A 72,089-nucleotide genomic window follows, 5' to 3' on the forward strand; every position below is an offset into this window, starting at 1 on the left:
TCCCACAAGCTTGGGGGAGGCTCATCCAGCTACTGAATACTTTGTCTGATCACCCTCTTGAGAAGAACGAGATACTTGATATCTTCTATAATGGACTTGACGATGCTTCTAAAGACCACTTAGATAGTTGTGCCGTTAGTGTTTTTAGGCAACGAATTGTAGAACAAGCTGAGATTCTATTGAATAACATCTTGTGCAATGAGAATGCTTGGACTATTCCCGAACCACCAACTAAGACAACTCCGAAGAAAAGAGGTATTCTATTCCTCAGTCCTGAAGATATGCAAGAAGCCAAGAAATCTATGCGAGAGAAAGGCATTAAATCTGAAGATGTCAAAAATCTACCACCTATCGAAGAGATCCATGGTCTCGATAACCCGATACAGGTAGTAGAAGTAAATTCTCTGCGTAGGCTTGATGAGAGTGATATTCCTTTTGATAGACCTGCTAGCTTATGCATGGATGATTTGGATAACTTCGTTGCCAAACAACAGAGTTTCAATGATTATGTTAGCAGACAATTGGAAAAGAATGCTTGTATGCTTAGTCATTTAAGTGCTTGTGTGGACAGAAATCTCAATGATCTTAAGCTTCTAAGTAAGCATGCCTCTATGGTTACTACTCAGTTAGAATAAGTACTTGAAGCTCAGAATGACTTGCTCAATGAGTTGCATGACAATTCCGTCAGAGTCATCACTAGAGGCGGTAGAATGACCCAGGAACCTTTGTATCCCGAGGGTCATCCGAAGAGAGTTGAACAACATTCTCAAGGAGTTAGCACTGATGCACGTAGTCATCCTAGAAAGAAGAAGAAGAAAGATGATTGGAACCTGCACGCTAGCAACCCTGTTGCTGCTACCCCTGAGAGTCCAAACGATGCCTCTATCTCTGATGCTGAAACACAATCTGGTGATGAACATGAGCCTAATGATAATATCAATAGTGATGTTCATGATGATGCTCAACCTAGCAACGATAAGGATGTGGAGATTGAACATGTTGATCTTGATGACCCACAGCGTAAGAATAGAAGATACGATAAGAATGACTTCGCTCTAGGAAGCATGGTAAAGAAAGGGAACCATGGGTTCAGAAACCTATGCCCTTTCCTCCCAAACCATCCAAGAAAAAGGATGATGAAGATTTTGAGCGCTTCGTTGAAATGATCAGACCTGTCTTTCTACAAATGCGTTTGACAGATATATGCTCAAAATGTGTCCGTATGCTAAGTACATGAAAGATATTGTGACTAATAAGAGGAGGATACCTGCTCTTGAGATCTCCGCCATGCTTGCTAACTATACCTTCAAGGGTGGAACTCCGAAGAAACTAGGTGATCCCGGTGTGCCCACTATACCTTGCTCCATTAAAGGCAACTACGTTAGAACTGCGTTATGCGACCTTGGAGCCGGTGTTAGTGTTATGCCTCTCTCTCTTTATCGTAGACTTGAGCTGGATAAGTCGACACCCACTGAAATCTCTCTGCAAATGGCCGACAAATCAACTGCTTTCCCTATCGGCATTTGCGAGGATGTGCCTGTTGTGGTTGCTAACACCACTATCTTAACAGACTTTGTTTTCTTGGATATTCCCGCGAACGATGCCATGGCTGTCATCCTCAGAAGACCCTTTTTAAACACTGCAGGGGCTGTTATAGATTGCAACAAAGGCAATGTCACTTTCCATGTCAACAGTAATGAGCATACAGTGCACTTTCCGAAGAAACAATATCGAGTACATTGCATCAATGGTATCAAAAAGACTTCACCGATTCTTATTGAGAGCTTTGAATGCCCTATTCCTCGTGTCAAGATGAAGTATGATTTGCTTCTTGGGGAGATACACATCCCATTGAGGTGATCTAGTGACTGTTCGAAAATTCTCCGTCTTCTTTTGCGATTCGAGAACGTTTTGTCGACGGGATTTGATCAACCCCATTGACGGATTTCTTTTGATGACCATGAGATGGATGAATCAAGGAGTCACAAACCTCTGTTCCAAGCTTTCACTTTAGGTTGCTTAGAAGAAAAATGATAGGTTTAGTTTAGTTGTCCCTGTTTTCTGTCTTAGCGTCCGGTAGAAAAATACCCCGAAAATAAAAGTTCTCCGAACGCTGTGAAAATCTAGTATGATTTTTTATGGAATATTTGAAAAATACCGGGACAAAGAGTCTGTTTGGGAGCCACACCAGTGGGCCACAAGCCCTAGGAGCGCGGGCACCCCCTGGCCACGCCACCCAGGCTTGTGGGGCCCACAGGCACCCCCTCCACTCATTCTTGCTCCCATCCAGTTCTCCTACCTCCAGAAAAAATCGTTTCGCAGCTCAAACCCGTGTTCTTGCTCCTCTTGCTGGGATTTTTGATCTCTTTGCTCAAATCATCGTTCTCCAAACTGTTTTGAGGAAATTACTCCTTGGTAATTGACTCCTCCATTGGTCCAATTAGTTTTTGCTCTAGTGCCTTATACTCCGCATATTTTTGCTTCCTTGGTGACCATGTTCTTGAGCTTTGTATGCTGATTCTAGCTGGTCCCAAGTAGTTTTGATGCGTGATATGGTCTCTAGGAACTTGTGGGAGTAGTTGCTACAAGTTTAGTTGAACCTTGTTCACCTTTCCTTTGGGTCACTGAAAATTTCAGAAAAGGAAGATATTCAAGAGAAACTATCATGGTGGTTCCTCAAGCAAGAGAGGTCCCTGCCTTGCGATTCGGGAGCCTGATCCTTACCAACCTAGGGACGCGCAGGTATAACCATGTGAATGGCCTTCTGATGAATTTATGATTGTGGCAGGCTTCAAAAATGAGTTTGATGCATTTGTTCGCAACGTCGGACTCGAAGAATTCATCTCCGATAAATGTGAATAGTATGTTGCTCTCACTGCCTCTTTTGTTTGTAGATTCAAATTTTCAGCTGGCCGTGAGACATTGGTACTGTTTGATCTCTATGATAAATCGTATACCATGGACTTAGAGGATTTCAGTAGAATTTGCAAAATACCTATTTGGGGTAACCTCAATGATCCTCCTAAATCTTCGGTTAGAGATTTTTGCGCTGGTATTACGGTTGGAGAAACTAGAAACATTACGCAAGCTACCATGGGGAGTATTCATTTTCCTGCCTTGCATTACTTTGCCCTCTTCATAGGCAGATGCATTAATGGCAAGACTGAGCATTGTCACCTCTGCGCTCCCGACCTTAGTATCCTTGAGAGCGCAGTGACGGGTGACAAAAGCTTCAACATGGGAGCTATTATAGCAAGGAGGCTGAATAAGAATGCTAATGATGGGGATTTCTTTGGTGGGATTTATGCCAGCCGCATAGCAAATTTTCTTGGAGTACCCATCCGCGCAGGAGATCCTCCGCTCCATACAACTTTCCTTGACCGCGTCGCTATGACACGCTACCAGTTCCTTGAGAGGGATGAGGAATCCCTCCTATACCGATTGATATTTAACCGACAGCGTGTTTTCCATATTACCCTTCCTGCTCCTGCTTTCTTTGACTTTCAGGTAAAACAGAGATATTACATAACGAGAGGAGAGGCAAAGGAGTATGAGAGGGAGGCGACGGCTGCTCATCTCCATGAGGCAGCTATTCAGGCAGTGGCTGCAGCACTCCCATATAACCCCGATTATGATTTTGGGTTTTGCCAGGACCGTCCTCGGGAGTAGACCAAGTTAGCCCAAAAGCCTCAGCTTGGGGGAGTACGTGTTTCTCACCGACTTTACATTCTCGCTTATGCTTTCAGTTTGTTAGCCGGTGTTCACACTTTGCCATTGTATCATCCATGCTAGTTTATTTTCTTTTTCTCGTTTTCTTTTTGTGTGTCTATTTAGTTTGAGAAAAACCAAAAATATTTTATTTTTCTTCTTTTTCTTGTTGGGAGCTTTCCCATGTAGATAGTTTTCTTTATCTTTGGGTCAAGGTAGAAGATATTGGTTACAATGTTTAGTGGCTCTTGCATGCATACCTATTTAGCTTTCAAGGAGGCATATTACTTTGTCTTCTCCTTTGTGTTTGCCTACAAATTCCAGCGTAGTCCAATGCAGGAGCACGCTTATTATTGTTCACATCGTTCGGTCGTGCAAGTGAAAGGCAATAATGATGATATATGTTGAACTGACTGAGCCTGGAAAAGCTGGTATGAACTCGATCTATTTTTTTTGTAAATATGACTAGCTCATCATGCCCGATTCAGCTTTGTTGTGAGAGAAACATGTTTGCAATGACAACTTAGAGATCATAGTTGCTTATGCCATGCTTACTTAGCTAGGAGCTTATAATGGTCTGTCTTGGTTGCCCACATGAATGTTGAGATGACTATGATGTAGTGTGATAGGATGGTATCCTCCTTCGAATGTTTCAAGTGGCTTGACTTGGCACATGTTCACGCATGTAGTTGACAAAAAATCAACATAACCTCTATGATGTTCATGTTCATGGTGATTTATGTCCTACTCATGCTTGCACTCAATGTTAGTTACTGTCAATGCATTTTGATGACTGTTGTCGCTCTCTAGTTGGTCGCTTCCCAGTCTTTTGCTAGCCTTCACTTGTACTAAGCGAGAACACTCCTTGTGCATCCACTTCCATAAACCCAAAAGTTATTGTGCCATATGAGTCCACCATACCTACCTATGTGCGGTATCTTTCTGCCGTTCCATGTAAATTTGCATGTGCCACTCTGTAAATCTTCAAGAAATAATCTATTTTTGCATACCCGAACCGCTCATGTGGTGACACGGGGCTATTGGTATCTTCCATGCTAGGAGTGTTATCCTTGATATGTGTTTATTCACTATCATTCACGAGAAAGGGGCCGGTAATTGGAATTCCCAGTTCCATACTCAAATCGAAAAGATAATTGCAAACAAAACTCCCCCAGGATTGATGTTGGTTTGGACGGTACCCGAGGATTCGGCTAGCCCTGGAGTGTGATTGATTGGTGGTGGGGGAGTCAAAACTTTACTTTTCTGTTTGGGAACCGCCTATAGCATGTGTAGCATGGAAGATATTGAGAACTCTTGGTCATTGCGTTGACAATGAAAGCATGCCACCCAAAATTATTATCTCTGTTTTCAAAGCTTGAGCTCTGGCACCTCTGCAAATCACCGCTTCCCTCTGCGAAGGGCCTGTCTATTTATGTTCCTGCTGAGTCATCCTCCTCTTAGAAAAGCACCAATTAGGGAGCACCTCTGTCATTATTATGCTTTGCTTTTAACTGTGTTGAGTGTGACTATGACTGGATCTTGATTGCCTTGAATTACAATGTTTAGTCAGCCCTTGGTATTTTAAGGTGCACTGCATTTATGTTTTGCGGTCTAAGAAAGAGCTAGCGAGATACCATCCATGTTGTTTTGATTGAAGTGTTGACACTTGAGGCTTATTATTATTTGCTCGCTAGTTGATTATGCCAGTGATATGAGTTTACCGTGAGACCTAGATGTCATTTGCTATTGTGGTTTGCTTGTGATGTTTCTCAAATTCTGGTTGTGAGTTAGACATAGTTGCAACAACAAGATCAAACAGAGTTCGTCAAAGTTTTTCTTTTGTCTATCTCAGTTTGTCAACTGAGTTGCTTGAGGACAAGCAAGGCTTTCAACTTGGGGGAGTTGATACGTCTCCGTCGTATCTACTTTTTCGAACTCTTTTGCCCTTGTTTTGGACTCTAATTTGCATGATTTGAATGGAACTACCCTGGACTGACGCTGTTTTCAGCAGAATTGCCATGGTGTTGTTTTTGTGCAGAAATAAAAGTTCTCGAAACGTCCTGAAAATTTACGGAGATTTTTTATGGAATAAAAGAAAAATATGTGCGCAAAGATCCACATGAGGGGGCGTGCCAGTGGGCCACAAGCCCCTGGGCCGCGGCCACCCCCTATGGTCGCGCCATGAGGGCTTGTGGGGCCGACATGGCACCACCGCCCCCAATCTCAGTCCTATATCTTCTGTTTCGCCTCAAAAAAAATCGGAGAGAAGGTTGCATAGAGTTTTGTGATACGGAGGCGCTGCCACCTCCTCTTCTTCATCTAGAGGACAGATTTGGAGTCTGTTCCAGGCTCCTGAGAGGGGAAATCGTCGCCATCGTGATCATCAACCTTCCTCCATCGACAATTCCATGATGCTCTTCATAGTTCGTGAGTAATCTCATCGTAGGCTTGCTGGACGGTGATGAGTTGGATGAGATCTATCATGTAATCGAGTTAGTCTTTGACGAGGATTGATCCCTAGTATCCACTATGTTCTAGATTGATGTTGCTACTACTTGGCTATGCTTAATGCTTGTCACTAGAGCCCGAGTGCCATGATTTCAGATCTAAATCTATTATGTTGTCGCCAATATATGTGTGTTTTAGATCCTATCTTGCAAGTTGTAGTCACCTACTATGTGTTATGACCCGGCAACCCCGGAGTGATAATAGCCGGAACCACTCCCGGAGATGACCATAGTATGTGGAGTTCATGTATTCACCGCATGTTAATGCGTTGGCCCGGTTCTTTATTAAAAGGAGAACCTTAATATCCCGTAGTTTCCATTAGGACCCCACTGCCATGGGAGGGATGGACAATAGATGTCATGCAAGTTCTTTTCCCTAAGCACGTATGACTACATACGGAATACATGCCTACATTAGATTGATGAACGGGAGCTAGTCACATATCTCTCCGTGGTATAGCTGTTACATGATGAATCACATCCATCACCGATCCACTGCCTACGAGTCTTTTACTACTGGTCCTCGCTATGTTACTTTGCCTTTGCTTGTCCCTTGCTACAAGAGGGATTGGGCCACTTTGTTGCTGCTGTCACTACTGCTGTTACTTTGCTACTGCTGTTACTTGTTACTTTGCTGCTGCTGCTACTACTGTTCCTTGCTACTCTGCTATTACTTGTTGCAAGACTTCGTTGGCGCTAACATCCCGTCAACAAGGTTTTTTCTGGCGCTGTTGCCGGGGATTCCAAAGCTTTTTCTGGTGCCGTTGCTATCGTACTACCTTGCTATTGATACTTTGCTTGCAGACACTAATCTTTCAGGTGTGGTTGAATTGACAGCTCAGCTGCTAATACTTGAGAATATTCTTTAGCTTCCCCTTGTGAGCGAATCAATAAATTTGGGTTGAATACTCTACCCTCGAAAACTGCTGCGATCCCATACGCTTGTGGGATATCAGGGCCTCAGATCCCCGGCAAGCAGGATGTTACACCCCACTCGGCAACCTCCTCCCCGGCAAGATTCTTGCCGGTAGTCTTTGACCATCGCGTGGTAAAGGGGTTTGTTGGGGTGTAACAACCTTTTCTATTTTTGGCCAGGCTATGCTGGCGGAGCCCCCGAGCACATCTTTGGAGGCGACACGACACTTCCAGGGGAGAAAACATTTTCGTTGGAGTGCGTGCCAGGGCTACGAGACCTATTGGCGCATCCTCGACGGCTATGCATCACTCCGTAGAGGTGTGGCCTTCGGAGTATGCGCCGGAGGCCTCATCGAAGCCCTCAGGCACACCCTCGACAGCAACGCACTGTCCTGAAGCGGCACATCAGCCTAATGACGTAGAACTCAGGGTCTCCGCTTCCTTGGCCTGCGCTCGCGCAGCAGCACGCTCGCGCACACGTTAGGAGGCCATAGCAGTGTGGAGCGGCCACCGCTACGTCCCGCTTTGGGGAACCGCGGTGGTGCGCTCAACTTCCAAAGATCTGGTGCATAGCTTGCTCAGATTAGCGCACATGTTCTTAGCCCCATACGTGGAGCGCCAAAGATGTCGGGAAAAGATACCTATGGGAACATAGACGGATCCCTTGATCGTTCGGCGGGGAGTTGGGTGGCGCCAAGAGCAGAGCTAGCGATCAGCACCGGCAAGGTTTTTTTCCCACGTTCGGGCCGCTTAGCGCATAAAACCCTACTCCTATGTTGCTTGTTGTATTGGGTGCTTACTGTAGGATTACTTGCTATAGTGATTGCCTTTCGACTAGTGATCAAAGAGTCTACACCCCAAAAGATCCCATCTCAAGAAATGAGCTTTGGGACTCCTTTTACAGGCAAAAGGGGTCACCAACAGTGCTCTGTAGTGGGTTCACGAGTTGCATAGTGAACAGTCTTAACCGCTATCTATCTACCACAGTGCCAGGGGCAGTAAATGCCTTGTCAGGCCCGCTGGCCTGCATCAAGGTGGTATCGGCACGTATCCAGGTGTTTTGACACCTGGGCGTTGTGGTGGCGCATGAGGGATGCGCTGGAGCGATGGCAGTCGGCGGCACTGTGGCAGGAGGGACACCTGGCGGGCAAAGGGGGCTTGTCGGCCTGGTGTCCTTGACGGTGGCCTAATCTATCTTCCCGGCAAGGAGAGCTTGCAGGGGTCTTCGACGTCTTCTCGACAAGGAGGCCTTGCCGGGGCCTTGTTTATCTTCCCGGCAAGGAAGGCTTGTCAGGGCCCTACGTGTCTTCCCGGCAAGGAGGGCCTGCCGGGGCCTTGTAGCTTGCACTTGTTCTTCACACCCTTGGAGGGGTGTGGCCTTGGTGAGCTTGGGTTTATCTCCCCATCGGCCCTCTTCCTGCACTGCCGCCAAGGGCGTTGCCAGCGCCCATGCACAAGTTTGGGGCATGTGAGACCCTAGTCTTCAGTGCACCGACGCCATATGTCCTCGTGGGTTATACGGAAGAACACCTTTATGACCTGGGGTAAAAGCCAAACCAGATTCGCCCAATGCTCACACGGTAGGATGCGCCGATGCACAGCGACTCGTATCACATCAGTTAGTTGGATGTTTGCATCCACCATTTGTTTGAGGCGTTTTTGCATCATCTTCACATCCCCGGCAAACCCCAAGTCTATGCTTTTCTTGACCTAGGAGGTTAGCCTCTTTGAGGGGCCGTACTTGAAGTCGGCAGGCGCTGCCCAGTTCGCCTTCCGTGGTTCAGTGATATAGAACCACTCCTTCTGCCAGCCTTTGATAGTGTCTATCAAGGTGCCCTCTCGCCATACCACCTTGCAAAGCTTCCTTAACACCTCCCCACCGTAATCAGCGTGCTGGATGCTCACCAATTTTGGCTTGACGTTGAACATCTTGAGCCAGAGCCCGAAATGTGGATGAATCCGCAAGAATGCTTCACATACGATGATGAAGGAGGCAGTGTGCATAATGGAGTTGGGAGGGAGATCATGGAAATCCAACCTGTTGTAGAACATGAGGCCCCTGACTAAAGGGTGAAGGGGAAAGCCTAGGCCCAGAGGAAATGGGGAATGAACACTACCCGCTCACCCGGCCTTTGAGTCGGGAACACCTGGCCTGCCTCCGCCGTTCGGTGGGCAATGTCAGTGGAAAGGTATTCGGAGTGCCTCAGCTCCTGGATGTTAGCGTCGAAGATGGTCGACAAGGGACTATAATACCAAGGGTCCCTTTTACTACGTCGGTTGCTCCACCACCCTCCCCCGAAAAATTATCGAGCCGGTGTGCGTGTGGGTAAGCCTGTGCAGTTATTCGTATCCCAGTAAATGCAAAAGCACAATTTCCTCGAGAGGACATGCCCGTTGAAACATGGGCCCAAGCCGCGGTTTGAGGCAACCTTTTGTCAGGAAAGCATGCCAATTAAGAGATTATTCACACGTGGGCGTTTAAATGCCTTTGTTAAAAAAATACCAGTTTTAAAAGATATGCAGGTTACTGAAACGATCAAATTAGAGTCAGCCGAGCATGAGTGTAACTCACCTTGCAAGCCGATTATTGTCGATATGTGGGGCAGCCGAAGACTAAACACATCGGTGTTGAAGGCTAATTCGGGGGCTAGTGATGGAGTCTGTGATTCTGGGGTCCTCACGCGACCGGTTAGTCAATACTGGGTGGGCCCATTAGGCTGCGCTGAAGAAGAACGTGTCTGATGGCGACCCCTACTCTGGAAGGAATAATCCAAAGATTGGAGTGTACTTCAAGCTTAGAAAGAATAGGTCGTCTCATCTATTCCCGGTTATAGTCGGTAAAATGCTTGGTGTCTGTACAAACCAGGGACCCCTATCTGTGTGGGAGAGGTTGGATCATCTAGGGTTTAGCATATACAATCTCGAGGTAGATCAACTCTGTAATCATCTTCATCAATACAATCAAACATGACGTAGGGTATTACCTCCATAGGAGGGCCCGAACCTGGGTAAACCGTTGTCTCCCTCTTCTTCCTACAACCCATTGATCCAAGGTCCATGGTTCGGGACCCCCTACCCGAGATCTTCCGGTTTTGACAACGACAAGGTGGAAAAAGCTGATGATTTATGTGCTAGAGGACCAGCACAGGTCAACGCTGCATGAGAAGGCCATCGTCGAGCCCACAACCGCATGATGAAGACCGCTTTGTCAGGCAAAGACCATCTTTAGTCAGGATAGGACTAGAACCCTATCGCCCTTTGAATTGACGCATTGTGGCTTCCCTTCCTGCTCATGTTTTTGGGAAGAGGACCAAGGCACTACAAGAGGGGGCGGGCCACATCCATGTAAGGGGATCAACCCATTCTCTTTCTCAACACCCGTGTACAAGAGCCTCAAGATCCTCCCTTTCTTCCAAGAAACAAATCACAAGCAGGAGTAGGGTTTACGCTCCGGCAGCCTGTACCTGGCTAGCTCGTGTCTGTTGTTGCCTCTAGGGAGGGGGAGTGTGCTCACCGTCCATCTTGTTGTGTTTGTTGTTGTGTTGCAGGTCACAAGCCAAGTCCCCTAGTGTTCGAACCTCGTTCCTGGAGAAGGTCATGGACACAGATCCCAGACTCTCACATTTGGCGTGCAAGGTAGGGGGACTTTCTAGTCTCGCGCCCTTGACCTCGACACCAACGTCGACATGGACGAAGCTGCCGCCCGCCGGGAGTGTGCGATGCGCCGAGATGCCACCAAGACGCGTGTTGGGGATATACCCCACGAGTTGATCCACCCAGGGAATAACCCACATGGGCTATGAATATGGAAGGAAGTACCTCAGACGCAAAGGCCCAAGAGGCGGCTCACCAGGAGGCAGGATCATGGCCCAATGCCTGGTAGGTTGGCACGTGAGCGAAGACATGAGATTCTGCCTAGCCCAAGTCAGTAATAAGTGGAATAAGACACGAGTTCTAGTACGACCCAGATTCTATTGTAAACTAAGAGCCTCTGCCTGTATATATAAAGGGGAGCCTCTGAGGTATATAGGACAAGTTAGAAATCTTCGATATCTAGGTTAGTGATTCCGCACTCTTGTAACCGAGATCATCATCAATAAACACCAAAGCAGGTGATACTTGTGATCTGCATTGGGTTTTCCATGAAGAGGAACGGGTTATCGCAGCCCAATGTGGTTAAGTATTTCCCCTAGTTATGAAACCAAGGTTTAACGAACCAATAGGATTGTCAACCACAACCGTCTTCAGTGGATGCACACAAAATAACAAAAAACTTGCACCCAACGCGAGCAAGAGGGTTGTCAATCCCCTTGGTCTCGTTATTTGCAAGAGAGTGAGGTGTGTAGATAATTGTAAATTGCAAAATAAATAAAAAGCAAGTAAATGGCAGCAAGGTATTGAAGGTTTTGTAAATATATGGTGAACAGACACGGGAGCCATAGTTTTCCCTAGTGACATCTCTCATGAAAATATCATACGGTGGGTAAACAAATTATTGTTGGGAAATTGATAGAAGAGTAGATAGTTTTACCCTTATAGCAGCAACACAAAGATGCAACTTGTCCCCTTGTGTCACTTGGATATAGAAACTCGTCAGGTTGAACCTACTACAACGCAGCTCTCTTACCAAAGAAATATCAATCTAGTTGGCCAAACTATTTCAATAGACCGGACAGAATTACGAAGCTATCATAATCATGCACATAATAATCATATTATATTTTAGAGGAGACTCAAATATTTATCATGAATAATCAGAACATTAACCCACAGTTCACCATATCCCAACAAACGCATTGCACAAAAGTTTTACATCATATGGATCAAAGCAAATATGTGATGATCATTGTATTGAAGATCAAGAGAGAGAGAGCTTGCCACCTAAGTACTAGCCATGGACCCATAGGTCTGTGGTGAACTACTCACACATCATCATGAAGGCAGCAAGGTTGATGAAGAGGACCTTCGTGATTGATCCCCCTCCGGCAGGGTGCCGGAACGGATCTCTAGATGGCCTCCTATCAGAACAGAGACTTGTGGCAGCGTATAAAGGGTTTCGGGGCTGCTTCTAGGGCTTTTGGAATATATGATGATTTATAGGTGACAAAACGGAGTCTGGAGGGCCACGAGGGGGACACAAGCCATCAGGGTGCCCCAGGGCATGCCCTGTTGGCTTGTGGGGCCCTCATGTGGCCTCCAGACTTCTTCCGATACTCCTTGGTAATCTCCAAAAAGTTTCAGGTTAATTGGAATCTATTTGGTATTGAAAACCTGGAAAGTGAAAAACATGAGGAAAACAACAACTCGCATTGGGCAGTGTGTCAATAGGTTAGTGCTTGAAAATAATATAAATTGGCAAATCAGTACCCAAAAAGTATCCTAGAATGATAATATATCAGCATGGAACAATTAAAAATTATAGATATGTTGGAGACGTATCAGCAGGACGTAGGCTTTTACCTCCATTAGTGGGGCCAAACCTGGGTAAACTCGCGTCTCTCGTTCCCGATCAACCCAATTCAAGCTACCACCTAGTTGCGATGGCCTTGCACCTAAGTCCTTTCACGAGGACATCTGCCGCGACCAAACCGCGCCAGTTGGCGTCCATAGTGGGGCCAACGCACGTAGGTGTTGACTTCTTGGAGGGAGCTCTCCCAAGGTTCGAGGGATACATGGTCGGCCAAATGTCCAAGAGTTGACACGGCAAGCTCTACATCGACAACTCAGGCTGGGGCCCTGAGGCCGGCTGAACCCAGTACGGGTACCGGGTCTCCTTCGGCAAAATCCACGTGTTCATCGACAAGATCAGGGCGTTAGGTCCCGAGCCGGACAACTGCACCGACATTGTTGAGTCGGCTCGACGCAAGCAACCCGGCCATGTTCAAGTCAGTCGGAAGCACATCTTCATTTGTTTTACTCAAGGGGTTGAACTTGTAGATTACTCCATGACCAGCATGGATACACTTGTAAACTATGATGGCGAGTCATCGATCGGTCACATCGAGTCGATCTACCCAGTTTTCGATGGCACGCTTGGGGGCTGCATAGATGATTTGGAGTTTCATGACCCGCCACGTCAATCCACTGTCTATGTGGTAGGAACCAATGCGACGCATAATTCCATCGCCACCGAAGTAGCCAACGGCCCGGGCGGGTCATCGCCGGCTTCGGAACCATCGGGTCAAGCAAGGTGCCGGCTCAAGCCATGGCTGACCTAATGTTAGAAATGAGAAACCTTCTCGCATCATCGATCACTCCGAAAACCCGGGAGGAGCACAACACATATCTGACTAAGCTTCATGCAGAGATGACCAAGATCCATGGGAAATCGACGTTGAGAACGTCCGCATGGCAGAGTTACAAGCCAACATCTATGGTGAGACTGAGTGTTTGAAGGCGGAAGCGTGGCAGCCGGGACTCCGCCAAGACTCCTCGAAAGATGTTCACCAGAGGAGACATGAGAGTCGTCGGCCCCTTGATCTTGATCAGGCACGACTCTTCGATACTTTGCAACGCACGCTGGGACCAGGGAACCTCGGGTGGACCAACCTCACCAGCCCGCTCAGCAGCCTCAAACGGCTCAACCACCACTCGCTCAGGCATCACCGAGCCGTTTCCACACGCCGACGGGTCACTTCTCCAACCCGGTGGATAATATGATGGTTGCAACCCGAAATTTTGAAGCCCTTCCGATTACTGGAAATGCCCCAATTGAAGTGGAATCCAGGAACACCATCGAGATGTTGAAAACAACAGTCATCCAACAGTTGCAATATTCCTATAGTCGACACTGGGTTCATTCTACACCTTACGCAAGCCATGGTAAGGGTCGCCATGATTCACCAGAAGTGTCTAACAGTAGTCACATGCAACAACGTCGGAATTCTCCAACCTAGCATGTAGTTTTGTATGCCCACGCATATGTGGCTCGGGCTCTACGAGAAGCGGAGGCAGTAGCGGCGGCGGGTCAGGTACACACCTCCGCAACCCGGCTTGTATCCTCAATGGAGGGTCTAAATAGGAGGATAATAGGAGTTCCATGCCTGTCTCCAACTCTTCCTAGTGAGTGTATGCCCAAAGATTTTAAGGGTCCTCGCAAGGTTCCAAATTACATGGTTGATCTCAAGCCGGAGGCATGGGTTGAAAGTTATGAGCTGGCTATGGACATGCTGGCTGTTAGCGATGCTATGTGCACTAAGTATTTGACTATGATGTTGGCAGGACCGGCTCGTACGTGGTTGAAAAACCTACCCCCTAATTCCATAAATTCTTGGTTAGAGTTGATGGAGCGTTTCATCAAGAATTTCCAAGGAACTGCTGATACGTCCCAAATGTATCTATAATTTCTGTGTGTTCCATGATCTTTTGGGTGACATTGTTATATGTTTTGCTACACTTTTATAGCATTCTACACATATTTGGACTAACCTACTAACTCAGTGCACCTAGTGCCAGTTTCTGTCTGCTGATGTCTTTTTTGCAGGGGCTTTTACCTAATTTTCCGAAGCCCGGAAAATTCCAGAAAAAATATATAAAAATCAGCGAAACGGAAGCTTTCGGATCACCGAAGATGGGCCAGCGGGGGCCAGGGGCCTCCCAAGCAACCTACTGGCGCGACCAGGCCCTAGGCCGCGCTAGTAGGCCGAATGGGTCGGTCCCACCTCCTCTGGTGACCTCCTTCGGCCTATATTTAGAGTCCCGAAAGGAAACGCTTCAACAACTTCTGGAATCACGACTTTCTCCATCGTTCCACTGCCACAGCACTTCCGAGATCGGGAGCATTAGGAGACCTCTTCCCGGCACCCTTCCGGAGGGAGGATTGACCTCCGGGAGGTTCTCCACCTCCATGGATGCCTCCCGGACGTGCCGTGAGTAGTCCTCCTTGCACCATGAGTCCATGACCAGTAGCTATGTGATGTCTTCTCTCCAATCTTGTGCTTCAATGGTTAGTCCTTGTGAGCTGCCCTACACGATCAAGGCATCTATGTAATTCTCTTGCTATTGCTATGCTCGGTTTGTTGGGATCCGATGGATTATGAGATTATGTTCAGATTTTTATGAATTATATATTTGATTATCCTTTTATATTTTGTTCCTTAATGATTCATGCATGTTCTTCATTACTATTCATTGCTTTCGCCGAGTAGTAGATTGTAACTCCAAGAGGGAGCATTATGCATGATTGTGTATTCATGCCCCTCGATGTCTAGCTTGAGTGACAGAAACATGAGACTAGGGGAAGTGCTTGTTGCCACCAGGGAGAAAACAACGGTGCTTGTGACCACGGTTGCAATGATTGTTTACCTTACGCATAGTTCATTAATGCAGTTGTCCGTTGCTTTGAGTTTACACTTTGGGTGGGGCTCGCAACTTAATACCGGGGAGATGTTCTAGATAGATATCTCAAGGTGGATGATTAGTAAGTAGATGCTTATGAATAAACGGTCTACTTGTCTTGGCGTACTGCCCATTACTATTGAACCTCTAACTATCGAGTAGCGTAATTAGCATTACGGTGCGATCATAATTCTGTCAATTGCCCAACTATGATTTGTTTACCCAAGCATAGTTGTTTATCATCATTTCGGAGAGATACATCACTAGCGAACATCATGTGACTCTGGTCCAAATCACCCTCATTGTTTACACCTCCATCATTTACCACTTTCATTTACTTTTCCGTTGCAATCACTATTACTTCCCCACTTGTGTTTTGATCCTTTGCAAACTACAAGGCCGGAGAGATTGACAACCTCTCTATACTCGTTGGGAGCAAAGTTATTTGTTGTGTGTGCAGGTCCACGTCTTCTGCTAGCGCTAGGCTGGAAGACACCTACTTGTTGAGCCTAGGAGTCCTCCTGGTTCAATAAACCTTACAGACTCCGTGTAAGGGAAATCTGCTGCTGACTACATCTCCACCTTCCATTTGGGGTAACCAATGAGGGGCGAGAAGTATATCCATCAACTCGTCATTAAGAAATTTTTCGGTGCCATTGCCGGGGACTCGAGTCTTCAAGATAGGGGAGTTGTACGCTATCCTTTACCTTTGCTTTTCAGTTTTGTTAGTTTGCTTTCTATTTTTTGCTTTAGAGTCCTATAATAAAAAATACAAAAAAAATTAGTTACTTTGCTTTTAGTTGTCAAGCATCAAACCTTAACATGCTTGTCTTTCTTTTTAGTTTTATTTTTTGTTTTAGTTTTGTTAGTTTTGTTAGTTTGCTTGTTAGTTTTGTTAGTTACTTTGCTTTCCGTGAAGCAGACAAAATCTGTGCCCAGAAACTCAGAACTATGCGACGATTGATTTCTTCATCATGGAGCCCAAGAAAGGGAATATAGTGCTTGGAAGGGACTTCCTCCGAGCCATGACAGGCTTCATTGATATAGGTAAAGGACACATACGCTGACGTGGGAACGCGAAAGGTACGTACCTGTTCCCTAGGAAAAATAAGGATGAACTTGCTGAGGATCCGTTTGAAGGTTTTTGTAATTCCGATGACCTCGAAGAATCTTGATCCTCCTTGCATTATGCCTAGCTCAAAGGCATAAAAAAGCGCTTGTTGGGAGGCAACCCAATTTGTTTTTACTTTCTGTTTTAGTGGTCTTGATGCTTGTTACTACTGTAGCAACATCATTGTATCTTTATTTTTAAGCTTTGTGCCAAGTTATAGCCTCCGATTGCAAGAAAGATCAAAAATTGTGACATGCTGTCCAGAAACAGATTTTGTGTGCTTAACGGAACAATTCGCGAAAAATCACCAGATCATCTTTTTGATCTGAATTCTTTTGAAAGCATGCTCTATATAATTTCCTTTCTGGCATCTGTTCTGAGTTTTTTGATTTGAGTTGCAGAAGTGCCGCAAATAAATTATTTACTACCTACTGTTCTATTTTTCACAAATTCTGTCATGTTTTGCGTTTTCATTGTTTTGCAATTCCAAAGCTTACTTTTTATTTCCAAAAACCTTTTGGCATTCATAAGAAGAAGTAGCTTTTCATGAAAATCTTTATTTCCATCAGGTAATGAATTATTTTATTAAGGGTACTAACCACTCTAATCAGCTTATGATAAGTTTCGTATGAAGGGAGTTTTCAAGTATGAGATGGGAGATGATGAAAGAAGATACATGAGTGTCAAGCGTTCAAGCTAGGGGATGCCCCCATGCACCCCAAGAAATATTCAAAGGTGACTCGAGCGTCTAAGCTTGGGGATGCCCCCGTGCATCCCCTTCTCACTACAGGAATCAGCTTCTTTGCCGTCTGCCATCACAGACGGCAAAGACAATATCCCGGACGGCAAAGACTATATCACACACGACAAAGATTCTCACGGCCGGCAAAATTTCTGCGTCAGCCTATGACGGCATAGGACCTTCTTTGCCGTCGCCCCCCCAAAGCGGACGGCAAAGCTCTTTTCCGTCAGCTTTCCGTAGGAGCAGTCGGCAAAGTGCTCGAGACGGCAGTCGACAGGCGTTGCCTCCGTTAGGGGTTAACGGAGGCTTTGCCGTCTGCCTCCCCCCTCCATCTTTGCTGTCTGCCTCCCCGTCCATCTTTGCCGTCTGCCTTATCCTCCCTCCCCTCCCCCTCCATCTTTGTCGTCTGCCTTCTCCTCCCCTCCCCCCTCCATCTTTGCCGTCTGCCTCCCCGTCCAGCTTTGCCGTCTGCCTGCTCCTCCCCTCCCCCCTCTCTCCACTCTTTGTCGTCTGCCTCCGCCTCCCCCCTCCCCTGGTCCCTCTTCTTTGCTGTCTGCCCACTCTGGAGGCTTATGGCAAAGAGCCTATGTAGACACCCCAGGATGCACAGCTGGGTGCCATGTGGCACCTTTGCCATCTGCCAGCTGATGGCACAGGTCTTTGCCATCAGCTGGCAGACGGCAAAGAGCCCATATAGTTCCTGTTTTTTTTGTTTTATATTATTTCACAGCACACACACACACACACACATATATATATATATATATATATATATATATATATTTGATAGCACATTTATATAATTCACCACACATATATGATATATAGTTCACCACACATATACTTGCCAACACACATATATGATTCACCAATGTACATCCCCATATATCCGAAGAACCAACATACCAAGTATTGCACTGTTTATCCATATATACATATACATATAATTCGACATTGTTCATCAACTCAAATGAAAACTAGATGATACGCATATAAAGTTCATCCATCGACATTGTTCAACTCCATGAATGCCAGCTTCCATGCATGTAGTATATCCAATGTGCAAAAATGTGAATAAGAAAGTTAGAAGAAGAACAAAATATGATGTTTTTCAGCTAATTATGTCATTTTTAGCGGAAAAAGAGCTAAGTATATGTGTGGTGAACTATATATCATTTGTTGGAGCTAAATTACCTAATTATGTCTTTTTGAGCTAAATATTCCAATTATGTCATTTTAGAGGAAAACAAGCTAAGTATATAATATTCATGAGCTAACCAAGGTTCTTATGCCATTTTGAGGTTATTATGGCATTTTGGAGCTAACTGGGCTAATTATGTCATTGTTGGGTTAATTAAAGCAAGGATAATATGAAAGAGGAGAAGAAAGAGGAGGAGGAGGAGAAGAAGAAGAAATCAAGAAGAAGGAGGTGAAGGAGGAGAAGGAGGAGGAGCAGAAGGACTAGAAGGTCCTTGGCCTTCTCCTCCTCGTCCTCCTCGTCCTCCTCCTCCTTCTCCTTCTCTTCTTCTTCTTCTCTTCTTCTTCTTCTTCTTTCTTTTCATTTTGCCTATTTCTTCTCCTCTTCTGCTCTTGTTGGAGCTAAATTACCTAATTATGTCTTTTTTGAGCTAAATATTCCAATTATGTCATTTTAGAGGAAAACAAGCTAAGTATATAATATTAATGAGCTAACCAAGGTTCTTATGCCATTTTGAGCTTGTTATGGTGTTTTGGAGCTAAATGGGCTAATTATGTCATTGTTGGATTAATTAAAGCAAGGATAATATGAAAGAGGAGAAGAAAGAGGAGGAGGAGGAGGAGAATAAGAAGAAATCAAGAAGAAGGAGGAGAAGGAGGAGAAGGAGGAGGAGGAGAAGGACTAGAAGGTCCTTGGCCTTCTCCTCCTCGTCCTCCTCCTCCTTCTCCTTCTTCTCTTCTTCTTCTTCTCTTCTTCTTCTTCTTCTTCTTTCTTTTCATTTTGCCTATTTCTTCTCCTCTTCTCCTCTTGTTGGAGCTAAATTACCTAATTATGTCTTTTTTGAGCTAAATATTCCAATTATGTCATTTTAGAGGAAAACAAGCTAAGTATATAATATTCATGAGCTAACCAAGGTTCTTATGCCATTTTGAGCTTATTATGGCATTTTGGAGCTAAATGGGCTAATTATGTCATTGTTGGGTTAATTAAAGCAAGGATAATATGAAAGAGGAGAAGAAAGAGGAGGAGGAGGAGAAGAAGAAGAAATCAAGAAGAAGGAGGAGAAGGAGGAGAAGGAGGAGGAGGAGAAGGACTAGAAGGTCCTTGGCCTTCTCCTCCTCGTCCTCCTCCTTCTCCTTCTTCTCTTCTTCTTCTTCTCTTCTTCTTCTTCTTCTTTCTTTTCATTTTTCCTATTTCTTCTCCTCTTCTCCTCTTGTTGGAGCTAAATTACCTAATTATGTCTTTTTTGAGCTAAATGGGCTAATTATCCCATTCTAGAAGAAAACAAGCTAAGTATATAATATTAATGAGCTAACCAAGGTTCTTCTGCCATTTTGAGCTTATTATGGTATTTTGGAGCTAAATGGGCTAATTATGTCATTGTTGGGTTAATTACCCTGGTGCATGGACATGCACCTACCAAGCAAAGTTCGTAGGTCCAGAAGTTGCCCTTTTGGTCCAGAGGACTTTCCAGGTTACCAAACTACTTTTCAGGTTATATAAAACTTTTCGATATTTTCTACATTTGAGGATGGCAATATTATTTAAGTTGTCCTGTTTTGCTCCGGTACCAATAAATATAGACGATACATTATTTTTACAGACTTGATTTCAACAAAAGAACATGTGATCTTCTTTGAAGTAGTCTTGAACCTAAGCAATAATGATGGGCGAATAAACTAACAGAATCTACCACTAAGTATACTAATTAACTAAGAGAATCTACCACTAAAACTACTAATTAATTCCAAAAAACTAAATACCAAACATGTGATCTTCTCTTTGTCTTCTCCTCCTCCTATTCTTCTTCTTCTTCTTCTTCTCCTCCTCCTCCTCTTCTCCTCTTCTCCTCCTCCTCCTCTTCTTCTGCTTCCTAATCTTTCTAGTAAGCTAACTAACTAACTAACCTAACTAACCAAGCTAACTAAACCTAGATAGCACTAAACAGCATAAAAATAACAAAAACAGAATCTACCACTATAACAAAAACAGAATCTACCACTAAGTAACTAAAAAAGAATCTAGCTACCACTAAATACCAAACAATAAAAAATCAACTTCTTCTTCTTTTTTCTCTTCTTCTCCTTCTTATTTTTTTCTTATTCTCTTCTTCTCTTCTTCTTCTCTTCTTCTTTACTTCTTCTCCTTCTTATTTTTTCTTATCTTCTTCTTATTTTTCTTCTTCTTCTCCTTCTTATTTTTTCTTCTCCTCTTCTTCTTCTTCTTCTTCTTCTTCTTTTTCTTGTCCTCCTCCTCCTCCTCCTACTCCTCTTCTTCTTCTCCTCTTCTTGTCCTCCTCCTCCTCTCCTCCTCTTCTCCTCCTCCACCTAACTAACCAAGCTAACTAACTAACCTAACTAAAACTACTAACCTAACTAAATCTACCACTAAAACTACTAACAATAACAACTACTAAAACTACTAAAAAATAATAAAACTACTAAAAAATAATGCGGGTGGCGGGGTGGGGGTGGGGGTGTGGGGGCTCACCGAGAGGGGCGGCTGTGGAGGGGCCGGGGTGTTGGGGGTGGCAGGGCGGCACGAGGGGCGCCAGGGGCGGCGGCGCGACGGTGGTGGGGCAGCGGTAGCGGGGGCGAGGTGGGGAGAGAGAGAGGGGCGGCGGCGGGGGAGACAGTGGGGGCGACAGGGGCGGCGGCAGGGGCGATAGGGGCGGCGACACGACGGGGGCAGCGGCGCGACGGTGGTGGCGGCGGCCGTTACAGAGAGAGGGGCGCGCGGGGTGGGGAGAGAGAGAGGGGCGGGGTGGGGGGAAGGAGCCGTTAACGGTGTTAGAGGCATTGCCGTCTGCCGGCGGACGGCAAAGAGTCTAGACTCTTTGCCGTCTGCCTCCAGACTCTTTGCCGTCCGCTAGCAGACGCCAAAGGTCCGACTCCAGTTTGACCTAGCCACCCCGCGGTCAGGTGGGCCTATCTATATCTTTGTCGTCGGCCTCTTGGCTCTTTGTCGTCCGCTAGCAGACGGCAAAGATGTGACAGATGGCAAAAAGACTTTATGCCATCAGCCTGTGCTTTTCCATCTGTTTTGCTGAAGCTGACGGCAAAGACACTCTTTGCCATCAGCTAGCAGACGGCAAAGACTAGGCAGATGGCAAAAAATTGTTTTCCAGTAGTGTCTCTATGAAGAATCATCAGTTCGTCCATCTCCATGCTATATTTTTATCACTTCATATGATATGTGCTATGCTTGGAGCGTCTCGCTATTTACTTGTTAGTTTGTTTTAGTTTTGCTTGCTGTTCATAACAAGTTGGAACCTAGCCTACCTTGTTGGGTAGACATACACGCTCCATTCCACTCTAGAACACAACATAGGTTTTCATGCTTATCCCTTTTATGTGTTCTTCATCTTTTCGTAGCTACTGTCATGCTTAACTCTTAGTTGTCATGCTTATCTTTTTAAGAGATATTATTTAAGTTTCTTATGGAACTCTCTTGAGTTATCATGCTTATCTTGTTTTGAGTGTTGGCTCGTTGCACTGAGTTGTGTGTCTTGCATGAGTAGGTAACTGAGGTTGCTATTTAAGTATAGTAGTAACTTGCAATAGTTTTGAGGTATTGATTTGAGTAATGTTTGGACTATTGGTGCCAAGAGCTTGAGGCTATTAGTGATAGGTGTCGTATTTTGGGAAATCCGTGTGTTTTACAAAAACTAAAATTAGTTGAGAACTCTAGCTACTAAATTCATCGCTAACCTTTGGAGGGGTTGGAATACATAGAGTACCCTCACGTTACCATGAGTCGAGGATGCGCAAGGATAACCAAACCCCCAAACACTCCTCCTTGGGTACTTGTCTCTTTGTGAATATCCTAACTAGATAGAGAGTTACCGATAATAAGTGTATGAGTTCTTCGTATTAATGTGAGTATTCTATTGTTGGCACTTCCACCATCAATATTTTGCTAGCCTCTTCGGTACCGTGCATTGCCCTTTCCCACATTGAGAGTTGGTGCAAACTCCGCCGGTGCATCCAAACCCATGACATGATACGCTCTGTCGTACATAAGCCTCATTATATCTTTCGTCAAAACAGCCATCATACCTACCTATTAAGGCATTTCCATAGCCTTTTCGAGATACATTTCCATGCAACATTCACCATCTCATGACTTCATCTTCATGTCATACATGCTTTTGCTTGATCGTAGAGCTTCATGCTAGTGGGCCTTGCCCTTATTATTGCTACATGACGCGCTAGTATCATTGCATATCCTGCTACACTAGCAGAGGCATACATTTGCATACATCATGATAGTTTTCACTTGTCTTTATGTTGAGTACTTCTTATAAAGTGTGATGATTTTTCTTTATATTCATGTAAAACATAGAGTGTTGCCCTTAAATGAGGAAAAGATCCTAGATAGGACAAACAAAATATCCCATAGAGGACAACTGAGAGATAAAAAGAAAGAGCCAAAGAGACCACAAAAAGTAAAAAAAAAGAGAAAAAAAGAGAGAAGGAGGCAACACTACTATTCCTTTTGAAAGATCCACACTAGTACTCCATTGTTATATTTGTACAACATAGAGATTATCGTTCATGCATAACTATGTGGGGACTCTTACACTATAGAACTTGGTTTGCATATTCCTATAATGAGCCTCCTCAAATGAGCTCTAGGTCTTCATGAGCAAACGAGTTGGATGCACCCCCACTAGTTCTATTGGAGATCTTACCTTAGCTCATACGTGCATCTGTTACATGGCAATCCCTACTCCTCACAACATATCTATCATTTGGCTTTCTCTCGCCTATGGTTGTCCTCATTGATGTGATCCTTTCACACCTTTTTGTTTTCCTTCCCCATCATTATTATATTTTCCATCCTAAGTGCCAACATATCTTGCTTACGCTCATCCATTGCGTGAGTGCTCACAATCGAAAGGGAGAGGATCATTTTGACTTGTGCCTGACTAGTGGTCTCGGGATGGGTCAAAATAAGATTCTGAAGGAGACCAAGTGTGAAATTTTAGTAGATTGAGTTCTCAATTAAAAATATATTTTATGATCTCAACCCATCTCCCACTTCTTGCACGAAAACACCATTTGGAAACATTCGAGTCATGGACAACGAGAGCTCTTGCACCTTTATGTTCTTACTTTGCTAAGCTCAATACTAGATATAGACTCTTGCTTGTTATTGTCTTGACTTGAATTGCATATCTCACTTGCTTTACTTTGAAGTTCTTATATGTGTGTAGCATATCACCACAAAATTATTGTGTTATCATTTATCTACTCGAGGACGAGCAGAAATTAAGCTTGGGGATGTTGATACGTCCCAAACGTATCTATAATTTCTGATTGTTCCATGATCTTTTGGGTGACATAGTTATATGTTTTGCTACACAATTATATCATTTTACACATATTTGGACTAACCTACTAACTCAGTGCACCCAGCGCTAGTTTCTGTTTGCTGATGTCTAATTTGCAAGGGCTTTTACCCAATTTTCCGAAGCCCTAAAAATTCCAGAAAATATATATAAAAAATCAGCGAAGGAGAAGCTTCCGGATCAGGGGGCTCCCAGGCGACCTGCTGGCGCGGCCAGGCCCTAGGTCCCGCCAAGAGGCCACCTGGGTGGGTCCCAACCTCCTCCGGTGCCCTCCTTTGGCATATATTGAGAGTCCCGAGAGGAAACCCTTCAACAACTTCTGGAATCGCAAATTTCCCTATTGTTCCACCGCCGCAGCGCTTCCGAGATTGGGAGCGTGAGGAGACCTCTTCCCGCCACTGTGCCGGAGGGAGGGTTGACCTACGTGAGCTTCTCCACTGCCATGGACGCTTCCCGGACGTGCCGTGAGTAGTCCTCCTTGGACCATGAGTCCATGACCAGTAGCTATGTGATTTCTTCTCTCCAATCTTGTGCTTCAATGGTTAGTCCTTGTGAGATGCCCTACATGATCAAGGCATCTATGTAATTCTCTTGCTATTGCTATGCTCGGTTTGTTGGGATCCGATGGATTATGAGATTATGTTCAGATTGTTATGAGTTATATATTTGATTATCCTTTTATATTTTGTTCCTTAGTGATTCATGCATGTTCTTCGTTACTATTTATTGCTTTGGCCGAGTAGTGGATTGTAACTCCAAGAGGGAGCGTTATGCATGATTGTGGGTTCAAGCCCCTCGATGTCTAGCTTGAGTGACAGAAACATGTGACTAGGGGATGTGGTTGTTGCCACCAGGGAGAAAACAATGGTGCTTGTGACCACGTTGAAAGGATTGTTTACCTTGTGCATAGTTTGTTAATGCAGTTGTCCGTTGCTTTGAGTTTACACTTTGGGTGGGGCTCGCAACTTAATACCGGCGAGATGTTGTGGATAGATATCTCAAGGTGGATGATTAGTTAGTATATTCTTATGAACAAACGGTCTACTTGTCTTGGCATACTGCCCATTACTATTGAACCTCTAACTATCAAGTAGCATAATTAGCATTGCGGTGCGATCATATTTCTATCAATTGCCCAACTGTGATTTGTTTACCCAAGCATATTGTTTATTGTTTTTTGGGAGAGAGACATCACTAGTGAACATCATGTGACTCCGGTCCATATCACCATAATTGTTTACACCTCCATCATTTACCGCTTTCATTTACTTCTCTGTTGCAATCACTATTACTTTCCCACTTGTGTTTTGATCGTTTGCAAACTACAAGGCCGGAGAGATTGACAACCTCTTTGTACTCGTTGGGAGCAAATTTATTTGTTGTGTGTGCAGGTCCACGTCTTTTGCTAGTGCTAGGGTCGAAGACACCTACTTGTTGAGCCTAGGAGTCATCCTGGTTCGATAAACCCTACAGTCTCCGTGTAAAGGAAATCTGCTACTGACTACATCTCCACCTTCCACTTGGGGTAACCAACGAGGGGCGAGAAGTATATCCATCAACTCGTCATCAACCGCAAAAGACCAATGACGATTGTCCACCTACAACACTATGTCCAACATGCGGATGAGTCGGCTCATCACTGGACTCGCCGGGTCGCGAAGATCATCCATTAGCCTGATAGGATCATAGCCGCCAAAGCCGGCCTGGTCTTGGAGAAGAATTGTCCTTTCCATCCGCTTGTTCAGAAGCTAGGATGCCTCAAACGCAAGGTGCATGATATGGGAGACCTCTAGGATGTCCTTACTAGATATGTCGAGTCTGATAGCTTGAAGGATCATGGGTCTCACGAGGACAAGGTTGGCAAAGATAAGAAAAATGATGGTGGCACGGGTCATCAGCAAATCCCGGGTCATAACGGTAATCATGATAATGAGGGAAATAATTGTGGCAAGTGCAAGAAGTTCGAAGGCGGGTCAGATTTTGTCACCAACACCAATACCGGCTTCAAAAATCAGTGATGAAAGAACAACTCTGGCAGGACTTATAGTGGGAACAAGCTGCACCATTCTGAAGTAGCGCTGAAAGGCCCTTGTCTTAAGCACAATCTCCCCGATAGGCCATCCACTCATTCACGGGAGAATTACCACTTCATGTAGGAGTTCTCGAACCAAGATTTCTAGAATTTTCAAGGTGGCAACGGTGCCGGAAATCCAGGTTATCCCGGTAGGTCTCGTGCCGGCTCATTTGGGTGCTTCACGGGTCAAGGCTCTCATGGATCAGGTGGCTCAGGTGTAGGTTATTGACATCCTAGCAATAATAACCATGGGCAACAACGCTCGGGATAGGGAAATCAGCAGCACAATAATCAAGCCATTTTTGAAAGCAACCCTAAGCAGCGTAGCAGCGAACAGTATCACGTGTTCACCACTAGCACTTGTCGACGGGAGAGTAAGGTCAAAAAGAGGGCCATTAATATGGTCAAACCAGCGACCCCGAGATATTTGAATTGGTCTGAGTACCAAATCACGTGGAGCAAAGAGGATCATCCAGCTCGGGTTAATAATCCGGGTGGTCTCGAAGTGGTGGTGGCGCCTCAAGTGGGAGGTTATGGTCTCAACAAGGTTCTCTTGGATGGGGGAAGCAGCATCAATATCTTATAATATGACGCTTTCCATGCATGAACCTTTCTGAGGAAAAGTTGCACCCATCTTCTAGTGTTTTCCATGGAGTCGTCCCTAGAAAATCTGCACACCCAGTTGACCACATCAAACTTTATGTTGCGTTCGACTCGGAATTCAACTATAGATGTGAATCTCTGATGTTTGAGGTGGTCAAGATTAAGAGCCCATATCATGGTCTTTTTGTATGGTCAGATGATGATTAGTTCATGGCTCGACCTTGTTATATCTATCTCAAACTTAAAATGTCGGGGGAAAACAGTACCATCACGGTCGATGGGAGTCGGAAAACCGCTCACGAGTGCGAGGAAGGGGATGCATCTTATGCGGAATCAGCTTGTGCAACAGAAGAATTGAAGTACTACACAACCAATGTTGACCCGGCCAATATGACATCTCTTAAGAAGCCACCACAGAATCTGAACCCGCCCTAAAGTTCAAGCCAGGCGAGGATACTAAGCCGATTGATTTTACTCCTCATGATTCTCCGCAGCAGTTCGCTGTTAGAACATGCATGGATCCCAAATAGGAAAGCGTGCTTATCGACTTCATCCTTGAGAATCAAGACATCTTTGCATGGAAATTTTCTGACATGCCTGGTGGAATGAGAGAAATCATTGAGCACCACCTTAATGTTGATTCTAACATGAAACCTATTCGACAATTCCTCCATTGTTTTAACAAGGAAAGACGGAAATCTATTGGTGAAGAAGTAGCTCAACTCATAGTTGCCTGGTTCATCATTGTAGTATTTCACTGAGAGTGGCTGGCAAATCCGGTGCTTGTTTGGAAGAAGAATGACACTTGGCGCATGGGTTGTTTACACAGATCTCGACAAAGCTTTCCTCAAGGACCCATTTGCTCTTCCTCGCATTGACCACATCATTCACTCCACGGCTGGATGTGAATGCATGTGCTTCGTGGATGCTTACTCTGGTTATCATCAGATCAAGATGCTTGTTGAGCATCAAGAGAAGACGGCTTTTATCACCCCTTTCGACACTTTTTTTCTATGTCTCTATGCACTTTGGGATTAATAGCGCAGGAGCTACTTATCAGCGATGTGTCCAGAACTTATTACACAGCCAGACTGGGCACAACGTTCATGCTTATGTTGATGATATTGTGGTTAAATCCCAGAAGAAGGAAACTCTCCCTGATGACCTCAAGGAAACAATTGACAACCTTTGTATATATAGAATGAAGCTTAACCTGTCCAAGTGTTTCTTTGGAGTGCCTAAAGGCAAGTTGTTGGGTTTCTTTGTCTTGGAGCGTGGCATCAAGGCTAACCCAGAGAAAATCAAAGCGGTAACTTCTCTTTCTAAGCCAGCAAATATCAATGACGTCCAGTGGATGGCGGGTTGTATTGCAAGCTTGAGCCGATTTATAAGACGCCTTGGAGAGAAGGCGGTTCTTCTCTATCAGTTGCTAAAAACACTGATAATTTGTCTGGACTGATGCCGCCAATGACGTGTTTGAAGCACTGAAAAAATAGTTGGTTGAGCCGCCCGTTTTAGCCGCCCCTTTGAGAAAGAGCATATGCTCCTGCACATCACCACAAACAAAAAAATGGTGAGTGTTGCAGTTGTCATGGAGCGCAAGGAGGCAAGAAAAGAATATCAGGTGCAAAGGCATGTCTATTATGTCAACAAAGTTTTGACCTTATCAAAACAGCGGTATCCACATTGGTAGAAGTTGGTTTTTGGCGTCTTCATGTCTAGCATAAGCTCAAACACAATTTCGAGGAACATCCAATCATTGTGGTCAGTTCAGCTCCTTTGGGAGATATCATCCCAAACAGAGAGGTCACAAGCCGGATTGCTAAGTGGGCGAACGAGCTTGGACCACACCAAGTGAAGTATGTGCCTCGGACAACCATCAAATCTCAAGCTCTGGTGGGCTTTATTAATGATTGCACTGAATTACAAGTCCCCGAAGAAAAGCAAAATAACATGTACTGGACAATACACTTTGAAGGGTCAAGACAACTCGAACGCTTGGGGGCTGGAATTATTTTTATCTTCCCCTCGAGGTGAAATTTTTTGTTATGTATTACGGCTCATGTTTCCTTGCACTAAAAATGCAGCTGAGTATGAAGATCTCCTTCACGATCTCTGCATGGCCAAGGAGATGAACCTTAGACGGGTGAGATGTTTGGGCGACTCAGAATTAGTATTCCCCAAGTATCATGGACTTGGTATTCCAAGGACCTCTCATGGCGGCTTATAGACGAGCAGTCACCATTATCGTAGGTCACTTCCAGGGTTATCAAGTTGATTACATTGATCACCGGATCAATAAAGCTACAAACGCCTTGTCCAAACTTGGCACTCAGCGTAAGTCGGTGCCACCTAATGTTTTCCTTGTTGTTCTCCACAATCCTTCAGTTAAATTGCCATCATAGGAGGACATAGCTATCCAAGATCCTAAGGCACAATTTGTGGCGGCTCTTCATGAAATCCCTGATTGGACCATACCATATTTGGCATATTAAAGACGAGGCGAGATCCCTAATGAGGAAATCATTGCCCGTCAAATTGTCAGACGTTGCAAGTCCATGACTATAGTCAATGGAGAGTTACACCGTCAAAGCATCATTGGCGTTTTTCAATGTTGTGTTTCTCCTGTAGAATGCCAAGAAATCCTTAATGAAATCCACGTAGAAGATTATGGTCATCATATCGGCTCAAGGTCATTGGTTGCAAAAGCATATCGTGATGGTTTTTAATGGGTTACCTCTCATGCTGATGCAGAAAACGTTGTGCGATAGTGCGATGGTTGCCAAAAGTATGCAAGACAGGATCATGTACTGGCTCAGGAGTTACGAATGATTCCAATAACTTAGCCGTTTGCACTTGATAACCCACAAGTGTAGGGGACCGCGACAGTCTTCATGGGTAGTATTTCACCCTAATTTATTGATTGGACACAAGGTGGACAAATAATATTTATTCTCCTTGACACTTGAGTTTTCAATTCAACCGCACCTGGGATATCTCTCTGTAGCGAAGATTTAGTAGCACAACAAATGATAGTAGTAGTAGTAATAGTGATGGCAGCAATTTTGGTAACAATAGTAACAGTAGAAGGTGTGACAGTAGGAGCTATACTAGTAACTAAGAAAGATTAAGTATATGTAAAGCGTAGGCACGTGATTCAGTGTTGGATAATGATTTAGATGGCATTGATCATGTAAGAGTTACACACTAGGGCGACACAGAACTAGCTCCAATTCATCAATATAATGTAGGCATGTATTCCATATATAGTCATGCGTGCTTGCGATAAGAACTTGCATGGCATATTTTGTCCTAACCTTCCGTGGTAGGGGGTCCTATTGGAAACTTAGGGATATTAAGGTCTCCTTTTAGTAGAGAATTGGAACAAAGCATTAACACATAGTCAATACGTGAACTCCTCAAACTACGACAATCACCGGAAAGAATCCTAATTATTGTCACCTTGGGGTATGCGGATCAAGACACGTAATGGGTGCATACAATAAGTTTAGGTCTGAAATCATGTCACTCGAGCCCTAGTGACAAGCATTAAGCATAGCAAAGTCACAGCAATTAACATCAATCTCTGAACATAGTGGATATTAGGGATCAAGCCCTACCAAACTTAACTGGATTACATGATCAATCTCATCCAATACCACCACCGTCCAGCAAGCCTACAAAGGAATTACTCACTCCCGATGGTGAGCATCATGGCGGTGTTGATGGAGAAGGGTTGGTGATGACAACAACGATGAATCCCCCTCTCCGGAGCCCCAAACACACTCCAGATCAGCCCTCCGGAGGAAGAACATGAGGTGGCGGCTCCGTCTTTTAAAACGCGATGAAAACTTCTCTCTGATTTTCTCTCTCTCCAGATGTGATTTTATAGGACTAGAATTAGGGTCGGAGGAGCCACGTGGGCCCCACAATCCATTAGCACGCGACATGGGGGTTGTTGGCTTGTGCCTCCCTAGCACACCTCCTCCAACAAGTCTTCGGTCCATAATTCATTATAAATCCCAGCAATAATTCACAAAATGTTTTGTCCGATTCCGAGAACAACGTCGGTTCAGGTTAGTTTCATTCAAATCATGCAAATTAGAGGTCAAAACCAGAGCAAAAGTGTTTGGAAAAGTAGATGCGTTGGAAACTTAAAGTGATAAAGAAAACTTTTACAAACTCTTTTGTTCTTGTCCTTATACACATGCTTAGCTAGTGTTCAAGTTTTCAGCATAAACATGAGTAACCATATCCATGATAACAATTAAGCATCATATTCAATCATGGTGATACATAACCATGTGGCAAGCAATAATAATATATCACACATGCCAACAATTTGTCAAAACAATCACGATATAATATAGTGACATGGTATTTCGCTAGCCCTTTCTGAGACTGGAAAACATAAATGCAGAGCACCTCTGAGATTCAAGCAGTAACTAAACATTATAATTCAAGGCAGGAAAGATGCATTCAATCTCTCATTCAACATTAACTAGACTCAATGCATAATGATGACAATAGTGTTCTCGGTCTGGTGCTTTTGGTAAGAGGGTGATGACTCGGCATAAAAGTAAATAGATAGGCCATCCGCAGAGGGAAGCATTGATTTATAAAGGTGCCAGAGCTCAGTCTTTAAAACTGATTTGAAAATATGGTTTTAGGTGGCGTACTTTTACTGTCAATGTTATGACAAAGGTTTTCATTATCTTCCATGCTAAACTCATTATTGGCGGTTACCAAACATATTTGTAAAGTTTAGTCCTTTCCACCATCCATAGACAAACAATGGCTAGCCGGATTCACGGGTGTCCTCCAACATATAAGCTGTCCCGAGGAGTTTTGTTTAATTTTATTTGGACTTTGTAGGGTCGGGCATCCTTTTTACCACCCTCTCTCGTGCAATGACGGCGAATAAACGATGTCATGAGAATAACCCAATTATCATGGAAAATACCAACTGCCTCATTGCTACATGAGCGGTACGAGTGCACAAGATAGGTGTTTATTTGAATATTTAGAGGTGGCATGTGGAAATTTACTTGGAACGGTAGGGTAATACCGCATATAGGTAGGTATGGTGGACTCATGTGGAATAACTTGGTTTCAATATATTGGATGCACAAGCAGCATTCCCGCTGAGTACAGGTGAAGGCTAGAAATAGGTTGAGAAGTGACCAACTAGAGAGTAAAACGGTCATAAGCATGCATTGTGAATAATTAACATTGAACATTAGCATGAGTAGGAAATGAACACTCTGAATTTAAACATCATGAAGGCTGCACTGGCTTTGGATCAACTAGATGTTTGCACTAGGCCAAGTCAAACCACTTGACTTACTAAGAAGGGAATACCATACTACTATATGACATCATAACCATTTTAATGCATTGACGCACAAGATAAATCATTATCCACTCCTAGCTATTTAAGCATGGCATGAGAAACTGTAATCTCTAATTGTCATCATAAAAATGTTCGCTCATGATATACTGAATCAAGATCGCATTGGCTAAACATATTTACAAAAACAGAAAACGAGAAGAGTTCATACCGACTTCCTTTGCCACGATCCTTCTTTAAATATCGTCATTATTTCCTTTCATTTGCACGATCGAATGTTGTGATAATAATAGTGCAATAATACCGTGGACTAAGCTGAAATCTGCAGGGCAGATTCATGCTAAGGAGAAGACAAGGTAATATTGGCTCATTATTATATTCACAATCAAGCATAGAGGAGCCACTTAGCAATTTCATCGTGGTCTTATCATTTCAAAACTCAACAAAAAGGAAAAGATATTAAGAGAAACACAGTGAAATGTTTTTGGAGTATTTGTTTTTCTTAAGCAAAACAAACTAAGGGGAAAAAGAACGAGAAAAACTATTTACACGGGAAAGCCTCCAACATGCAAGAACAAAACTGTTTGGGTTTTATTTTAATGCTACAACTAGTTAAACATGAAAGGAAAACCGAAAAGAAGCAAGAACTGTTTTTGGAGTTTTCTAAAGTTTTTCAAACACATAAGAAGAATGCTGAAAAATAAAGCTAACATGGATTATACATTGAAAGAGGATGAACACCGACAATTTGTATGAAATGTGCGAACATGAATGAAATGTTGGTGGGAAATACGTACTCCCGCAAGCTTAGGCTTTTTCCTAGATTGGTAATCACCACTGGTAATAACCTTCAGGTCAAGTAAGATGTTTCCGTGGAGGCATTTGAGCATCCCAATCCTGGGCCTCGGCCTCCGCAGCAGCCAAGTCATTACAATATGCAGATATGTCTTCTCGCATGATGATGTACCCGTTCCTGGCATGAAATTTAAACAAAGAGCATGCATGCAACACAATAATATCACGAGTATTCTCGCTCTATACTAAGTTATAGTGTATGCCCTACGGTAAATCAGTTGCCTAAGTGAATTGGTGTTCTATCATAGATTGGTGGTCAAGACAAACCTGGGGCAACAAATAATCAGTAGGGCATACAACCACTTAAAAATGCTTTGCGAAGCGCTTGTCATAAATACCACCATGAATCTTTCCTTTGTTAAAGTTAAGATGCAAATGGCGCGTGACGATAGCTCCTAAGTTGTAGGTGTTATCACCGTAAAGTGCGCGGCGCAAAATAATAAGGGTGGGGGTAGAGTCACCATCACCCTGCTCCATAGCAGTTATGCATTTTCCAGTAAACAGATAAAAATAGTGCACAGAAGGAAAATGCAAGCTAGTGGCTCTAGCGTTTGATGCACCCATATTTGCCCCCACAGTTAAGGTGAGGAGGAAAGCATTGAATTCGTCACGCTTAGGATCACGCATTCCCTCATCAAGGGGAAGCAAGCATATTTCACAAAATCTATCTAGAGGCATTTCATAATTTGTTCCATATAAATCAAAACAAACGTGGGAGCATTAGGCGTGTATATGAAATAAAAATTTTGAATGAAGGAATTACTAAGAAGATAGTATTAGTCACAATCATCAGCGAGGAAGTTCATCAGCCCTGCATTTGCAACGAACTGAATGAATTCTTCATAAAAGCCATCTTCACTGATGAAAGGTGTATGTGGCCATTCAGAAAGGCCTAACCTCCGTATTGAGAAAAATATTTATGTCATGATCCTGATTTCCCCCAACAACTCCCTTGGGGCTCCGGCTAGAAGAAGCATTCCTTGAGGAGCTTCTCCTCAAGAAGTTCATTTTCCTACACACAAATTTCTGAATTTTTGGATCACAAAATTATGTCGGTAAAATTTTGCAAGAATGATATTGACTACACATATGGAGAGTTAGAGGTTATATCAAGCATTGATGCTACTTGGAACTTAAAGAATTTAACATGCAAGCTCATTTTCTATAGCACCAAGAGAACTAGTTTATGCAAAATATAAAACACTACAACAAAAAGTAATTCGAGTGATGGAGGAGTCACATACCAAGGAACAATTTCCTCAAAATAATTTTGGAAACGGAGTTCCGAGCAAAGAGATCGAAAATTTCAGTTTCTAAGGGAAGAATAGGGAGAGAGAGCTAGGATTTTTTTTCTCGAGGTAGGAGAAGGAGTGAGCTGAAAGGATAACGCAGGGGGTCCCGTGGGCCCCAAAAGTCATCAGGTCGTGGCCTAGGGGGGCTCCCTATTGGCTTGTGGCCCACAGGTGCACTTCCCTGCTGCAATTTTTACTTCAAAAATTCTGATATATGCCAGAAAAAAATTGTGTTTAAAATTTTGTGGTAATCTAAGACCTTTTAATTTTTGATCATTTTTCTATTACATGGAAAACTCAGAAACATGATAATCATGGCATTTTATTTTTCTTAGCTAAGGACAACATAGAATAAACTTGTGGTACACAGAGTTGTGAATACTCAATTCATCATTCACATATCTTTCAAAAATGATCCATGAATAAGGTTGATCAAGTCTTATTAACAATTGTTTCCGACAAACATGAAATCGAAGAATTTTTGTATATCACTAGGTTATTTTCCTTGGCAGTAGGTAGAAGGATTTGAAAATATCCAATGATGACCGTGGCACAAGGCTTAATGAAATTAATATTATTAACCAAAGTTTGCTTCTTCGGGAAATGCACGGTATGTTGCTTGCCATTGACACTAAAAGTGACACTTCTTTTATTGCAATCAATAACAGCCCCTGTAGTATTTAGAAAGGGTCTACCAAGGATGATCAACATATTGTCGTCCTCAGGCATATCAAGAATAACAAAGTCTGTTAAGATAGTAACATTTTTAACCATTATAGGAACGTCTTCGCAAATTCCAATAGATAAAGCAGTAGATTTATCAGCCATTTGCAAAGATATCTTAGGGGGTGTAACCTTATTCTGGTGAAGTCTTTTATAAAAGGACAAAGGCATAGCACTAACACCGGCTCCTAAATCACATAAAGCAGTTTTAACATAATTTCTTTTAATTGAGCAAGGTATTGTGGGTATACCCGTGTCTCCCAACTTATTAGGTACTCCACCATCAAAAGAATAATTAGCAAGCATGGTGGAAATTTTAGTTTTAGGTACCTTTCTTTTGTTGGTAATAATATACTTCATATACTTAGCATACGGAGGCATTTTCAATATATAGGTCAAGCGAGTGCGCAAAAAGACATGCCTAATCATCTCAGTAAATCGTTCAAAATCTTCATCGTCCCGACTTTTGGAAGACTTTTGAGGGAATGACATGGGTTTTTGAACCCATGGTTCTCTTTCCCCTCCATGTTTTCTAGCAACGAAGTATCTCTTATCCTAACATTTATTCTAAGGAGGTGGGTTATCAAGACCATCAGTAGGTTCTATCTCCACATCATTATCATGTTTTTTATTAGTATCATCTTAATTTTGATTATCACTAAGTGCATGTTCACTACCCGATCGTGTCTCATCATCAGAAATAGAAACATCATTGTTATCCTCTACATGTTTTTCTATATCAAGTTCACTAGGAGCATGCAAAGTCCTATCATAGTTCTTTTTTCCTTGTCTTCTTAGAAGGACTAGGCGTATCATCATTAATTCTCCGAGAATCCTGTTATGTTCTTTTAGGGTGAGCATTAGGATAAATAGGTTCTTGAGTCATTCTACCTCCTCTAGTCACTACTCTAACACCATGATCATTAATATTATTATTCATTCCAGTAAGAAAATCATTTTGTGACTTAACTACTTGATCTAGTTGGGTGTGAACCTTAGAGGCATGCCTACCTAGACCCTTCGCATCATTAGCAATTCTAAACATCAGGTCACTTAAGTAGTCTATCATCGTGGCATTATTTCTCAAGTGATACTTAACATAGCTATTGAAATGATGTTGCTTAAAACGTAATTATCAAATTCATCCATGCATTGATCAGGATTCTTAGCATAAGGTATTTTATTTTCTCTAAAGGAACAAAGAGAGTCTACCTCTACTACCTATGTTGGGGTATCAAGTCTATGCATTTCTTCAATCGGTGGTAATTTCTTGACATCCTCAATTTTAATACATTTCTCCTTCATAGACCTTTTTCCTTCTTGCACATCTTTCATGTTTAGGAATATAATACCTCTCTTATTTTGAATAGGTTCAGGCGGTGGTTCAGGGAGTGTCGAGTCATCAGCATTTTGAAATATATTATTTAATAACTTTTGAGCTTGTTCAACGGTTCTTTCCCTAAAATCACAACTAGCAAAACTATCTAGGAAATCCCTAGAAGCATCTCTTAGTCCATTATAGAAGAAATTAAGAATTTCATTCTTCTTAAGAAGACAATCAGGCAAAGCTCTAAGTAACTAAAAAGCCTCCCCAAGCTTGAGGGAGATTCTCTTCTTTAATTTGCAGAGTTAAATATTTCCTTTAAAGTAGCTAGTTTCATACGAGGAGGAAAATATTTTCCAGAAAAGTAATAGAGCATATCCTGTGGACTAGGCATACAACCAGGAGCGAGAGAAAGAAACCATTCCTCGGCATCGCCCTTCATCAAGACAGGAAAAAGCTTAAGGATATAATAGTAGCATATAATTTCATCATTGGTGAACAAAGCAGCAATATCATTCAGTTTCGTAAGGTGTTTGACCACAGTTTCATTTTCATAACCGTGGAAAGGATCAGACTCTACTATAGGAATCAGTTCAGGGTCTATAGCAAATTCATAGTCCTTATAAGTGACAAATATAGGAGAAGTGGAAAATTAAGGATCATGTCTCATTTTCTCCATCATAGATTTTTCTTTTAGTTTGCATAGTAATTTCTTTTAATCATATATATTTTCACAAGCAAGAAAATCTCTAGCTACCTCACCATCCATAACATAACCTTCAGGTACATAAGGCAATTCATATCTATTAGGAGGACGAGGAGAAGAAGGAGATTCAAAGTCTTCATGAGTTTCAACATTTTCAAGTTCGCTAGCTCTAGCAATATGAGCATCAACTAATTCACTCAGCGACAGAGTTTCAATTTCAACATGTGTAGCAATAGTATTATCATTAATATTACAAGTAGCATCATCAACTTCATGTGACATATGATACGTCTCCAACGTATCTATAATTTTTGATGGTTTCACGCTATTATCTTGTCAAACTTTGGATGTTTTGTATGCCTTTTATATCTTTTTTGAGACTAACCTATTAACTCAATGCCAACTGCCAGTTCCTGTTTTTTCCATGTTTTTGACCCTTCTCAGAGGAGGATTTTAAACGGAGTCCAAACGGAACGAAACTGCCAAAAAGATTTTTTCCGAAACGGAAAAAGATCGGGAAGCTTGAGAATTAGGGCAGGGGGCCAACAGGGAACCCACAAGCCCCCTAGCTGCGGCCAGGGGGGCGCACCTCCCAGGCTTGTGGGCTCCCTGGGCCTCCTGTGCCCTAGGTCTTTCGCGTATAAATTCCCTAAAATTCCAGAAAAAATCACGAGATCATCGAAAGTACTTTTCAGCCACCGCAAGCTTGTGTCTCCGCAAGATCCCATCTGGGGATGTTCTGGTGCCCTGTCGGAGGGGGGATTAGGATACGGAGGGCTTATTCATCAACACCATGACCTGTCCGATAATGTGTGAGTAGTTCACCATAGACCTACGGGTCCATAGCTAGTAGCTAGATGGCTTCTTCTCTCTCTTGGATCTTCAATACAAAGTTCTCCATGATCTTCATGGAGACCTATCCGATGTAATCTTGTTTTGCGGTGTGTTTGTCGAGATCCGATGAATTGTGGATTTACGATCAAATTATCTATGAATATTATTTGAGTTTCTTCTGATCTCTCTTATCATGATTTCATATCCTTTTAATTCTCTTCGAGTTGTGGGTTTTGTTTGAACAAGATCTATGATTCTTGCAATGGGAGAAGTGCTTGGTTTTGGGTTCATACTGTGCGGTGACCTCACCCAGTGACAGAAGGGGTAGCAAGGCACGCATCGTGTTGTTGCCATCAAGGGTAAAAAGATGGGGCTTTCATCATTGGTTTGAGTTTATCCCTCTACATCATGTCATCTTGCTTAAGGCGTTACTCTGTTTGTCATGGACTCAATACACTAGATGCATGCTGGATAGCGGTCGATGTGTGGAGTAATAGTAGTAGACGCAGAAAGTATCGGTCTACTTGTCTCGGACATGATGCCTATATGTATGATCATTGCCTTAGATATCGTCGTGACTTTGCGCGGTTCTATCAATTGCTCGACAGTAATTTGTTTACCCACCGTGATATTTGCTATTTTGAGAGAAGCCTCTAGTGAACACTATGGCCCCGGGTCTACTCCACACCATATTTTCAGCCTTACACTTTTTCTTCGTTTCACTTTCCGCCTTCAGATCTCACTTTGCAATCAATCTTGAAGGGACTGACGACCCCTTTATAGCGTTGGGTGCAAGCTCTTTCTGTTTGTGTAGGTACTGTGGACTCGACGAGATTCTCCTATTGGATTGATAGCTTGGTTCTCAAACTGAGGGAAATACTTACTGCTCCTGTGCTGCATCACCCTTTCCTCTTCAAGGGAAAAGCCAACGCAAGCAACTCTCCGTCAACGTGTCAAATTCTGGCGATGTTGTTTGAGAAGGAGCAACATATCAGAACGAGCAACAGGTGGTGGTGTAACAAGTTGATTCAAAACAGAAGGTGAATCAAAAACAGAGCTAGATGGGAGTCCCTTACCTACTCTCGCGCGAGAGGGGATGATCTTAGTTCGATTATCTTTCAGATACTTCATAGTAGCAATTGGATATCTAGTACGTCTCTGTCGTATGTGTAATTTTTTATTGTTCCATTCCAATATTATAGACCTTTCACATATTTTTGGCAACATTTTATATGATTTATTGGACTAACATATTGATCCAGTGCCAAGTGCCAATTCTTGTTTGTTGCATGCTTTTTGTTTCGTAGAATATCCATATCAAATGAAGTCCAAACGCGATAAAAATTTACGGTGAGTTATTTTGGAATATATGTGATTTTGGGAGGTGGGAACAACGCAAACCGAGGCCGACGACCTCCACTAGGTACTGATACATCCATTTTGCATCATGTTTTCATGTTGATATTTATCGCTCCTTTGGCTGTTATTTCACTTCACGGTACAATTCTTATGCCTTTTCTCTCTTATTTTGCAAGGTTTATATGAAGAGGGAGAATGTCGGCAACTGGAATTCTGGCCTGTAAGTGGAGCAAAGTTGAGATACCTATTCTGCGCAACTCCAAACGCTGTAATAATCAACGAGGATTTTTTTCCTGATTTATCAAAAATACTGGGCCGAAGAAGTGCTAGAGGGGCACCAGGGGGTGCCCACAAGCCTGCACGGCGCGGCCACCCGCCAGACCGTGCCATGAGGGCTTGTGGGCAGCCCACTAGCCCACTAGCCCCCTATTTTGCTATATGAAGGGTTCCGTCCAGGAAAAAAAAATCAAGGAGGAGCTTTTTCGTGGTTTCGCCGCCGCCACGATGCGGAACTTGAGCAGAACCAATCTAGAGCTCCGGCAGGACGATCTAGCCGGGGAAACTTCCCTCTCCGAGGGGGAAATCGTCGCCATCGTCATCACCAACACTCCTCTCATCGGAGGGGACTCATCACCATCAACATCTTCATTAGCACCATCTTATCTCCCAACCCTAGTTCATCACATGTAACCAATCTCCGTCTCGCGACTCCGATTGGTACTTGTAAGGTTGCTAGTAGTGTTGATTACTCTTTGTAGTTGATGCTAGTTGGATTACTTGGTGGAAGTGTTTATGTTGAGATCATTGATGCTACTCATTACCCCTCTAGTCATGAATATGAATATGCTTTGTGAGTAGTTACTTTTGTTCCTGAGGACATGGGATAAGTCATGCTAATAGTAGTCATGTGAATTTGGTATTCGTTCGGTATTTTGATGTGTTGTATGTTGTTTTTCCTCTAGTGGTGTTATGTGAACGTCGACTACATAACACTTCACCATTATTTGGGCCTAGAGGAAGGCATTGGGAAGTAGTAAGTAGATGATGGGTTGCTAGAGTGACATAAGCTTAAACCCTAGTTTATGCGTTGCTTCGTAAGGGGCTGATTTGGATCCATTAGTTTAATGCTATGGTTAGACTTTGTCTTAATTCTTCTTTCGTAGTTGCGGATGCTTGCGAGAGGGGCTAATCATAAGTGGGATGCGTGTCCAAGTAAGGGCAGTACACAAGCGCCGGTCTAGCCACATATCAAACTATCAAAGTAACGGACGCAAACCGTATGAACATGATGAAACTAGCATGACAGGAATTCCCGTGTGTCCTCGGGAGCGTTTTTACTCCTATAAGACTTTGTCTAGGCTTGTCCCTTGCTATAAAAGGGATTGGGCCACTTTGCTGCACCGTTGCTACTTTTTCTACTTGTTGCTTGCTACGAATCATCTAACCACACAATCACTTGTTACCGACAATTTCAGTGCCTCCAGATTTTAACTTACTGAAAACCACTTGTCAGATCCTTCTGCTTTTCGTTGGGTTCGACACTCTTACTTATCGAAAGAACTACGATTGATCCCCTATACTTGTGGGTCATCAAGACTCTTTTCTCGCACCGTTGCCAGGGAGTGAAGCGCCTTTGGTAAGGAAAAATTCATATAGTTTGCTGAAACTTATTGTCACTCGTCACTATGGATACTAATCCTTTGAGGGGCTTGTTCGTTGTATATTTACCTCGAACGGAAGCAAAAATAGTTGCTCCTCAACTTGCTGCACCTGCTGAAAATATTTTCTTTGAATTTCCTTCGGGTATGCTTGAGAAACTGGTGGCTAATTCTTTTACACGAGATGGAACATCACATCCAGACTTGCATCTAATCTATGTAGATGAAGTTTGTGGTTTATTTAAGCTTGCAGGTGTGCCCGAGGATGAGGTCAAGAAGAAGGTCTTTCCTTTATCTTTGAAGGATAAGGCGTTGACATGGTATAGGGTATGTGATGATACTGGATCATGGGACTATAATCGGTTCAAATTGGAATTACATCAAAAGTTTTATCCTATGCATTTAGTACATCGTGATCGGAATTATATTTATAACTTTTGGCCTCGTGACAGAGAAAGCATCGCTCAAGCTTGGGGGAGGCTTAAATTAATGCTATATTCATGCCCCAATCATGAGCTCTCGAGAGAAATTATCAATCAGAACTTCTATGCTTGGCTTTCTCATGATGATCGCACCATGCTTGACACTTCTTGTACCGGTTCTTTTATGAAGAGAGATATTGACTTCAAATGGAATTTATTGGAGAGAATTAAATGCAACTCTGAAGATTGGGAGCTTGAAGAAGGTAAGGAGTCAGGTATGAATTTCACGTTTGATTGCGTTAAATCCTTTGTTGACACAAATACCTTTAGTGATTTTAGCACTAAGTATGGACTTGACTCTGAGATAGTAGCTTCATTGTGTGAATCATTTGCTGCTCATATTGATCTCCCCAAAGGGAAGTGGTTTAAATATCATCCTCCTTTAGAAGTCAATGTAGTTAAACCCACTCCAGTTGAAGAGAAAGTCATTGCCTATAATGATCCTGTTGTTCCGAGTGCTTACATTGAGAAACCACCTTTCCCTTTAGGATAAAGGATCATTCTAAAGCTTCAACTGTGATACATAGAGGCTATATTAGAACAACTACACCCCCTGAGCAAATTAGAGTTGAACCTAGCATTGCTATTATCAAAGATCTTCTATCCGACGATGTTGACGGACATAATATTCACTTCTGTGAAGATGCTGCTTGAATTGCTAAACCTCACGCTAGAGACAAACATAGGCCTGTTGTTGGCATGTCTGTGGTTTCTATTAAGATAGGAGATCATTGTTATCATGGTTTATGTGACGTGGGTTCTAGTGTTAGTGCAATACCTCAATCCATATACGATGAAATCAAAGATGAGATTCCACCTGTTGAGATAGAGCCTATTGATGTCACTATTCAGCTTGCCAATAGAGATACTATCTTCCCTGTGGGAATTGTTAGGGATGTTGAAGTCTTGTGTTGTAAAACGAAGTATCCTGCTGATTTCCTCGTTCTTGCTACCGCACAAGATAGCTTTTGTCCCATCATATTTGGCAGACCTTTTCTCAATACTGTCAATGCTCATATTGATTGTGAGAAGCAAACTGTCACTGTTGGCTTTGAAGGTGTGTCACATGAGTTCAATTTCTCTAAGTTTGGTAGACAACCTCATGAAAAGGAGTTGCCTAGTAGGGATGAAACTATTTCCTTAGCTTCTATTGTCGTGCCTCCTACTGATGCCTTAGAGCAATACTTGCTTGAGCATGAAAATGATATGCATATGGATGAAAGTGATGAGATAGATAGAGTTGTCTTAGAACAATATCCTATCCTTAAGAATAACTTGCCTGTTGAACTGCTTGGGGATCCACCCCCACCAAAGGGTGATCCTGTGTTCGAGCTTAAAAAGTTGCCTAATACTCTTAATTATGCCTATCTTGATGAAAAAGAGATATATCCTGTTATAATTAGTGCTAGCCTCTCAGAGCATGAAGAAAAGAAGTTACTAAAAACTCCGAGGAAGCACCGTGCTACTATTGGATATACTCTCGATGATCTTAAGGGCATTAGTCCTACCCTATGCGAGCACGAGATTAAAACTGATCCTGATTTCAAACCAGTTGCTGATCATCAAAGTAGATTAAATCCTTAGATGAAAGAAGTAGTGAGAAAAGAAATACTAAAGCTCCTGGAAGCACGTATCATTTATCCTGTTGCTCAAAGCAATTGGGTGAGTCCGGTGCATTGTGTCCCTAAGAATGGAGGCATTACTGTTGTCCCTAATGATAAGGATGAAATGATCCCACAAAGGATTATTACTGGCTATAGGATGGTGATCGATTTTAGGAAACTGAATAAAGCCACTAGGAAAGATCATTACCCTTTGCCTTTTATTGACCAAATGCTAGAAAGGTTGTCCAAACACACACACTTTTGCTTTCTAGATGGCTATTCTGGTTTCTCCCAAATACCAGTTGCACAAACTGATCAGGAGAAGACCACTTTCACCTGCCCTTTCGGTACCTTTGCTTATAGACGTATGACTTTTGGCTTATGTAATGCACCTGCCACCTTTCAAAGATTTATGATGGCTATATTCTCTGACTTTTATGAAAAGATTGTCAAGGTTTTCATGGATGACTTTTCTGTTTACGGGTGTGACTTTGATGATTGCCTCAGCAACCTTGATCGAGTCTTGCAGAGATGTAAAGACACCAATCTTGTCTTGAATTGGGAGAAGTGCCACTTTATGGTTAATGCAGGCATCATCTTAGGACATAAAATTTCTGAAAGAGGTATTGAAGTCGATAAGGCTAAGGTTGATGCAATCGAGAAAAAGCCATACCACATACATATCAAATGTATAAGACGTTTCCTTGGTCATGCTGGTTTCTATAGAAGGTTCATCAAAGACTTCTCTAAGATTTCTAGGCCTCTTACCAATCTCTTACAAAAGGATATTCCTTTTGTTTTTGACGATGATTGTGAGGAAGCCTTCGAAATACTTAAGAGGGCTTTGATAACTGCACCTATTGTTCAACCACCTGATTGGAACTTACCTTTTGAGATCATGTGTGACGCTAGTGATTATGCTGTTGGTGTTGTCCTAGGGAAAAGAGTTCATAAGAAGTTGTATGTTATTCACTATGCTAGTAAAATCTAGACAGTGCCCAAAGAAACTATGCCACTACGGAGAAGGAATTTTTAGCAGTCGTGTTTGCATGTGAAAAGTTCAGGTCTTACATAGTTGATTCCAAAGTCACTATTCACACTGATCATGCTGCTATTAAGTACCTCATGGAGAAGAAGGACGCTAAACCTAGACTTATCAGATGGGTTCTCTTGCTACAAGAATTTGATTTGCACGTTGTCGACAGAAAGGGTGCTGATAACCCAGTAGCAGATAACTTTTCTAGGTTACAGGACGTTCTTGATGACCCACAACCTATTGATGATAGCTTTCCTGAACATTCTTGATGACCCACAACCTATTGATGATGGCTTTCTTGATGAGCAATTGAATGTCATCAATGCTTCACGTAGTGCACCGTGGTATGCTGATTATGCAAACTATATCCTTGCCAAATATATACCACCTAGTTTCACATACCAGCAAAAGAAGAAATTCTTCTTTGACTTGAGACATTACTTTTGGGATGATCCTCACCTTTATAATGAAGGAGTAGATGGTGTTATTAGACGTTGTGTGCCTGAACATGGACAGGGACAGATCCTACAGAAGTGTCACTCCGAGGCCTACGGAGGACACCATGCGGGAGATAGAACTGCACACAAGGTATTGCAATTAGGTTTCTATTGGCCCACTCTCTTCAAGGATGCCTGTAAGTTTGTCTTGTCTTGTGAGGAATGTCAATGAATAGGTAATATTAGCAAATGTCAGGAAATGCCTATGAACTATTTACTTGTCATCGAACCATTTGATGTCTGGGGCTTTGATTATATGGGACCTTTTCCAAAATCCAACGGGTATACTCATATCCTAGTTGTTGTTGATTACGTCACTAAGTGGGTAGAAGCTATCCCCACTAGTAGTGCTGATCACAACACCTCTATCAAGATGTTGAAAGAAGTTATCTTCCCTAGATTTGGAGTCCCTAGATATCTAATGACCGACGGTGGTTCACACTTCATTCATTGTGCTTCCGGAAAACGCTTGCTAAGTACGATGTCAACCATAGAATTGCGTCTCCCTATCACCCTTAGTCCAGCGATCAAGTAGAGCTAAGTAATAGAGATATTAAACTGATTCGGCAAAAGACTGTCAACAGGTCTAGATAGAATTGGTCTAAGAAGCTCGATGATGCACTGTGGGCTTATAGAACTGCCTATAAGAATCCCATGGGCATGTCTCCGAACAAAATGGTGTATGGGAAAGCATGTCACTTACCTCTTGAGCTAGAGCATAAAGCTTATTGGGCAATCAAAGAGCTCAACTTTGATTTCAAACTTGCCGGTGAGAAGAGGTTATTTTATATTAGCTCGCTTGATGAGTGGAGAACTCATGCATATGAGAATGCGAAGCTGTTCAAAGAGAAGGTTAAGAGGTGGCATGATAAGGGTATACAAAAGCATGAGTTCAGTGTAGGTGATTATGTCTTTCTATATAACTCTCGTTTAAGATTCTTTGCAGGCAAGCTTCTCTCTAAATGGGAAGGTCCCTATGTTGTTGAGGAAGTATATCGTCCCGGTGCTATCAAGATCAACAACACGGAAGGTAATTGTCCGAGAGTGCTAAATGGGAAGAGAATCAAGCTTTATATCTCACGTACTCCCATAAATGTTGAAAGCAATATCATCAATACCATAACTCCGGAGGAATACCTAAGGGATATTTATCAGCCTGTTTCAGACTTCGAAAATGAAGAGGTATGTGATTCGGTAAGAAAACAGAGTCCAAAACTTTTCGAGTAGGAAATTTTCTCTGTTTTGGAATATTTGAAAAAATACAAAAATTGGAAGTAGTCTGTAAAGTGCACGACGAGGTGACAAGCCTGCACGGCGCGGGCCCACCCCCTGGCCATGCCATGAGGGCTTGTGGTCACCTCGTGTGTCTCCCGGACTCCTTTTTCGTGTGGGGCACTCCTTCTGGTCTGAAAAAAATCATTATATATACTTCCATTTGGTCTGACCCCTGCATCACACAGATTTCCTCTGTTTTTCGTTTCGAGCCTGTTTTCTGCCGCAGATTTAGAGCAAGATGTCAGCCCAGGAATCTGTGGGGGAGAACAATCTCCGTCAAATCTATGGAGAAGCTCATGCTGATCTGAAAAGGATGGAGGTCATGGAGGCTAAGGAAAGGCTACCCAAAGAAACCTAGGGCAAAGCTAAGGAGAAGGATCAGGCATGGGATGAAGTGCAATCTGTTCTCAACAAGGAAGAAGTTGAAGAAGTGGATTTCCTCCAACCCTACCTCCACCTACTGTCTCCATCTTTGATTGAACACTTGAGGTTTTGTGAAACAACTCGTGCTCGCAATACTTGTCTCACTCGTGAAGTTGTTTTGCTGGAAAAATATATCATAGATCTCCAAGGTATAAATCAAAGATTAATGGCCCTCTTGGAGTCAAAGATTGCAACAACTCATCCACCATCACCATGAAAGGAAGACAACTGAGCATTGGTATGGGCAATCCCCTTGGCTTGTGCCAAGCTTGGGGGAGTTGCCCCGGTATCGTATCACCATCACATCTTTTGCCTTTACCTTTGTTCTAGTTTTCCTTTTCAGTTTTCTCTTTCTCTAGTAGTTTAAAAGTCTTAGTGTTTTAGTTTTGAGTTTTGCTTTGTGTCACCCCCAATGTATTCTTGCTCGTGAGCCTTATAATAAAGAGTATATTAGTTGAAGGGCTTTGCCTCTTGCCATGATCAAAAGAGTGAGAATAGAACAAAAGCATGAAAGATCATGTAATGATCTTATGGGAAGTGATGGCTTCACATATAAAAAGAATGAGGATTGAAACTTGTTGAGGGTAGGCAAACATAGACCTTGGACATTGGTGCAATTAATAGGAAGTGATAAAGAAGGAGAGGTTCACATATAAATATATCATCTCTGACACCATCTATGATTGTGAACACTCACTAAACTATTGCATGCCTAGAAGTAGATGTTGGACAAGGAAGACAACATAATGAATTGTGTTTGCTTGGCTCTAAACAATGTTATATGATTAGAGATCCCTTAGCATGTGACGATTTCTTCCACCTCATATTAGCCAAACCTCCCGCACTAAGTAGAGATACTACTTGTGCATCCATAAACCTTCAACCCAGTTTTTCCATGAGTCTCCACCATACCTACCTATGGATTGAATAAGATCCCTCAAGTAAGTTGTCATCGGTGCAAGCAATAAAAATTGCTCTCTAATATGTATGATCTATTAGTGTGTGGAAAATAAGCTTTCTACGAACCTGTGATGAGGAAGACATAAAAGCGACAGACTGCATAATAAAGTTCTTTATCACAGGAGGCAATATAAAGTGACGTTCCTCCCCACTAAGAGGACACGCATCCCAACCTCAAAAGCGAATGACAACCTTTGCTTCCCTCTGCGAAGGGCCTATCTTGTACCTTTACTTTTTGCCATTGAAAGAGTCATGGTGATCTTCACCAATTCCTTATTTCGCCTTTATCTTGGCTAACGTCATATGCTTGAGAAAGATCCATATTCATATGTCAACTTGGAGGTAGGCATTCATGAATTATTATTGTTGACATTACCCTTGAGGAAGCAGTTGGGAGGCAAAACTGCAAGCCCCTATCTTTCTCTATGTCGAGCTGAAACTTTGATCTCATGAGTACCACGTGAGTTGTAGCAATTGTAGAGAACGAAAGAATGATTGAGTATGTGGATTTGATTTACAAGCTCTTATTTGACTCTTTATGATGTTGTGATAAATTGCAATTGCTTCAATGACTAAAGGCTATCGGTTGTTACTTCTCGGTAAGGTTCTTGATCCATGCTTTACTTTGTGAAGGAATTTATCACTTTAGCATGAGAGATTATATGTTGGTATTGCTGTTCTGATCTTGATCATGATGCATGCATGTTCGTATCTTGTTTTGTCAACACCTCTCTCCCTAAACATGTGGACATATTTATTGAGCTAGGCTTTCGCTTGAGAACAAGTGAGGTCTAAGCATGGGGGATTTGATACGTCCATTCTGCATCATGTTTTCATGTTGATTTTTATCGCTTCTTTGGCTGTTATTTCACTTCACGGTACAATTCTTATGCCTTTTCTCTCTTATTTTGCAAGGTTTACATGAAGAGGGAGAATGCCGGCAACTGGAATTCTGGCCTGAAAGTGGAGCAAAGTTGAGATACCTATTCTGCGCAACTCCAAACGCCGTAAAAATCAACGTGGATTTTTTTCCTGATTTATCAAAAATACTAGACCGAAGAAGTGCCAGAGGGGCACCACGGGGTTCCCACAAGCCTGCACGGCGCGGCCACCCCCCAAGGCCGCGCCATGAGGGCTTGTGGGAAGCCCACTGTACCACTGGCCCCCCTCTTTTGCTATATGAAGGGTTTCGTCCAGGAAAAAAAATCAAGGAGGAGCTTTTTCGTGGTTTCGCCGCCGCCACGAGGCGGAACTTGAGCAGAACCAATCTAGAGCTGCGGCAGGATGATCCTGCCGGGGAAACTTCCCTCCCGGAGGGGAAAATCGTTGCCATCGTCATCACCAACACTCCTCTCATCGGAGGGGATTCATCACCATCAACATCTTCATCAGCACCATCTCATCTCCAAACCCTAGTTTATCACTTGTAACCAATCTGTGTCTCGGGACTCCGATTGGTACTTGTAAGGTTGCTAGTAGTGTTGATTACTCTTTGTAGTTGATGCTAGTTGGATTACTTGGTGGAAGAGTTTATGTTCAGATCCTTGATGCTACTCATTACCCCTCTAGTCATGAATATGATTATGCTTTGTGAGTAGTTACTTTTGTTCCCGAGGACATGGGATAAGTCATGCTAATAGTAGTCATGTGAATTTGGTATTCGTTCGGTATTTTGATGTGTTGTATGTTGTTTTTCCTCTAGTGGTGTTATGTGAACGTCAACTACATAACACTTCACCATTATTTGGGCCTAGAGGAAGGCATTGGGAAGTAGTAAGTAGATGATGGGTTGCTAGAGTGACAGAAGCTTAAACCCTAGTTTATGTGTTGCTTCGTAAGGGGCTGATTTGGATCCACTAGTTTAATGCTATGGTTAGACTTTGTCTTAATTCTTCTTTCATAGTTGCGGATGCTTGCGAGAGGGGTTAATCATAAGTGGGATGCTTGTCCAAGTAAGGGGCAGTACCCAAGCGCCGGTCCACCCACATATCAAACTATCAAAGTAACGAACTCGAATCATATGAACATGATGAAACTAGCATGACAGAAATTCCCGTGTGTCCTCGGGAGCGTTTTTCGTCCTATAAGACTTTGTCCAGGCTTGTCCCTTGTTACAAAAGGGATTGTGCCACTTTGATGCACCGTTGCTACTTTTGTTACTTGTTGCTTGCTACGAATCATCTCACCACACAATCACTTGTTACCGACAATTTTAGTGCTTGCAGATTTTACCTTGCTGAAAACCACTTGTCAGATCCTTCTACTCCTCGTTGGGTTCGACACTCTTACTTATCGAAAGGACTACGATTGATCCCCTATACTTGTGGGTCATCAGGTTCCAGGTTGCGGCCCATACCCCCTAAGATGTTTGAGTAGATTTCTTCTGTCCTAAGGGTTAATTGTGATATGATGTTATTGATATGAGTTGTGTGTTGATATGGTACCGTCCTAAGGTGCCTTCTGTGAGGCGCACACGTGAAGGATACACGCTAGAGGGTTTGCAATATATTCATGATTCACTTATAGTGGGTGGCGAGAGTGACGGAAACTTACACCAGACTAAGGGAGTTCTGTGCGTATGGGAGTAAAGAGGACTTGATGTTTAATACTATGGCTGGGTTTACCTTAACGATTTCTAGTAGTTTTGGATGCTTTCCATAGGTCCAATCATAAGTGCATATGATCCAAGTACGAAAAGTATGTTAGAGTATGTCTCTCCCTGTCGGTGCACTAAAGACTGGGGTTTCTAGTGCCCCGGACTAGTGCGCGGACATCGGCAGCCCCCTCCACTGCGGAAGGCGCGTCGCTGGAGCATAGAACGGAAGAAACACTCGAAAGACCACCAAGTGCATATTACAAGCCCCCGGCAAGCGCCGACTTGCTGGGAATGAAGAAGAGACCCCGGCAGGAGCTCCCCGCCGGGAAGATAGACACAGCCAAGGCGAAACCCTCCCGCTAAGGAAGAAGGATTGAGCCCCGGCAAGCCATGCTTGCTGGGAAGATTGACAAGGCCTCGACAGGCCATCACCTCCCTGCCGAGAGGAAGACGAAGAGCCCCCGGCAAGGTAACCCTGCCGGGGAGGAAAAGAAGTCCCGAAGAGAGGCGCGGGCCTAGTGCGCCTTCGCGTCCTATGATTGCCTCCACCGACGAACACGCCATCGCTGATGCATGGACCACGCATCCGCCCACACGCCAGCGCAACACCCTGACGTTGCCACGGGAGGATACATGTCCAACTCTCTCTGACAAGGACATGCAGCTCGTTGAAGCATTTAATGCACCACAGTAACACTGTGGCAGGCGGTGGCCGTTGTTCCACTCGTGAACCCACCGTTCACCCTCTGAGCCACTATGGTGACCCCTTCGCCTATAAAAGGAGGCCCAAGGATCAGTAGAAAGGAATTTTGGATTTTTGACCAACCGAAAGGCTGTAACAGGGACAGATCTACAGTAAAAACTAAAACAAATAACTAAACACATGCACGAGTAGGGTTTTACGCACAACGAGTCCCGAACCTGGGTAAAAACGATCTTGCCGGGCCCTGACTGTTGGTTCTGATCTTGCCGCGACCCCTCTCCCTACCAAACCAGCAAAAGGGGACCGTTGAGGCCCCCATAGGTGTCGATCCTTTCACCGACATCTTTGGCGCGCCAGGTAGGGGGATCCCTGGAGCAGGCCGGCGTCAGTGTCGTCCCGATCCGACGAGCCATTCGACGGCTCCACGGATCTCAGTTCCCCGCAGCATCCTCCCAGAGCGGGACGAGGCAGTGGCTGCTCTGCCCACGCGCGAGAGCACATAGCACCTCCATAGGTGCTATGCAAGCGCGGATGGAAGGAGCGGAAGCCCCAAGCTCTGCATCGCCGGGCCGACACACCTCCTTGGAACGCCCTCGCTATTGTCGAGGGCGTGACAGGGGGCTTCGGCCCGGCCTCCGACGCTTACTCCGGCCATCGCACATCTCTGGAGTGCTACATGGTCGTTGAGCATGCGTCCGAGGCCCCGAACCACCCCATTACGCACCCTCCGGCTCGCATTTCTCCTTGGAGCATTGTGACGCCGGAAAGATGCGCTCGGGGACTCCGCCAGCAAACCTCTTGCAAAAGAGATGAGAAAGTGTTGCGCCCCGGCGTGCCTCTTTCCTTCGGTGTGGCCTAGTGCCACCAGTGAGAACTCGTCGGCAAGGAGGCCGCTCGAGGCAACGTCAGCTTGCCCGGGGTGCAACATATTCCTCCCCGGCAGCACCTTCAGACGATGCAGCTAAGGATGCCGCGACGCGCGAGATAAGTACAGAAGCAAACCTCTTGCCAGACTCTTGATAGGCTAGTTGTATCCTTTTGAAGCATTGACTCTTGTATGAAATTCCCGCATGCAGATGGACCTTGCTAGGATCAGTGCACTCCGACTTCATTTCGAGCTTGTTCAACGACCTGAGTGGCCACAGAGCACCCTCATCTCGTTTAGAACTCGTTCAACATTTCGGATGGCTACGTAGCACCGTATTTCCCATCGAGCCACGCTCGCCGATTTACATGGTTGCACTGAGTGCGGCAAGGAGTCTTGCCGGTGACGACCTCCTCTGTTGAGTTTTCTGAGGATCCGCTCCTCTAAGTACTCGCGGCAGGATAAGTCAAGCCGACAAGCATCCGGAAAGTGCAAGAGAATAATCATACAAGAGGAGAGTCGAATAAAGGATGCATCTATTCATTCATTTGTCTGGATACATTTGATTCCACTTACAAAGCATTGTTACCCTAACCTAAAGACTCTGTATTTTGACGAGGGACAACCTGTGCTAAGGGTGTGGAGCCTAAGAAGACAAAAAGGTGGAGCCCGCGACGCAGCCTGGGCTGGCTCCCCAGGACCAGCATTGTGCCGTGGAGAACGAGATTGGTCCCGGCAAGAGCCACCCTGCCCCCTCTAGCCCAAGCAGAGGGAAGGGCACAGGAAGGGGCGAAGGATCCGGAGGCCGCGTGCGCGCCTCCTCCTGGAGCCGGGAGGCCAACACCCGGTCCGGTGAGGTGGCCCAAGCAGAGGGCATGGAGAAGTCAGAGCTTGCGAAGGTTCCTCCTCCTCGAACACGAGGCACCGACGCCAGCTCCGGCAAGATACCCCCGTCGGGCAGGGGAGAGGCATGAGCAGGCCTCCGCGGCTTGGCCGACGGTCAGTCGGATCCCTCGGAATCGTACTCCGACTTGACCCCACGGGATCCGGACCTGCCAAGAGCGCCACTGCCGTCGCTGTCCCCCTCGTCGTTATCGCTGGATAAAGGACACTCGGCGCCGCTCGAGCCCTCTTCAAAACAGCCAAGACACACACCTATGGGCCCATAAAACTTGACGGAATGCATATTAACCTCCGCTAGCTTAAAGCGGAGAATATGCCCATCCTCGAGGCTATGGGCGCGGGGGAAGGATTTCCAGCCCCGCCCAAGCAGCATGGAGTGGCACTTCAGATACTCCACGCACGACTGCAGGAGGCCGTGGGAGCAGCCGTGCGCCTGCAACCACAAGACTGACGGCTTGGCGGCCCCCATCGCCCTAGCGAAAGGGCGGGGGAGGTGCAGATGACCTCGCGGAGAGCTGCGCAGCTCCACGACGCACTCCAGCATCGATCCGTCCGAGTGCTTGACAAGCCCAGGGGAAGGCGAAGACGCTGGAGTAGCACTCCGCCTCCCTCTACGACGTCCCCGGTGTCCTCAGCCCCTCGAGCCTCTCCCGCCACGGTCGACGGGGCTGCCGCTGGCTGCGGCCCCAGAAGTTGTGCCATGATTCGAGCAAGATCCCGTTGCCGCCCTGGCGGCCAACGGAGGTCGGCAACATCCCCTAAACATAGTTAGGGACGGGTGCCACCGGCAAAGTTGAAAAGAAGAAAAAGAGACAAGGCGACAGGCACTGAAGGCCTCGAGAGTGAGATAGATGGGCAAAACCTCCGCGCAAAGACCCCAGTTTATAGGGCAAAGCTTGGAGGCCACCCTCCTGGCTCTAGAAGGTGTCGCCCCTCTCGCCCAATCGCCCTCAAGTCACGAGCGGAACATGGAACCGCCCTGATGCGCCAATACATGCAGGCGCGGGCCCATCCACGCCCGCGGCTTTTGAGGCCATGGTCGCCACTTGCCCGATCGCCGCTGCGCATGCTCTACGCGTAGCAGAAGCATTTCCAGGGAATAAAGGGGCCATCACGTGCACGCCGCGTACCCTCCCATGTCGCACGTTCAATGTGCGACGTGGGGAAAGAAAGCCTGCAACGGCTCCATTTCGATAAGCCCGGCGCCAGCGAGTCCACGCACCGCTTTGGGCCTGGCCCAACAACACCTCGCATGCGTGTGTGGCAGAGGCCCGAGGGCTCCTATCGGTGCACTAAAGACTGGGGTCTCAAATGCCCCGGACTAGTGCGCAGACACCGGCAGCCCCCTCGACTGTGGCAAGGCACGTCGTTGGAGCATAGAACGAAAGCAAGGCTCGGAAGCCCACCAAGTGCAGATTACAAGCCCCCATCAAGCGCCTGCTTGCTCGGAATGAAGAAGGGACCCCGGCAGGAGCTCCTCGCCGGGAAGATAGACAGAGACATGGCGAGACCCTCCCGCCAAGGAAGAAGGACTGAGCCCCGGCAAACCATGCTTGTCGAGAAGATTGACAAGGCCTTGGAAGGCCATCACCTCCTTGCCGAGAGGAACAAGAAGAGCCCCCGGCAAGGTAATCCTGCCGAGGAGGAAAAGAAGGCCGAAGAGATGCGCGGGCCCAGGGCGCCTTGCGTCTTATCATCGCCTCCACGGACGAACACACCACGGCCGATGCATGGACCATGCGTCCGCCCACACGCCAGCGCAACACCCCGACGTTGCCACGTGTGGGTACGTGTCCAACTCCCCCTGACAAGGACATGCAGCCTGTCAAAGCATTTAATGCACCACAGTAACACTGTGGCAGGCAGTGGCCGCTGTTCCACTCGTGAACCCACCATTCACCCTCTGAGCCACTGTGGTGACCCCTTCGCCTATAAAACGATGCCCGATGCTTAGTAGAAAGGACTTTTGGCTTTTTGACGAACCGAAAGGCTATAAGAGGGACAAATCTACAGTAAAACTAAAACAAAGAACTAAGCACATGTAGGAGTAGGGTTTTATGCACAACGCGGCCTGAACCTGGGTAAAAACGATCTTGCTGGTCCTTGACTGTTGCTTCTGCTCTTGCCGTGACCCCTCTCCCCGCCAAACCAGCAAAAGGGGACCGTTGAGGCCCCCATAGGTGTCGATCCTTTCACCGACACTCCCTCATTGCACATGAGAAGTATCTATCATGTTACATTCAATTGCCTATGGACAATCGTTCTCTTGCGTTAAACAAAAAGCTTTCTACTAAACAGCCCCTAAATTTTATCAACTTACTCTTTATTTTCATGCGAAGTACTTCTAATTTTATTCTTGTTTTAGGTAAAGAAAATGTTAAGTGTGCGTAGAGTTGTATTGGTGTTGATAGAACTTGAGAGAATGTTTGTTATACCTTCAGCTCCTCGTTGGGTTCGACACTCTCACTTATCAAAAAAGGCTACAAATGATCCCCTACAATTGTGGGTTATTGAGACCTTTTTCTCGTGCCATAGTCCTTTTGATAAGTAAGAGTGTCGAACCCAATGAGGAGTAGAAGGCTCTGATAAACGGTTTTCAACAAGGTAATAACTGCAAGCACTAAAATTAGCGGTAACAAGTGATGGTGTAGTGAGGTGAAACGTAGCAAGCGAAAAGTAACAAGTAACAAGTAGTACCAATGGTGCAGCAAGTGGCCCAATCCCGTTTGCAACAAGGGACAAGCCTGAACAAAGTCTTATAGGAGGAAAAACGCTTCTGAGAACACACGGGAATTTCTGTCATGCTAGTTTCATCATGTTCATATGATTCGCGTTCGTTACTTTGATAGTTTGATATGTGGGTGGACCAGCGCTTGGGTACTGCCCTTACTTGGACAAGCATCCCACTTATGATTAACCCCTCTCAGAAGAATCTGCAACTACGAAAGAAGAATTAAGACAATGTCTCACCATAGCATTAAACTAGTGGATCCAAATCAGCCCCTTACGAAGCAACACATAGACTGGGGTTTAAGCTTCTGTCACTCCAGCAACCCATCATCTACTTACTACTCCCCAATGCCTTCCTCTAGGCCCAAATATGGTGAAGTGTTATGCAGTCGACGTTCCCATAGCACCACTAGAGGAAAAGACAACATACATCATATCAAAATACCGAACGGATATCAAATTCACATGACTATTATTAACGTGACTTATCCCATGTCCTCCGGAACAAAAGTAACTACTCACAAAGCATAATCATAATCATGATCAGAGGTGTAATGAATAGCATCAAGGATCTGAACATAAACTCTTCCACCAAGTAATCCAACTAGCATCAACTACAAAGAGTAATCAACACTACTAGCAACCTTACAAGTACCAATCAGAGTTGCGAGATGGAGAATGGTTACAAGAGATGAACTAGGGATTGGAGAGGAGATGGTGCTGATGAAGATGTTGATGAAGATGCCTCCCCTCCGACGAGTGGAGTGTTGGTGATGACGATGGCGACGATTTCCCCCTCCGGGAGGGAAGTTTCCCCGACAGGATCGTCCCGCCGGAGCTCTAGATTGGATCTGCTCAAATTCCGCCTCGTTGCGGCGGCAAAACCACGAAAAAGCTCCCCATTGATTTTTTTTCTGGAATGAAACCCTTCATATAGCAAAAGAGGGGGACCAGTGGGCTGTCAGGGAGCCCACAAGCTTGCTAGCCGCCACCAGGGGGTGGCGGCTACCAGGCTTGTGGCGCCCTGGTAGCTCCCCTCAGGTACTTCTTTAGCCCAGTATTTTTTTATATAATCCCAAAAAATTCCACGTAAATTTTCAGGGCATTTGGAGATGTGCAGAATAGTGGACTAAGATTTGCTCCTTTTCCAGTCCAGAATTCCAGCTGCCTGAATTCTCCCTCTTCAAATAAACCTTGCAAAATAAGAGAGAAAAGGCATAAATATGGTACCACAAAGTAATATAACAGCCCATAAAGCAATAAATATCAACATGAAAGCATGATACAAAATGGACGTATCAACTCCGCCAAGCTTAGACCTCGCTTGTCCTCAAGCAAAAACCAAGTTCCATAAACATGTCCACATGTTTAGGGATGAAGGTGTCGATAAAACATAATACGGACATGAGGGCATCACACTACAGGAATCGGGCATTTTGCCGCCAGGACGCTAAAGACGGCAGACGGCAAAAACCTAACAGAACCACCCGGACGACGTTAACTCTTTGCCGTCATCCGACCGGAATGCAAGACGGCAAAGATTACGGGTTTGCCGTCAGTTGTTATGAATACCAGACGGCAAAGAAATTTTCTTTTAAAAAATATAAACAACAATCAGGTGCAGATCTGGTCAAAGGCATAGATAGAATCTTTAGGGGCGGATTTTATAAAACATATATAGTGCATCGTCACTCAATGAACCAAAATGGCACAAAAGGGCATGGAAACTACATTAGCCAAAAAGTTGATATAAATTTACACAAAGGACCCTGACATTAGCACAACTCCTAAAGAAGTCCTCGCGTATTACATAAAGCACCCTGGAACTAAAGATAAAAAAGCAATCAAGTCCCTTGGCTTCTTCTCCACTTCATGCACGCGGCACATCTCGAACAAGGCCAGCAGGCGGCGGGTGCGTGGCCACCAGGCGGCGTGTGCAGGGCGAGCAGGCGGAGAGTAGCTACTCGGGCACCCCATCCGACTCCCGCAGCCGCGCCGCACGGATCTCACCGGATCCGGGGCCGGCCACCCCGAGGCCGAGCTGATGGAGGCGCTGGAGAGGCGAGCTGTGGTGGCGTCGGGGAGCTGCTGAGGTCGTCGGATCCAAAGGGTGGGTGTGGTAGGCGCGGCCGGGGCCGACCACCCCGAGGCAGAGCTGATGGAGGCGCTGGAGAGGCGAACTGTGGTGGCGTCGGGGAGCTGCTGAGGTCGCCGGATCCAGAGGGTGGGTGGTGGTGGGTGCGGCCGGGGCCGGCCACCCCGAGGCCGAGCTGATGGAGGCGCTAGAGAGGCGAGCTGCGGTGGCGTCGGGGAGCTGCTGAGGTCGCCGGATCCAGAGGGTGGGTGGTGGTGGGCGCGGGGGGTGGGGGCGGTGAGGCGCCGGAGGAAGGGTTGGTGAGGCGCCGGAGGGAGGGGGCGGTGAGGCGCCAGAGGGAGGGGCGGTGAGGCGCCGGAGGGATGGTGCGGTGAGGCGCCGGAGGGAGGGGGCAGTGAGGCGCCGGAGGGAGGGGGGTGAGGCACCGGAGGGAGGGGGCGGTGAGGCTCCGGAGGGAGTGGTTGGTGGTGGGCGTGGGGGGGAGTGGTTGGTGGTCGGCGCGGGGGGGGGGGGGGTGGGGGCAACGGTGTGGCTGCTGGTGGGGGAGATAAGAGATGAAGACGTGGGGTGGTGGGATGTGCGTCGGTGGGGTGGGGACTGAGGGTGTGGTGGATGACGATGTGTGGTGCGGATACTGCCACGTCATCGATCCACGTGATCGATCCGTGTGTGTTGTGCTTCTTATTTTGCCGTCATCTAGGTATTTTTACAGACGGCAAAATTAATTTGCCGTCATCTAGGTATTTTTACAGACGGCAAAATTATTTTGCCGTCATCTAGGTATTTTTACACACGACAAATTTATTTTGCCGTCATCTAGTTATTTTTATAGACGGCAAAATACATCTTTGCCGTCATCCAGTTATTTTTACACACGGCAAAATATTTGTTCACCCACGTCCGTGCGTGGTGGGATGGGGTAGGCTGGTGTGTCTCACATCTTGCCACGTCATCGATCCACGTGATCGATCCGTGTGCTGTGCTTCTTCTTTGTCGTCATCACTTTCTATTACAGACGGCAAATTATGTCTTTGCCGTCATCCGCTTATTTTTACAGACGGCAAAATAATTTTGCCGTCTGCAATTTTTATTATAGACGACAAAATATGTTTACGCCGACAGTCATTCTTTGCCGTCATCAGCCGACGGCAACAGACGACAAATTATGTCTTTCCCGTCATCCACGAAGAAAAGCTGACGGCAAAGATCTTAATAGATGGCAAATAACCTGATTCCCGTAGTGTCATGATCACACATAGAACAGCAGTACCTCATAAAGATTCTTATGGGAAAGTAACAATTCCTTCACAAAGCAAAGTATGAAGCAAAAACCTTACTGAGAAGTAACCAACAATAGTCCAAAGTCATTGAAGCAATTGCAATTTATCATAACATTAGAAAGAGTCAAATAAGAGCTTGTAAGGCAAACCCACATACTCAATCATCTCTTTTGTTTTCCACAATTGTTACAACTCACGTGGTACTCATGGTGTCAAAGTTTCAGCTGGACATAGAGGAAGATTGGGGCTTATAGTTTTGCCTCCTAACTATTTACCTCAAGGGTAAAGTCAACAATAATAAAGCATAAGTACTCAACTTCAAGTTGATATATGAATATAGATCTTTCCCAAGCATGTGACGGTAGCCAAGACAAAGGCAAAAATAGGGAATTGGTGAAGATCACCATGACTCTTACAAGGGCAAAAAGTAAAGGTACAAGATAGGACCTTCGCAGAGGGAAGCAGAGGTTGTAATTCGCTTTTGAGGTTTGAATGCGTGTCCTCTTAGTGTGGAGGAACGTCACTTTATATTGCCTCCTGTGATAAAGAACTTTATTATGCAGTCTGTCGCTTTTATGTCTTCCTCATCACAGGTTCGTACAAAGCTTATTTTCCACACACTAATAGATCATACATATTAGAGATCAATTTTTATTGCTTGCACCGATGACAACTTACTTGAAGGACCTTATTCAATCCATAGGTAGGTATGGTGGACTCTCATGGAAAAACTGGGTTGAAGTTTTATGGATGCACAAGTAGTATCTCTACTTGGTGCGGGAGTTTTGGCTAAAATGAGGTGGAAGCAATCGTCACATGCTAAGGGATCTCTAATCGTATAACATTGTTTGGAACCTAGAAAACACAATTCATTATGTTGTCTTCCTTGTCCAACATCTACGCGTAAGCATGTAATAGTTTGGTGAGTCCTCACAATTGTAAAAAGTGTCTAAGATGATATATTTATATGTGAACCTCTCTTTTCTTATTACTTCTTATTAATTGCAACAATGACTGAGGTCTTTGTTGATTTATTCTCAACAAGTTTCAATCATCATATGTGTCATATGTGAAGTTATCACTTCCGATAAGATCATCTCATGATCTTTCATGCTATCGTTCTTTTCATACTTTTTATCATGGCACAAAGCAAAGCCCTTGACTAAGATACTCTTTATTATATAGCTCGTAAGCTCGAATACATCGGGGGAGAGACAAAAGCAAAAGACTCAAACTAAACACTACAGACTTATTCCTCTAAGAGAAGAAATAAAAACTGAAAAGGAAAGAACTAAAACAAAGGTAAAAGCAAAAGATATAAAGGTGATACGATACCAGGGCAACTCCCCCAAGCTTGGTAGAAGCCAAGGGTATTGCCCATGCCAATGCTTAGTTGTCTTCCTTTGGTGGTGATGGTGGTGGAGCTGTTGAAGCAGTCTGATCCTCCGTCTTCCAAGGCATAGGTGCTCCATTATGGCAGGATGAGCGAGTCGCCGAAATCCTCAAATCTGCAGCCAACCTTATTGATTTAAATCCGTACTCATACTCATAGTTTTGGTTCTGCAGGTCATAGATCTGGCCCTGAAGTTGATCAACCCTGTCATATAGCCTGGAGAGGTGTTTCCTAATGTCAATGGCATCCATCTTGTGCTTGCTGGTGAACTCCGTGATCATCATGTGGTTGGCGTTGAGTCCACACTCCACCATCCCTTGGCACTTGAAGACTTGTTGCTCCATTGCTTCGAGCCTCGTCTCCACGCTTCCGGTCTTCTTAGGCCCCTCAACATCACGGATGTGCAACATCCCCTCGCTCATCTTGATAGATTGAGGGTGTTTCAGCACTTCCGTGAGGTAGGGATTGATGACCTTCTCGGAGATCTTGTCCTTAGGACCGTTTGGGGAAGTCATGATGATCTAGATCTGCCACAGTAAGAGGCTCGAAATGAAAACAAAGAAAAACTGCGCGATACGGAGATCAAAACCTTCGGGCGAATATATATTGATTTTTTCTGGACCAGAAGTAGTGCTCCGCAAGGAATCGGAGTCCGGGAGGCACACGAGGTGCCCACAAGCTCCCTAGCCGCCACCAGGGGGTAGGTGGCGGCTTCCAAGCTTGTGGCCGCCTCGTGTGCTCTTCGGACTGCTTTTTATTTTTCTAATTTTCCAAAAATTCCAAAATGGAGGAAATATCCTATTGGAAAAGCATCGGAGTCCAATTTCTTACCGAAACAGATACCTCTTCGTTTTCATGGTCTGAAACAGCCTGATAAACATCCCTTATGTACTCCTCTGGAGTTATGACATTGATGATATTTGTCTCAACATTTATGGGAGTACCGGAGATATAATGCTTGATTCTTTGCCCATTTACCACTCTAGGAAAATTTCCTTCCGTGTTATTGATTTTGATGGCACGGGAACGATATACTTCCTCGATAACGTAAGGACCTTCCCATTTAGAGAGAAGCTTGCCTGCGAAGAATCTCAAACGAGAATGTATAACAGGACATAATCACCTACATTGAACTCTTGTTTATGTATTCGTTTGTCGTGCCATCTCTTAACCTTTTCCTTGAACAACTTGGCATTCTCATATGCCTGGGACCTCCATTCATCTAATGAGCTGATATCAAACAACCGCTTCTCATCGGCAAGTTTGAAATCGAAGTTGAGCTCTTTGATTGCCCAATAAGCTTTGTGTTCCAGCTCAAGAGGTAAATGGCAGGCCTTACCATAAACCATTTTATACGGCGACATGCCCATGGGATTCTTATAAGCAGTCCTATAAGCCCATAGTGCATCGTCAAGTTTGCTAGACCAATTCTTTCGAGATCTATTGACGATCTTTTGTAAGATCAATTTGATCTCCCTATTACTCAACTCCACTTGACCACTAGACTGAGGATTATAAGGAGATGCAACTCTATGGTTGACATCATACTTAGCGAGCATCTTTCGGAAAACACCATGAATGAAGTGTGAACCGCCATCAGTCATCAAATATCTAGGGACTCCAAATCTTGGGAAAATGACTTCTTTAAGCATCTTAATAGAGGTGTGGTGATCAGAATTTTTAGTGGAAATAGCCTCTACCTACTTGGTGACATAATCCACAGCAACTAATATTTGAGTGTACCCATTGGAACTCGGGAAGGGTCCCATATAATCAAAGCCCCAGACATCACATGGTTCAATGACAAGTGAATAGTTGATAGGCATTTTCTGACGCTTACTGATGTTCCCTATTCTTTGGCATTTGTCACAAGACAAGACAAAGTTACGGGCATCCTTGAAGAGAGTGGGCCAATAGAAACCTGATTGCAATACCTTATGGGCAGTTCTATCTCCAACGCGGTGTCCTCCGTAGGCTTCGGAATGACACTTCTGCAAGATCTGTCCCTGTTCATGTTCAGGCACAGAACGTCTAATAACACCATCTACTCCTTCCTTATAAAGGTGAGGATCATCCCAAAAGTAGTGTCTCAAATCAAAGAAGAATTTCTTCTTTTGTTGATAGGTGAAACTAGGTGGTATGTATTTGGCCACGATATAATTTGCATAATCGGCATACCACGGTGCACTATGTGAAGTGCGGATGACATTTAATTGCTCATCAGGAAAGCTGTCATCAATAGGTCATGGGTCATCAAGGACATTCTCTAGCCTAGACAAGTTATCTGCTACAGGGTTATCAGCACCCTTTCGGTCAGCGACGTGCAAATCAAATTCCTGTAGCAGGAGAACCCATCTGATCAGCCTAGGCTTAGCGTCCTTCTTCTCCATAAGGTACTTAATAACAGCATGATCAGCGTGAATAGTGACTTTGGAGTCAACTATGTAAGATCTGCACTTTTCACATGCAAACACAACTACTAAAAACTCCTTTTCCGTCGCGGCATAGTTTCTTTGGGCACTGTCTAGATTTTTACTAGCGTAGTGAATAAGATTCAATTTCTTGTCAACTCTTTGTCCTAGAACTGCACCAACAGCATAATCACTAGCATCACACATGATTTCAAAGGGCAAGTTCCAATTAGGTGGTTGAACAATAGGTGCGGTTATCAAGGCCTTCTTAAGTATTTCGAAAGCTTCATCACAATCCTCATCAAAAACAAAAGGAACATCCTTCTGCAAGAGGTTGGTAAGAGGCCTAGAAATCTTAGAGAAGTCTTTAATGAACCTTCTAGCACCGCACATGATTTCAAAGGGAAAGTTCTAGTCAGGTGGTTGAACAATAGGTGTCGTTATCAAAGCCTTCTTAAGTATTTCAAAGGCTTCCTCACAATCCTCATCAAAAACAAAAGGAACATCCTTCTGCAAGAGGTTGGTAAGAGGCCTAGAAATATTAGAGAAGTCTTTAATGAACCTTCTATAGAAACCAGCATGACCTAGGAAACTTCGTATACCTCTGATATCTGTGGGGCAAGTCATTTTCTCAATTGCATCAACCTTAGCCTTATCAACTTCAATGCCTCTTTAAGAGATTTTGTGTGCTAAGACGATGCCTTCATTAACCATAAAGTGGCCCTTCTCCCAATTCAAGACGAGGTTAGTATCTTCGCATCTCTGTAAGACTCGATCGAGGTTGCTGAGGCAATCATCAAAGGAAGACCCGTAAACGGACAAGTCATCCATGAAAACCTCGACAGTCTTTCAACAAAAGTCAGAGAATATAGCCATCATACATCTTTGAAATGTGGCAGGTGCATTGCATATGCCAAAAGGCATACGTCTATAAGCAAAGGTACCGAAGGGGCACGTGAAAGTGGTTATCTCCCGATCAGATTGTGCAACACGTATTTGCGAGAAACCTGAATAACCGTCTAGAAAGCAGAAGTGTGTGTGTTTGGATAGCCTTTATAGCATTTGGTCGATAAACGGCAAAGGATAATGATCTTTCCTGGTTGCCTTGTTCAGTTTCCGGAAGTCTATCACCATCCTATAGCTAGTAATAATCCTTTGTGGGATTAGTTCATCTTTATCATTAGGAACGACGGTGATACCTCCCTTCTTAGGTATGCAATGTACTGGACTTACCCAATCACTATGAGAAACAGGATAAATGATTCCTGCTTCCAGAAGCTTTAATATTTCTTTTCTAACGACCTCTTTCATCTTAGGATTTAATCTCCTTTGATGATCAGCAACTGGTTTAGAATCAGGATCGGTTTTAATCTTGTGCTGACATAGAGTGGGACTAATACCCTTAAGATCATCAAGAGTATATCACTACTGGAATCCAGAAATTTGCCATCAGCCAGTTCTTTACCGTCTGCTGGCTGACGGCAAAGAACCTCTTTGCCATCAGTTGACACAATACAGACGGCAAAGAACTGACACATGGCAAAAATACTATTTGCCATGTGCGGGTCCTTTGCCATCTGCCAGCAGACGGCAAAGAGCCCAAGGGCAGACGGCAAAGGGGACGCGTGGGTCCCATGCCTGCCGTGTCCGAAATCCGGGGGCCTTTGCCATCCGCGGGACTTTGCCGTCTGCCATACGGCCCTTTGCCGTCTGCCATACGGCCCTTTGCCGTCGGGGGCTGGACGGCAAAGGGGCAGCCCTATAACGGCCGTTACCCCACCTCGCTCACTGTCTCTCTCTCTCTCTCACCCCGACCACTCTCTCTCTCCACGGCGGCGACCCCCTCCCCGCGAGATCCCCTCCCCGCGGCGAGCCCACCCCCCCGGCGAGCCCACCCCCCCCGGCGACCCCCTCCCCATGGGATCCCCTCCCCGCGAGGGCACCTCCCCGCGGCGACCCACCCCCACGGTGAGCACCTCCCCTGCGGCGCGCCCCCTGCCGCCGACGCCCCCTGCCGCCGACGCCCCCTGCTGCGCGCCCGCGCCACCTGCATTGCGCCCCCTGCCGTCGCCGCCCCCTGCTGCGTGCAACCTGCATTGCGCCCCCTGCCGTCGCCGCCCCCTGCCGCCGACGCCCCCTGCGGCGAGCATCCAGCCGCGCGCCCCCTGCCGCCGCCGCCCCCTGCCGGTGAGTTTTTGCTGTTTTTCTTTTTAAAAAAGTTAATTACTTTAGTTAGTTTATTAGGTTAGTTTTTTTATTATATATAGGGTAATTTAGTTAGTTTATTTGGTTAGATTATTAGGCTAATTAGGTTAGTTAGTTAGGTTAGAAGAAAAAAAGCAGAAGGAAAAAAAGCAGGAGAAGAAGAAGAAGAAGAAGAAGAAGAGGAGGAGGAGGAGGAGAAAAAAGAAGAAGAAGAAGAAGAAGAAGAAGAAGAGGAGAGGAGGAGGAGGAGAAAGAGGAGGAGAAAGAAGAAGAAGAAGAAGAAGAAGAAGAAGAAGAAGAAGAAGAAGAAAAAGAATAGAAGGAGAAAAAGAGGAGGGGGAGTAGGAGGAGAAAAAAGAAGAAGAAGAAGAAGAAGAAGAAAAAGAGGAGAGAGGAGAAGAAGAAAGAAGAGGAAAAGGGAACCCCGGCACCCCGAAACTGACACTCGACCCCCGATCCCTGACGCCCGACGCCACTGACCCCCGACCATCGACCTCCGACGCCACTGACCCCCGACCCCCGACCCCCGACGCCACTGACCCCCGACGCCACTAACCCTCGACCCCCGACGCCACTGCCCCCGACCCAGACCCTCGGCCCACGACTCCCGACCCCCGACGCATATATAGTGATGATAGTGATGATCATGATGCATTTATTGACCCCGAAGCATATATAGACGAGGACGATTGTTATTAGTTCATGTCAGGTATTCAACTATTATACTATATATAAATTTTGAGTTCATGTTAGGTATTCAATTTTTATTAGTCATGTTGGTATTTATGTTGTACTAATTTCATTTACTCTTTGTCATGACAGGTGTTGAAAGATGGTGGGAAAGTATCGAAAGCATGTCGCGGCTGCTTCTTCATCGGCGGGTGATGGGATGGGTAATTCCATTCCTGCCTCGCCTCTTCGGAGAGTGTTGCTCTCTACTATGCAAGGAGCGGCCCCCGTGAGAGGAGGTCGACCACCCGCGAAGCCGAGAGGCACTAAAGGTACACGTTGTATTCATGTTGGTATTTATGTTGTACTCATGTTGTATGCATATTGGTATTTATATACATTTTATTACTCATGTTGGTATTTATGTTGTACTAAAGGTACACGTGGCCGCGGGAGAGGTAGGCCTACACGGTCTCCGCCACCACCCCATGCTGATTCACCTGAGCACAGGAGGACTTCTAGGGTGGATTCGTCTGAGGTGGAGGCTACACGGTCTCCGGTTCACGAGCCTCGGGTCGACGAGCCTCAGGTCGACGAGCCTTTGACCCACGAGACTCGTGTCCCAGAGGCTTCCTTCCACACGACTGCGGAGCACAGCAGGGATGAGGGTATGTCCCAAGAGACCCAGTGGGATCCCTGGCCAGAGCCAACTAGCCATGCTGGTAGCGACGAGGAGCTGGGTGAGGGGGATACCGTCTACCAGCGTGGTAGTTCGGGGTTCCCGCTCGTGCCAGCGACCCCCGAGCAGAGGTGCTCGATTAGGCCAAATGGGAACAAGTAAGTTAATTTACTCTTATTTAACCTTTTGCCTTCGCGTTTTCTCAAATATCTAATGTTTTGGCTTTAATTTGTCATACTGTAGGGGTTGGATTGTTGCCAAGGGTGTCCGCAAGCCCAACAACGTCCTCGGTGTTCTTTGCCGTCAAAACTTCCCAGGGTTTGTTACGTTGCCCGGTCGGGAGCGAGAGGTAGGGATGACCTGGGAGCACTACTTGGGTGCCCCGGCCCCGCCGGAGGTGGAGATCGACGGTGTTTTGTGTGACACGAGGGCGGACATGGTGATCCGAAAGTTCTAGGTAATTTCTCTTTCACACAATTATAAATTAACCATAGCTATTTATTGTACTAATCGGTGTTGTCTCGTTTGCAGACCTTCTACAGGTGTGAGGAGGGATACGAGGACGACGCGGCAAAGGTTATCGAAACCGAATGTCGCCGCCTACTTCAAAACTTTCGGCACGAGGCTCGGGTGCAGGCTGTTCGAGACTACTATGCCACGCGACGTATTAGGATTGATAAGGCGAAGTGCCGTGATGCTAAGATGGAGAAGGAGCATTACATGAAGGTAATTACATATTATTAAGGCTTTGTAGTTAGTTTCCTTGATTTGGTTCTTACGCACTCAAATTTCTCTTTATTAACTTAGGTGCCCCCTAGATGGTGTGTGGATAAGATGGATTGTTGGGAGGCCTTGGTGGACCAGTGGTGCTCCGAAACGTGGGAGACCAGCCACAACAATGCCAAGGAGAGGCGTGGCAAAATGGTTGGCGTGCCACACCATCAAGGGAGCGTCAACTTAATCCAATTTGGCGAGAACGTGGTATGTGTTTTGCTTCATGCCTCATGCAATTCATTCTTAATGCTATCTTGAGCCCTTTACCAATACAATTTTCTGCTCTCTCTCTTTTAGGCGCGTCACAATAAGACGGAGGCGCCACAGATGTACGACCTGTATGCGATGGCCCATACTGCCTCGTACAAGAAGGTCAAGGCATTCTGTGAGTCTGACCTCGAGCATCCAGAAAACTTCACCAACATCTCCTCCCACGACAAGCTCGTGAAGTACAGAGATCACGGGAAGGCGAGGAAAGGGGAGGACTTTAACCCGAGCGAGGGGCCTATTGATCCAGAGCTGGTGATGATAGCTGGCAACGGGAGGCCCCATGGCTCGATCGCCATTGGAGACGGACTTATATGTTGTCCTAGCACTCTCCGGCAGATAAAGGCACGCCAAACAAGCTCTTGTCCGGAGATAACACGTCGTCCACGGCCAGTCGAGCTCGCCATCGAGGTTAGTTTAATGGACTCAACTATCTTTCCGCATTATGTTGTGCGTTGGAACCAATATGATTACATTCCTAACCATGAGTTGTGTTGCAGGCTGCTATTCAGAAAGAGAGAGCGGCAATGCAGGCGGCTATGGCGGAGAAGGATAAGGAAATTAGGGAGCTGGAGGAGAGGACAACTGCATTGGTGGAGGCGGAGAGGGCACGGAATGAAGCGTCTACCAGGGCCATATACGAGCTCTTCGTGGTAAGTTTCTTCTTCATGTTATTTCAAATCTTGCATTTGAATGTCCGTTTCATTAATAAATAAAAAGTTTGACTTGTCGAAACCAAATGTATAGTCTATGTGCGAGAAGAACGGCCAAGTCCCTCTGCCGATGCCAGTCATTAACGTGGCGGGGACGGTGAGTTTTCATTTCAATGGAGTGATCTTAAGAGTGTCCTCATGCTAACTACACATTGCAAACGATGTTTGGTGCAGAATATGTCCCGAAACGCATCGCACGACCCTTCTACAGTCGAGCCTTCTCCAGGGCAGCCTTCTCCAGGTGAAACAAGCCAGAGCCACCGTGCTTCACCCTAACTTAGGTATGTTATTTCTAGTGTTTTAATAAAAAATAGCTAGACTTCCATCTAATGACATAATTAGCTTAGTTAGCTCCAAAATAGCTAGACTTCCATCTAATGACATAATTAGCTTAGTTAGCTCCAAAATGGCCTATTTAATAAAAAATGACCTATACTTAGCTAATTATCCTCGAAATGACATAATTAGCTCCAAAAAGGCATTCTTAGCCAATTTAGCCCGAAGAAGGGGACAAGAAGAGAAAAAGAGGAAAAATGAAAGGAGGGAAGAGGAAAAATGAGGAGAGGAAGGAGGAGAGGGAGGAGGAGAAGAAGAAGGAGAAGAAGGAGAAGAAGGAGGGGAAGGAGAAGGAGCTCCTCCTACTCCTTCTTCTTCCTCCTTCTCCTTCTCCTTCTTCTTCTCCTTCTCCTTCTTCTTTTCTTCTTCTTCTCCTCTTCCTTCTTCTTCTCCTCCTCCTCCTCCTCCTCCTCCTCCTTATTTTACTTCTTCTTCTCTATCTCTTCTTCTACGTAGCTTAGACTCATCCAAGAAAGGCTAAATTAGCCAATTGTCCTACGAAATGACATAATTAGCTTAGTTAGCTCCAAAATGTCCTATTTAATAAAAAATGACCTATACTTAGCTAATTATCCTTGAAATGACATAATTAGCTCCAAAAAGGCATTCTTAGCCAATTTAGCCCGAAGAAGGGGACAAGAAGAGAAAAAGAGGAAAAATGAAAGGAAGGAAGAGGAAAAATGAGGAGAAGAAGGAGGAGAGGGAGGAGGAGAAGAAGAAGGAGAAGAAGGAGGAGAAGGAGAAGGAGCTCCTCCTTCCCCTTCTTCTTCCTCCTTCTTCCTCCTTCTCCTTCTCCTTCTCCTTCTTCTTTTCTTCTTCTTCTCCTCTTCCTTCTTCTTCTCCTCCTCCTCCTCCTCCTCCTAATTTTACTTCTTCTTCTCTATCTCTTCTTCTACGTAGCTTAGACTCATCCAAGAAAGGCTAAATTGGCTAGTTATCCTACGAAATGACATAATTAGCTTAGTTAGCTCCAAAATGTCCTATTTAATAAAAAATGACCTATACTTAGCTAATTATCCTCGAAATGACATAATTAGCTCCAAAAAGGCATTCTTAGCCAATTTAGCCCGAAGAAGGGGACAAGAAGAGAAAAAGAGGAAAATGGAAGGAAGGAAGAGGAAAAAGGAGAAGAAGGAGGAGAGGGAGGAGGAGAAGAAGAAGGAGAAGAAGGAGGAGAAGGAGAAGGAGCTCCTCCTTCCCCTTCTTCTTCCTCCTTCATCCTCCTTCTCCTTCTCCTTCTCCTTCTTCTTCTCCTTCTCCTTCTTCTTTTCTTCTTCTTCTCCTCTTCCTTGTTCTTCTCCTCCTCCTCCTCCTCCTCCTCCTTATTTTACTTCTTCTTCTCTATCTCTTCTTCTACGTAGCTTAGACTCATCCAAGAAAGGCTAAATTGGCTAATTATCCTACGAAATGACATAATTAGCTTAGTTAGCTCCAAAATGGCCTATTCAATAAAAAATGACCTATACTTAGCTAATTATCCTCGAAATGACATAATTAGCTCCAAAAAGGCATTCTTAGCCAATTTAGCCCGAAGAAGGGGACAAGAAGAGAAAAAGAGGAAAATGAAAGGAAGGAAGAGGAAAAAGGAGAAGAAGAAGGAGGAGAGGGAGGAGGAGAAGAAGAAGGAGAAGAAGGAGGAGAAGGAGAAGGAGCTCCTCCTTCCCCTTCTTCTTCCTCCTTCTTCCTCCTTCTCCTTCTCCTTCTCCTTCTTCTTCTCCTTCTTCTTTTCTTCTTCTTCTCCTCTTCCTTCTTCTTCTCCTCCTCCTCCTCCTTATTTTACTTCTTCTTCTCCATCTCTTCTTCTACGTAGCTTAGACTTATCCAAGAAAGGCTAAATTGGCAAATTATCCTACGAAATGACATAATTAGCTTAGTTATCTCCAAAATGGCCTATTTAATAAAAAATGACCTATACTTAGCTAATTATCCTTGAAATGACATAATTAGCTCCAAAAAGGCATTCTTAGCCAATTTAGCCCGAAGAAGGGGACAAGAAGAGAAAAATAGGAAAATGAACGGAAGGAAGAGGAAAAAGGAGAAGAAGAAGGAGGAGAGGGAGGAGGAGAAGAAGAAGGAGAAGAAGGAGGCGAAGGAGAAGGAGCTCCTCCTTCCACTTCTTCTTCCTCCTTCTTCCTCCTTCTCCTTCTCCTTCTTCTTCTCCTTCTCCTTCTTCTTTTCTTCTTCTTTTCCTCTTCCTTCTTCTTCTCCTCCTCCTCCTCCTCCTCCTCCTCCTTATTTTACTTCTTCTTCTGTATCTCTTCTTCTACGTAGCTTAGACTTATCCAAGAAAGGCTAAATTGGCTAATTATCCTACGAAATGACATAATTAGCTTAGTTAGCTCCAAAATGGCCTATTTAATAAAAAATGACCTATACTTAGCTAATTATCCTCGAAATGACATAATTAGCTCCAAAAAGGCATTCTTAGCCAATTTAGCCCGAAGAAGGGGACAAGAAGAGAAAAAGTGGAAAATGAAAGGAAGGAAGAGGAAAAAGGAGAAGAAGAAGGAGGAGAGGGAGGAGGAGAAGAAGAAGGAGAAGAAGGAGGAGAAGGAGAAGGAGCTCCTCCTACCCCTTCTTATTCCTCCTTCTTCCTCCTTCTCCTTCTCCTTCTTCTTCTCCTTCTCCTTCTTCTTTTCTTCTTCTTCTCCTCTTCCTTCTTCTTCTCCTCCTCCTCCTCCTCCTCCTTATTTTACTTCTTCTTCTCTATCTCTTCTTCTACGTAGCTTAGACTTATCCAAGAAAGGCTAAATTGGCTAATTATCCTACGAAATGACATAATTAGCTTAGTTAGCTCCAAAATGGCCTATTTAATAAAAAATGACCTATACTTAGCTAATTATCCTCGAAATGACATAATTAGCTCCAAAAAGGCATTCTTAGCCAATTTAGCCCGAAGAAGGGGACAAGAAGAGAAAAAGAGGAAAATGAAAGGAAGGAAGAGGAAAAAGGAGAAGAAGGAGAAGGAGAGGGAGGAGGAGAAGAAGAAGGAGAAGCAGGAGGAGAAGGAGAAGGAGCTCCTCCTTCCCCTTCTTCCTCCTTCTTCCTCCTTCTCCTTGTCCTTCTTCTTCTCCTTCTCCTTCTTCTTTTCTTCTTCTTCTCCTCTTCCTTCTTCTTCTCCTCCTCCTCCTCCTCCTCCTCCTTATTTTACTTCTTCTTCTGTATCTCTTCTTCTACGTAGCTTAGACTTATCCAAGAAAGGCTAAATTGGCTAATTATCCTACGAAATGACATAATTAGCTTAGTTAGCTCCAAAATGGCCTATTTAATAAAAAATGACCTATACTTAGCTAATTATCCTCGAAATGACATAATTAGCTCCAAAAAGGCATTCTTAGCCAATTTAGCCCGAAGAAGGGGACAAGAAGAGAAAAAGAGGAAAATGAAAGGAAGGAAGAGGAAAAAGGAGAAGAAGAAGGAGGAGAGGGAGGAGGAAAAGAAGAAGGAGAAGAAGGAGGAGAAGGAGAAGGAGCTCCTCCTTCCCCTTCTTCTTCCTCCTTCTTCCTCCTTCTTCTTCTCCTTCTTCTTCTCCTTCTCCTTCTTCTTTTCTTCTTCTTCTCCTCTTCCTTCTTCTTCTTCTCCTCCTCCTCCTCCTCCTCCTTATTTTACTTCTTCTTCTCTATCTCTTCTTCTACGTAGCTTAGACTTATCCAAGAAAGGATAAATTGGCTAATTATCCTACGAAATGACATAATTAGCTTAGTTAGCTCCAAAATGGCCTATTTAATAAAAAATGACCTATACTTAGCTAATTATCCTCGAAATGACATAATTAGCTCCAAAAAGGCATTCTTAGCCAATTTAGCCCGAAGAAGGGGACAAGAAGAGAAAAAGAGGAAAATGAAAGGAAGGAAGAGGAAAAAGGAGAAGAAGAAGGAGGAGAGGGAGGAGGAGAAGAAGAAGGGGACAAAAGGATAAGAAGAAGAAGGAGAAGAAGGAGAAGAAGAAGGAGAAGAAGGAGAAGAAGAAGGAGGAGAGGGAGGAGGAGAAGAAGAAGGGGACAAAACTATTTTCTTGACACTTTAAGCATTTTAAATTAATGCAAAAGCCACTGGTTTCAAACTTCAAAATTTGAAATCAGAAACTATTAATTTTCAAAAATGTTGAAAACTTTGGAAATGGTTGGGAATATTATAACAATATTTCAGGAGGTCTAAAATAGTTTTTACTTTTTGTTTTGGAGCTGAAATAAATAGCAAAACAATAGTTAGCAAAACAGAAAAACAAAAACAGAAAAAAATGGGAAACCCTTACCTGTCGCCTAGCCTGGCCCGGCCCATCTCCCTGGCTCGTCCCCTCCCTCGCGCCAGTAGGAGCAGGAGGTGGCCGCCGCCTCCTCCGGCGCGGCCACACACCTGTGCGCCTGCCTGGCCGCCGCCTCGCGCTGGCAAGGCCGGGGATAAGCTCCCCAGGGTCTTCTCTATCCATTCCCCAGCACCGTTCTTCCTCTCATCTCGGATCTCTTCCTCCCTCCTGCTGCCGCCATTGGAGCCGAGCTCGAGCTCAAGCCGCAGCACCTCTAGCCATGGGATCCCGCCTCCGAG

This window comes from Hordeum vulgare, chromosome 5H, assembly GCF_904849725.1.
Source record: "Hordeum vulgare subsp. vulgare chromosome 5H, MorexV3_pseudomolecules_assembly, whole genome shotgun sequence".
Taxonomy (NCBI): domain Eukaryota; kingdom Viridiplantae; phylum Streptophyta; class Magnoliopsida; order Poales; family Poaceae; genus Hordeum; species Hordeum vulgare.